Source organism: Eleginops maclovinus, chromosome 3 (assembly GCF_036324505.1).
Source record: "Eleginops maclovinus isolate JMC-PN-2008 ecotype Puerto Natales chromosome 3, JC_Emac_rtc_rv5, whole genome shotgun sequence".
Lineage (NCBI taxonomy): Eukaryota > Metazoa > Chordata > Actinopteri > Perciformes > Eleginopidae > Eleginops > Eleginops maclovinus.
Window position 1 is genome coordinate 23,934,761 of NC_086351.1, and position 72,089 is coordinate 24,006,849.

Consider the following 72,089-nt stretch of genomic DNA (forward strand, 5'->3'; position numbering starts at 1 on the left):
AATATTATCATTGCCTGCTTGGGTGTAGCACACCAAGCCGTAAACACGACACCAACTTTTCATTTATATAATTTTTTTTACAGAGTAACAGTCTGAAGCAGCAGAAGCTCTTACTGACTGAGCCACTGCTGGACAAATCAGAGCTCTGTCACTAAAAAACTGCTGAAAAAATTAAATTCACAAACAGTGTTTATATTTATATTTAGGGCTTATTTATTTTCATATTAATAAACTAATTGTCTTTTTTTTGACACAGCAAATGCTGCTCATATTCAGTTTTTAGGGAATGTGTCAAAAAAGAAACGTAACATTTTTTACTGCAGATATCAACATTTGTTTTGATCCAACTAAAATGTGTTTTAGTCTAACAAATTAAATAGGCAAACATATTAATTCCTCATTTAATGACTGTCCAATTGTGTGTTAATATGCATTTCCTCTTGCAGGAGGAAAGACCAACAGTGACAGCGTTAATAATAAAGTTGTTGTGCGCAGTGATACCTTACAGACATAATATTTAATATAATCTGTAGGGAAATTTTAACATCCTGAAAAAACATCTTCAGAATTAAATATGAGCATCTCCAAAACATTGTTGTCTTGATATAATTGATATGAAAAGGATTATTACAAGGAATTCTTTATATCCCCGCACACCAGGCCTCTACTGCTAGTCCATGTCACATAGCCAGAACACTGCAACCGTCATAAATCACGTCCAGACAGGAGGGACCACACAACTGAAGAGGTGCTGAGAGCAGCTACCTGTGGAGAGAAAGTCACAGAGGAAGGATAAAGATTTTAGAAGGGTGTATGTTAGATTGTTGTTGCTTTTGGGGGGGGGGGGGGGTCTGTGTGCTTTGACCTCCTGCTCCGCTACATCTTTATTTCATGGCTGACAAAGTGAATGCCAACGCAGCGTAAGGAATTCTTACTCCATCTGATTTATGTTCCTCAGCTGCCGTCAGCAACCAGCTGGACCAAGAGAGACTGACAGAGACAGACAAACAGACAGACAGACAGACAGACAGACAGACAGACAGACAGACAGACAGACAGACAGACAGACAGACAGACAGACAGACAGACAGACAGACAGACAGACAGACAGACAGACAGACAGACAGACAGACAGACAGACAGACAGACAGACAGACAGACAGACAGACAGATTCAAGAAGGGGACGGATATATAAACCATACGAATTACATAATCACATATTAAGATCTTCTATTGATCTCACATATTTATTCTCCTGTATTTTGGGGAACATTTTTACAATATTACAGAAATAAAGAGGTAATTTCAGGAGAATCAAGCCATAATACTTCAAATAGAAAATCCACCTGCCCTATAACCTGCTCTGCATAATGTGACTGCTCTGCTGATGACAGCATCTCCTTCTGACTGTCTGACAGACACGCTGCATGAGGGAACCTTTTAGGTTTCAGAGATGGGAACCAAAAATAACAGAAAACGCTTCTTAATTTCCTAAATGGTTTTAACATAAATCCTAATTTAATCACTTCTGATAAAGTGCCGCTAACAGCAGCTTAGCTAAGCTTTTCAGTAAGAAGCCCTCTGAGCCGGGGTGGTTTGTGTATTAGGGTGATTTGGGCGACTCACTACCAACGGGAAAAGAGGGGATTTTTTTTCTAACACAGCATCAGTCGTAATCAGTGTTTCAGACGTCAGATCTGTCAAAAACGTCATTGTCCAATCAGACTAAAGTCGTGCTTCACATGGTCCCGCCCCTTTAGGGGCGATTTCAGTCAAGTTGAAAATCGCCCCAGGGGTCTCTCATAGACTCTCATGTAAAATGCATTTTTTTCAAATATCAGAGCTTTAAATGCAATCTCTATGGGTTCCGGGAGGGCTTGCCCTTACGCGGTTTCGTCATACGTAACTGAGAAAAAAAGCGGAACGCTTCTTCGATCTAGTCACTTACTACTCTCAAGATGGCTAGCGTTCAGTGCAATTCCATTGTGCCTTTAAAAGAAGTTCCTTTTAGTCGGCGTGCAAATCCAGATAAATTGGTATTAAAACAATCAGGACCTCCAAGAGCAAATGTAACCATTCAACAAGTTTCTACAAAGGGGGGGGGAAGACCTACACCTGAGGATTTTCTACAAATTGGTATGAGCAAAAAACCTGGCTAGCAGGCTGTGAAGTAGCCAACTTTTTCACCCTGAAGGTGGCACGGCAAACAGCAATGCTTGGACGTCGACTGGTGTAACAGATGCACCATCTATCTGAAAAAATACAAAAACATGAGCTGTCGAAGATCCACATGGATAGCTGTTTGAGATTTTCGTCTTTTGGGAGGGTGAACATTGCCACTCAACTGGATGAGTGATACAGGCTAGCTGTTTGTCGTCTCAATGATGAGGTGAGCAAGAACCCTCACATTCTCAACCGGCTTGTCCAGTGTGTGAAATTCTGCGGGGTGTTTAAGCTAGCTTTGCGAGGCAAAGATGAAACTGAGGGCTCCACCAACCCTGGCATTTTTCTCGGACTGGTCGACTTCGTGGCACAGTTAGATGAAGTTTTTGATGAGCATCTAAAACATGCTACGGTGTTGAGTCAATAAATACTTGACTTAATATGCTGCCCCTGTCTTTAAGTTGTTTCTGAACATATCTTTTGGCCTGTTTAGCTATTTTACATCATACATCATTGGATTCATGTAAATAATTAATAGAATAATAAATAGAATAATTTATTGTGGACCCACTCCACTTCTGCTTATAGAGGCTCCTGGATGCAACTTTCTTCCATAGCTTTCCACCTGTAACTTATGTAGCTAGAGGGGAAATATTTCTGTTGTGCCATCTAGTGGACACAAGAGGGATCTCTGTCTGAGTTAATCATCTAAAAACTAATTGATATGGTCTTGCTTAATGTACCTATTGAATGGGTCACCTTAATCCATCCATCCATCTTCTCTCGCTTTTCCGTCAGGGTCGCGGAGGTAACAGCTCCAGCAGAGAGCCCCAAACTTCTCTTTCCCTGGCCACATCAGCCAGCTCTGACTGGGGGATTCCAAGGCGCTCCCAATCCCTCCACCTGGTCCTAGGTCTACCCCTCGGTCTCTTCCCAGCTGGACGTGCCTGGAACACCTCCCTAGGGAGGCGCCCAGGTGGCATCCTCACTAGGTGCCCTAACCACCTCAACTGGCTCTTTTCAACGCGAAGGAGCAGCGGTTCTACTCTGAGTCCCTCCCGGATGACTGAACTTCTCACCTTATCCCTAAGGGAGATGCCAGCCACCCTGCGGAGAAATCCCATTTCGGCCGCTTGTATCCGCGATCTCGTTCTTTCGGTCATGACCCATCCTTCATGACCATAGGTGAGGGTAGGAACGAAGACCGCCCAGTAGACAGCAAGCTTTGCTCTCTCTTTTCGTCACAACGGTGCGGTAAAGCGACTGCAGTACTGCTCCCGCTGCTCCGATTCTCTGGCCCATCTCACGCTCCATTGTTCCCTCACTCGAGAACAACACCCGAGATACTTGAACTCCTTCACTTGGGGTAAGGCTTCATTCCCTACCTGGAGTGGACAGTCCATCGGTTTCCTGCTGAGAACCATGGCCTCAGATTTGGAGGTTCTGATCCTCATCCCAGCCACTTCACACTCGGCCGCAAACCGATCCAGTGAGTGCTGAAGGTCACAGACCGATGAAGCCATTAGGACCACATCATCTGCAAAAAGCAGTGGTGCAATCCTTAGCCCACCGAACTGCAGACCCCCTCCCCCACGACTACGCCTCGAAATCCTGTCCATGAATATCACAAACAGGATTGGTGACAAAGCGCAGCCCTGGCGGAGGCCAACCCTCACCGGAAATCGGTCCGACATACTACCGAGTACCCGGACACAGCTCTTGCTTTGGGAGTACAGAGATTGGATGGCCCTGAGTAGAGACCCCCTCACCCCATACTCCCGCAGCACCTCCCACAGTATCTCCCTGAGAACCCGGTCATACGCCTTCTCAAAATCCACAAAGCACATGTAGACCGGATGAGCGTATTCCCAGGCCCCCTCCAGGATCCTTACGAGAGTAAAAAGCCTGTCCGTCGTTCCACGACCAGGATGAAAACCGCATTGTTCCTCCTCAATCTGAGATTCGACAATCAGCCGGACCCTCCTTTCCAGCACCTTAATCATTATCAGAAAAAAATTGTTTAAGTAAGTATAAGTGTTTTTGTATGTGGCATGAGCCTTCAGACAGCCACCTCCTTTTTAGCCAATCAAATACTTGCATGCTAGGTTGTCTTTGGGACATAACTTCTGGCAGGACACATCAGGATTATTCTTTTTCATTTCAAGAGTGGTGCATTGATTGAGTACTTTAGTATGCTGACCCAGAAGTTAGCCTAGCAAGGGCTCCCTCACTGACACGCTTTTTAACCATGAGGATAACCCACACAACACTTTTATGATTGTTGCAGAGTAAATATTATCGCCAGAAGTAAGAAGCTAATGTTAGCTTATAAAGGAACTTTGTCACGGTTGCATGGTTGCGCATCACCACCGCTAAGCTAAAGGTGGCTAATGTTTGGAATGATGACGTTAAGTAGTCTCATAGTCACTTGTTAGCAACTGATCATGTTGATTTTATGACACATAGGGGCTTTGTAAACAAGTCTGATAACCCCACACCTTGTGTCATTTATCTGACCCAACACAAGTTCAAAAAATCTTGACTTGAAGACATGGGATCAGGAAGTGATCAAATGCTAACTAATTTCCAGGTTTCAGGGCTCATTTGTGCACCACTCTATATCAGACATGTTTAAAAACTATTTCCAAATTCATGCAGCAAAGGCTGATTTATATTCTGACTTTTAGTATTTGTCAAGTTCAAAAAACACTCCACATACTGATATGCTATTTGTTTCTGGTGAATACTCATCTTACAAACTTCCTATCCCCATAATGTAGGGCAGACTCTCTGTTATAAAGTTTAATCTCAAATTCCTTTCAGTCCCCGCAATGATGTCATTAGAATCCTTTTGTATTTGGAGCACATAATAACCCTAACCCATATACACAAATCAACAACTGTGATTCAGAGTTTCTAATCATCTCACTGTTTCCTTCTGCTGTGAAGTGGAAATCTAATCTTTGAAAAATGAATAAAAAGAGACACGAGGGAGAGGGGTTGGGCATGAAATGTGGGGTGGGGTCGAGCTTATTAAGAAAGTCATCTGAATGCAGGCCTCATTCCCCCCATTGATCTGAGTGTTGAGAATGAAACCCAAATGTTTGGCTTATTTTAGCCAATTAAGCCGTGAGAGAGCCGATTGTGGTGGGGCTATTGAGCGTCTCTTTGCTCAAAGTGCTTATTGTCGGGCTGCTTGCAGAAGGATCAATCGGAGGCTCTGTGATTGGATTATCCAGGTAATCAATGCTGCTGGCTAATATATTAACAAGGTAATTATAGCGCTGCGGCCCGCTGTGACAAATGCAACACGCCCTCATTTTTACATATTACAGGCTCGAGTGAGAATGATGAAAGATACCCCCCCCTCCTCCAAAGCCAGCACATAATTGTCTCCTTTCTGTGTAACAGACAAAACACACACTCTCACACACAGCGCTGTGCCCTGCTGCACCCGTGGAGAAGGTGTTAATCACATTACTAATGATAACACTTCACACTCCCGCCATAAAGTCGTGCAGCGGGGCCCAGACTCCTAAATCTCCTGCAGCTCACAGCAATTATTCCTACACACACACACACACACACCGAACACATACACACAGCCGAGCAGTTCTCCATTTAACATTAAATCCAGTTGTTCATTTTTCACTTCCATTCACATTGTCTTCATTTCCCTCAACAATACAAATCTCTTGGTTGATAAGGAATCTTAAAAAATCTTAATGTAAATACTGTATATATAAAGAGGGAGAGAGAAATCATTACAATCACCTTTTTAGAATATTAACAAAAAAATGAAATATATATTTTTAGTACATACAACCCAATTATTTATATGACTGCAAGTTATACCTGCAGCCATAATGACTGACAATTGATCAAAGAATCAAATCCATATGAGCAGATTTTATTGCATAATATCTGAGATATAAATACAATGGATATATGTTGTTTCTTAAAACAGTTCTGCATGAACAAACAACTTTATTTATTCCTTTTCCTTTCTACTCTTTTTGGATTTGTAGATTGGTATGTTGTTATTTCATGTCATTGAGGGTTCACTTTGTTTTGTATGCCTTGTAACCATTGAAATTCTTCAAATGCAAAAAAAGTATAGCTTTCATCTTCAGAGAACTCTGCAAACATTACATTCTTTAGGAAGAAATAAGGTTGAACACTTTTGAAAAATAAAAAGGTTGCATATTCACGAGTGGCATATGTAGCAGACATGGTTGTGTTTTTACAGTGAACAGGAATAGAGTAGAAGAAAAATGCAAGACAACATTTTACAGACTAATTGGATCAAACAAAGAGATAAAATCAAAAATAAGCTCAAACGACTTCATCTTCTCAATTATCCCTTCTGCCGGTGGAGCGGTGTGGGAGATCTTCAGGCTTTAGAGGTGCAAAGTATTCTCAAACACTGTCACGTTTAGAGCGCTGGCTGATGTTAGCTGTGCAAAGGCCCGGTGCTGCTTTGAAGAGCTGTGTCTTTGTCTCCTGGAGGGGGGGGCTTAGCTGAGCTGCTTGGTATTCCCCCCGAGGCTTTGTGCCTTTGGCCGCCATATGGGAGAGAGAAAACAGCCATATAAGTACTTAAGCAAAGTTTATATTTACCCAGGAATCTTCTCAGCTTTGCTTTACTTTAGTGGAAAAACAATAACCAGGCTGAATCCACGCTACCATTATAAGCACTTACGCAAAGTTCATATTAGCAATGGAGATTTCAACCTTGGCAGGAACGAAGCAGTAAATAATGCTTCTGCTGCGACACAAATCTTCTTCTTTCAACTGTGAGCGAGTGTTGAGTCTGGAGGAAGACGATGTGAGAAAAGCTCCATTACTGCTGTGCTTCATCCAGAGTGCTGTTTCTCTTTTTGGAACAAATACAATGTTAGTGTCCATGATACTTTATTGTCAAATAAAAACAACGTAGGTTATTTCAAACACTTTTCACGGACACACACTTACTTTATTATAGACTAAAAGTTTAGGAATACATTAAAGGCTTCCTTAAATAAAAGAGAAGCTGTTTTACACAAAGTCTGTGGTTGACATTGGTTATATACTTCTATTTTAGAGTGTCACTGTTCATATGAATTACAAACATACTGTATATTCATACTTCCACCTAACACATGCAGCAGTAAGCGTTTTATTTGAGTTCAAAATGAATATGGTTTTGTCCTTGTTACTGATTTTTTCAACATAAATCATTCCAAATAAAAACTTTAAGGTCATTGATTTTGGAAAGACATATTGCTGTACATTTATTTACTCATACACTGCCTTTGCATTGACTGTATAACTCAAAACATAACCATAATGTAATCTTTCACCTGTAGTTGCCAGATACATGTTAAATAAAAGTCGGACTAAAATGATAATGATTTAATTTAAGCCTTGAAGACAGATAAGGTTATATACTATAATTGTATTAAATTACAATTTTTTACAATTAAAAAAGTAGCATAATGGTATCCTGTATGATAAACTAATAGGTACTAAGGAAGTAAAAACATTCTGTTACCTTCTAAGGTTAGAAAAAATCATTTACATAGAGTTTTATCCAGTCCTCCAGGTGCTTCATATACAAGTCATCATTCACCCATTCACACACATTCAGATGTGCTCACACACCGTTGGCCATCAGGAGCATTGCGGGGTTAATTATCTTACCTTGCACAAGGATATATCACCATGTTGACTGCAGGAGTAGGGATCGAACCCGCAACCTTCTGATTGGAAAATGACCTCACCACAGCCACAGTCGCTTACTCACATATGGACTGTCTGGCTGCAGCATAATTATACATAACAAAATAAACACAAACCACTCTGGTAAAATAATGTAAGCTCACAACAAACAGCATACAAAAGAACAGACATAAGACAGCGTGATGACAGCTAACCACACCAGAGGGGCCCTGCATGAGGGAAACTGAAGCCTCTGCCTCCAGCTGCTGGTGTAGTGATACTGAAGCTTTGCCAGACAGCCATCCTCTGACTGTGCTGTGCCTCATCCTTTATGTATCAAAATACATTGCAGTAATCAACTGTATTTGATTTTGCTCTATTCATCTCACTAAACTGAATCAAGACATTTTTCCCACAAGATCTGAGGAAGAGGGAGTTGTTGGCTCTCTTATTGCCTGAGTTCTTCATGTATTTGTCTGTATTGCAACATAGCAGAACATATGAGAGCTGTTTACCAAATAACTCCCAGAAAAGCTGTCCATCTGGAAAAGTGAGCATCAGCCCAGTGCATGCTGGGAGATTAGACTGAGCCTGCTTTGCTAAATATTTACCGAGGAGGCTGTTGTCAACACGTCTCTGTTACTGTTAGTCTGGTGTGTGTGTGTGTGTGTGTGTGTGTGTGTGTGTGTGTGTGTGTGTGTGTGTGTGTGTGTGTGTGTGTGTGTGTGTGTGTGTGTGTGTGTGTGTGTGTGTGTGTGTTTGTGTGTGTGTGTTTCTGATTTCATATTGTTTGTCTTTCATCTTAAATCCCTTGTTGAGTTTATGCAAGACTCTTCAAATGACTTTATTCTGAAGCTATGAAGATAACACATGTTAGCAAAGTATTTTAAGGTGTGTGTGTGTGTGTGTGTGTTTGGGGGGGTGTAATTGATGACATATGATAAGCAATTTCTTGCCTTTAATACTTGACTTTGTTGTACTTGAAAGTGCAAATAATTTTGTGAGTAAACCTCATTTGTTTCAAAGAGTTTTCGAATAGATGACCAACATCTGAAAGTTATCATTGTTTCACATAAATTACACACAGAGGAGGGGGGTCTTCAAGTGCCTTGGTTAGTGGAGTGGCATGTTGGCACACAACAAAACAACATAAATCTAAATGTTTTATATAGGATTTTGTTAGGATTCTTTACATGACGGATACAAAACCAATTCTCACACCTGTTCTGCAAGAACTTGTGTTCAATGTTTTTTGGACATTTTTGATTTCCTGTACTTGGATCTGGTTTCAGCAGTACTTTAATTCTTTTAGCCGTCATTGTCCTGTATAAAAATCAGGTTTATTTTCTGGATGGAGCTCCCAGATTTAATTTCAATTTGAGCACTTTTATCAAACCTGACGATACAGCAGCTTACATCTCTTCCAAATTCTGGGTAACTTTTGGATGAATTGGACAAGTAAAGTCTTTTGTTTTCTTTATGTAGCTGAAGAAAGGGAGTCTGCTTGTCTACTGGTAGGAAGCTGGTATCCTTGGAACTGATTCTTGAAATAAGGGAAACAACAAGTTATTATTTTCTTTCTTTTTATTAAAATACTATTATAAAATGTATATATTTATAGACAAAGGTACGAGCTTACAAACTATGTAAGGGGACGTGCTTATTTACTTCATCAGTCGATTTTGACAATTCTGTCAGATACACCAAAAAGCATCCTATTTTAATTTAATAAATTCAACAACATTTAAAGTGCTTATGTATGTTAGAATCATGTTCATTCAATGTTAAGAATAACATATATTACATAAATATGTTTTTCTGATTTTACACCATTTGGAAAATCGGTTGTTTTGTTCATACACTTTTTATATTGAGTGTATTTATTCTGTTTTCTTCGGCATAAAAATTCAGTGCATGTAATTCATTGTGTGTTTCAATATACAAACAAAAATGGATTTAACAAAGACCTTTTTGAAAAAAAATGAATAGAAAATGAATAAAAACCTTCATCTGCCAGTGGAACCAAATACTTCTTAATATAGGAGCTGTTTTGCCCCTTTTCAAGAATCACTTGTGTTTAAATGCACTAAATTAGTGCATCTGTACTCTTAAAGAACATAGATACCTATATACAAACTATCTTGCTGTCTCTAGTTCATGTATTAAGGTGGTAGGAAATGCTCTCCGAACTTCAGATTAATGTTTGTGTTCCGAACCATCTGTCTGGCACCAGAGCATGGCAGAGAACAGACAGACGGGATGAGAGAAGAGGAGTACCCAAGAAAAAGACAAGAGACAGTGAGGGATGGGGATGGGGGTGTTGAGACGTTCACGGCCAGCTCACTCTCTATTCATGGATCTTAACCAGCCGTGAGATTGGCCTTGAATACCAAACACAGATACCTCCTCCTCCTCATGGGTCCTCCTCACTTCCACCAAACAGGTTTCCAAGGCAACACTACATGAGGTCAGAGGTCCAAGGGGTGTAGGTTGTGAGGGGGGGGGGGTTGTGTGTCTGAAAAGTGGGCCCATCTGGATGAGTGACACAACAAAATCCGATATCAGTCCTACACTACAAGTGGGGTGAGACGGAGCCAGAGAATGCTAAGCTGATTAGCAAAGCATGGCTTTGATATTGATGTGTGTAGTGGTGATGGTGGGGGCGGGGAGTAAAATCATCTGTCAACCCTCCTTGATATTGACATTTACAGCATTGAACATAATGGAAAAAGGGAAGACGATGGATCAGGGGGATGTTGGATGATGAAGATTAACTCTTCCTCTGAAAGATGACAGATGGTTCGTTTGGCATGTTGGCACGCTTCCACTGTTTTCAGACCAGCCTTCAATACTCACATCCAGGTCTTGATCAACTAGGCATAAACCAGGTTGGCTCCATTAGCACCAATTTTACACAGATATATTTGGGATTAAAATAGAAAATTCCATTCTTCTATTACTAATCTTCTCTTGATGCGTGATCACATCTTGTTATTTGGTATTGTAGCTCTCACAATGAGGAGGGATATATGAAGTGGGAGGGTGGATGAAGAATATCTGTCAGATTCCAGAGCTTAAATAGCTTTTTTCATCCCTTAATTAGGAAATATATTAGGTAAATAGTTGTAATGTTTTGTGTACACACTTTTATTTTGGGATGATAGTCTGACCCCATCCAGCATATTCACTTCCATAAGGACCGGCTGCTCTCATTTGCCTGGCTCTGAAGTGCTTAAGGCACGTCATCCAATTTGGTGACCTCTGAGGCCATGTTTGTGTTGTGATTATGAGACTTGGTGGAGGAAACCTCACACAGCACAGATACATTCTGTCGGCAGCCAATGTCCATCCAACCATCAGCAATTTATCAGTTGTCTAAAAAAAATATATATTTTAACTGTTTTTTTTTTAGTATGAAAGAGGACAGTGTTGAGTGATGTAATTAACAACTTAATTTAAGTATGTGGTTAATTCCATTAACCGATCAGGAATTGGTTCATGGAATTATATTGGTCTTTTGGGAGGACAACGACAAACAAAGCCTTTTGACATTTGTACTTATTGTATACCACCAAGGGCCACAGTAATAGTTGGGTTTACCATGTGTGTTTGATTCTAAAACCAAAGACAGCTGTTCACATCCACAAAGGACAATGTTTATTTCTTAAACTGGGAACAGTATCTTTCCCTTACTGTAAATTAGTGGTTAAAGTTGGCTGAACAAAACCTGCCACATTTAGGCGGTGATCAGAAAACATTTATCTCAGTTCATTTTGGAACACTTACGTATATTGGTTATACACTGACAAATTCGTTATAGAAAAACCCAAAACAAAAAAACTTAATGAGCAGTAAATGAAAAAACTTCAGGTCCAGACCAGAGAATGTGTTTGATCACACTTGTTGACTGCACAGCATTTCACTGTTGCAAAAATGTAGAAGAATGTAGAACACCTACATTTTTCTACATTTTTTTAATGTGACTTTCTAGTGTTGGCTAAGCTCACTCGGAATATCAGCTGAGGTGTTGCAAAGGGAAACCAAAGAAAGAAGGCACAAAATAAAAAACAGACAAAGTTAAATTGAAGTGATGATTTCCCTAGAGTAGATTTGAAATCACTTAAAAGTACTTTTATTCTCCTCAATTGTTTATGTATTGATATTTTTTGAGGATCTTTGTTAAACATTCTCAAAAATGTTTGTTGGCATTGACCTATAGCATGGTTCGCTGTGATGTTCGTGCCAAACCACCCACTACTACTTATCCCTGAGAAACCAGATGTGTACATTAAATGTGTAGGGGTGGACTTTTGGGCTGAATGATCCACTGCACATACACACGTTTATGTACTGTATTTATGTGCAGTGTATGTGTGTTGAAAAAGTGTATGGTAAAAACACCACTATGCTCGGGCGATCTGTCGAATCAAGTTCATCAAGAGTCTTCTACGGAATAGGAACTAAAAAACTAAAGATTATTGGCATCATGGACATAAGGTGAGATGAAACCCAACCACATCTCTATAGGTTGTGGATAAGGGAGGAAGTGAAAGGCAAGCAGATGTGAACATATAGCATGGTGGTGTTTTCCAGTGAAATAAGTTCTAATCACGCTGTAAAACACAGCCAGAGGCAGCAGAGAACAATGCAGGACCTGCGAACACAGACTGTGTGACTTAAACACTATCAGCTGTGCTCACACTGTCAGCTCATTCAACCACTGTTTACACCCCTAATATGGCCCCTCTCTGTCTTTATGTCATTATCAGTCTCTCTTTACCCCCCCTTTATCTCACTCTGAGATAGTGAAGTGTGGGAGAGTACATATTTACCTAAAGAGAGGTGAGACATTTCACCGCCACTTGTTGGTAAACATGGGCCTAGCTTCAGTAACTGCCAAATATAATTTATTACCCATAAAACATGTGGTATAAGGCATCTCTAACAGAAAAATAAAGAAGTTTGCAACATCTGGAGAAATAGTTAATCAGTATTTCCAAAAGGAAATTCCTCTCGTTGCAGTTACAAGTAAACTAAGGTTTCTATTTTCAGTAACATGTTTTTGACCTTTAAATGTCTTCAAATCATTATAATGGCATTGTTAAGTGGTCATTAATGACATTAAATATTAAAATTGATGTTATTGATTATCGTATTGCTTTCTTCAAGACAGAAATAATCTGCTTCACTGCGTTCCAGCAGCCGGAACTGAGGCAACAGCAACATAACAGCAGCACTGATTGGGGTTTTCTGTAACTGTCCAAGTCTGTCCACATTTTCTTTTCCATTAAGCAGTCTTTAAATACTGCCAGCGCCCGTACCATCTTTCTGTTAGGGTTTACTTCCTGTCTGTCTTCTTCTGCTGTTCCTGTTAGTGTTTACTTCCTGCCTGTCTTCTTCCTGTGTTCCCGTTACTGTTTACTTCCTGTCTGTCTCAGATCTAACTCTCTGTCTTTTAACCTCTTCCCGTTCTTTTGTTCTCTTTTTCTTTTCTTTTCTAAGGGACAGTTTAGCCATCATGAAGTTCCGTGCTCTCCACAAAAATAAAAATTAATAGTCAAAAAAATATTCCAGTTTTCTGATGGATGAAAACTAAGGTCTGTTGTCCACAGCTGACCTGAAATCGACAGGACTTCTTTCTGTGGATTGATATTACTGCACAAAGTCCCTTGATCCTCTGTACAAACATTCATGTGATGCTTTGCTGCAGAGTGTAAGCGAGTACTAACAACTGTAGCGGCCAAAATCATAGAAAAGTGAAAGAAAATGTACTTAAAAGTCACTGAGGCACTGACACTGAGGCACCAGATAGCAAGTCCAAGCAAGAGTAGATTTGTTCCGATTATTTCTACGTACCAATATCCACCAAACAAAAGTCAAATTAACAGGTTTCTTATTCCTTTCCTGAAGCCCATTCCTATGGCGTTACTTGTTCAATCCTGCTTGAATCACCTTGGTAAATAAAACCTTGTCGTAAAAGCAGACATTGTTTTTTGAAAAAAAATGTTTGTGGATGTTTGGGATTGCCCATCTGTAAAGACAGAATATAGGATTTCTGCATCGGAAGCTACCTCGGAGCATGACAAACAAGTGGACAGACTAAGCAAATCCCCACCACAACATCAGCGGTAAATGATCATTTTCTGTTTTACTTTTCTATGATTTTGATAATTACAGTATGATATAGTGTACATATGCAAAAGATAACAGGTTGTGTATATCAGCATCTGATAAAGGGAAACAAGTACATTTCTGGGATAACTATAAAGAAAAAGAATCCTCATGGGAAAAAATCTGTAAAACTTTGGCTGTAGAGATGTTTGATGTGTAGGCAAAAGTAGACTTTCACCTGCCCAACGGTGATTATTCTTTGACCTGACCTCCCAGGGCTTGTGTGATATCATTAGCATCCAGTGAGCAGTAATTAATAAACCCTGTTCTTCTTTATTAGGACTGTCAGCGACATTGCACGGAGCAATTAGTACGAGCATGCTACTTCCATTAATTACCACAAGTGCAGAACATTTAAGAAGCTATCAAAGGTCAGACTCATTATGGATGACAGTATTTAGTGTCAGCTCCATTGTCTACTGCTTATTGCTCAAGATGAATTTTCTGACTGATAACTGATATTAAAGTATTGTTATAGAGACAAGGGCAACACATGGCCGTGCAGAAAGTAAGGTTCTTAATTTTGTAAAGTACAGATATATTTTAGTATATTTTTTCCAACAGGATTTGGACGTGTCAAGTTCTGATGATAAGACTGGCTGGGGCACCTGCACCATATGCCGGCGACTCGGGTTCGATTCCCGACTCGTAGTCCTTTCCGGATCCCACCCCGACTCTCTCTCCCACCTTCCTGTCACTCTCCACTGTCCTATCCGATTAAAGGCAAAAAGCCCCTAAAAAATAAAATAAAAAAGGATAAGATGGAACTTTGTTTATCCCTGTGGGGAAATTCAGGAATGATACTTGTTCTACCTCAGTTCCATAGATGTAGACAGGCATATTTGTTTCCCCCTTCTTTTTCTAAAATCAACCAAACATAACATACAACAAACATAAAGCTACAAACGGGAATACATGATCAATCATAACTTATATGATTTAAGCAACTTTTGATGTGTAAGTAGAGTTCACAACAGATGGTGACGATAAACAGGAAGATGGACACACCAATAATGTTTAGTCATATTATCCCATATTATCCTTTCACACATAATGTCAGGTTCTCACATACGCTCAGTGTGATGTCTTTAAAGTTACATGGTAGCTATGCGTGTGTAAAAGGTGCTTGGGATTCCTAAAATGTATTCAGACTGGTGGTGAACTTGCACTCACAGGTATTTATTCCATTTAGACAACTATTTTTTCATAGCAATGGACACTAAACGTTGACTTCTACTTGCAAAGAGGTTATTCACTGTTTGACTTTAGAGCGGTACTTTTACAACTACTTTCACTTATAGCCTGTGTCACTTAATTATCTTGAGCTAATGTGCGATTGTGTGTGTTATCAGTGTGTGTTAGTAAGTAAGGAATCATCTATTTTGCAATTAGGTATGATTGTGATCAACAGTGAAATGTTTTTTTTTTACTGTTTGATCACATGACAGCATCAGTTTTACATATTTATTAGTAAGAGATTATTTTTGTGCAAGGGAATATTGCTGCTACTGTATGTTTTGTGTGACGGACTCAGATTTGTCTTCAGCAAAGCAATCTGTTTCATATATATCAACATAAGATGATAAAAAATCATATCAAACAATAGCTGCTGAATGAGACATGTCCAGAGGTCATCACCTGTAAAAGTTGAATGTTGCAGAGAGCTGCATCTGATCCCTGCTGAGAGGGTGTGAGTGTGTGACCCTGCACCAGCATGCCACCCACCAGTATCCTCTTCATTTTAGAAAACCATTGCTGTCAAAAATGACATATAAACCAGGTTAAAAAAAGAGTGTTTAGCAAAACTCAGAGCTAGCATCTTAACATATAGCGTGAATATCTATTTATCAATACCTAACTAGCAGCCTTGTCTGCCAATAGTCAATTACGGGAGAAGACCCAGTTTATGATTAAAGTAACACAAACATGTTGTACTTGAAGTATGTAGGGGGTCATGGGGCCCTAGTTAAATGTAAAGTAGGGGTTCAAGTTTAGTGACAATCAAGTTGAGATTTGTGTGCATATTTTCCACAATTATACCCTAAAAAATACTAGGTTATTGTATCTACCCAAATGGCTGAAGAAAATAATAATGGTGTGTATGAAGACCATGGATTTTACTCTTTAATTTTATTATAGTATTGGATAATGTAAGACAACATTGACTTGTATATAGTCATCCAACAAATAATATGTTATCTATAAAGGCTATTGTTAATTGTTATTTCCTAAACATACCATACGGATGCATGGAGTTTTTAGAGGTGGTATACAAATAACGTTAAATACTTTAATGTTCAGGCTCTGTTGGGAGTGGAAGAGCTGAGGAGTATCATATTCCCCTTTGAATATTTGGGATATTTTCACAGTGTCAGCCTGCACTACTCTCCTCACCCATACTCTTTGCTGTGACAGGCAGCTGAGCAGCAGCTCTAATGGGCTCTCAGTTGGTTTTGTCCTGCTGAGATTTTCTCTACAGGGTTGCTCATATAGCCCTCACACTGACAGGGATATTCCTGCAGCCCCATCACCTCCAAGCCGACCCACCATGATAAATAGAAGATTGCCACGGCATTTTGGCTTGTATGCACAAGTTTCAGGAGAAACAAGCATACACATTCTTAACCTTTAGGTGAAATTTTGCAAAGTTGGAGATACAAAACATTCCATGTCTTTTATAAACATATATTTAAACTGCTTCAATGACTGAAATTATATATTTTACAGATACACAAATAAATAAAGAACCTCCCAGTTGAAAAGCATTGAAGGGGCCCTGCAAAACATTTTATTGAGAAAATTCCATTCTATAAAACTTTCAGTAGGTGATGATGAAATTTCACAGTGAATGGAAAAGAAAAGTTCTCTGAGTGATTTATTGGTATAGCTGACCTGCTATGGACATGGATCTGTTAGAAACAGCAAATCAAGTTGAGCAGAATCACTTCAAACATTTGGGGTAGAATAGATCGGTCCAATGATAAGTGAGGCCCTGAGCTAGGGTCAGAGGTCAAGGGTCAGCAGTATGGCTAGAACCGAGCTGGGAAACTGTGCCTGTTCAGAGATCTCTCCTTTACGTGGCCGCTTTAGTAAACACAGCACTATACAAATAAAAGTTATACATGTGATATCACTAAAGCGGTGTCAAAAAGGAGCTACGGTTCAATTTATTGGGTTAAATGGAGCAGTCTATAATTTAGTACTGTAAGGTATGTGCTAGGTAAATAGCTAACAGCTAACAGTAAGGGTATATCAGCAGTGTGCAAACACTAAATGGTTCAAATGAATGCACTGCATGAATAGCCACAAAATTCAACATAGCAGTGTACTAAGGGAAGTTGAGACAAGCATGTAACGTGAAAGGCGTCACTTGTAGTGATGCACCCTGAGAGATATCAATCAACTATACATGCATATATTTTGTTACAGGATTTATATATATAATACAAACCGGTTATATCAGGGTTGTCAAAACTATGGCCCGGGGGCCAAATGCGGCCCATTGTCCATTTTGAATCGGCCCTCAGCTAATTTAAAAAGTATGATGGAATATGGCCCACACATGAAACTTATGATTTCTTTATATTGTGCTTATTAAATACATATGTAAACATATATTACACAGTAGTATTCATGAGTAATAAGCCAGCTTTACAAATAAACTTAGTCAATTAAATTTGAAAACGTTTTTCTAACAAATCTTGGTTGATAAAAAAAGCCCAATAACTTATTTGTAAAACACATGTGAAATGTACACTTCATATTTCCCCTTATTATAAGCAATCTGAGGCTTGTATTTTGAGGAATGAGCTGCCAACACTTGTAGCAAAATAAATTAAACCCTATGTAAATCTTTGATTTCTGATACCTGCATTTGATTGATTTTGATAACTTATCAATTAACTTACGAGCAATATACCTCACCTCCACCTCTATGTTTGTCTGTATGTGGCCCTCGGTGGAAAAGTCTGGGTTATATGCTAGCAATGCAGCACCAACCACAAAGAGATAAAGTTAGGAACTAGCTGGTAAATGTAATTCTAGCAAGCTAGCGAAAAGAGAAGACTAACAAAGAGCAAAAAGGAGAGTAAACTTTGGACTTATATTTATTAGATGGACACAAAATTAACTCCTCATATATGCAAACTTGTGTTATGCTGTGCGTGTGTGACAGTATAACAGTTATTTTTGATTTGATGATGCTCTGTTTCTGCTGGGTGTGTGAACAGATGGCTAGCACGTTAGCCTTATTAGCTTTATAAACACATAATGTCAGGCGTTGCATTTTCAGTTTGTTTCACTGCGGCCAAGTGGACAAAATATATATAGGAATTTAGTTTTTCAAATATAAGGCTAAAGGTCAAGAATATTTATATATGTAAGTAAAGCCCACTCACATTAAATGTTAGGGGGTTAAAATTTGGATTGATCAGGACAATTTAAGAGGATGTTCTAATACTTTTATATTTTCTTGATGATAACATTAGTAAAAAAAAATGTAAAGTTGCCTTTTAGTGATTTTAACGCATATCTAAGGTAGTAGGTTATCAATTTGAAATGAGAAATGAAAGTAAACACTTTTGAACACTAACCATAACAACCGATGTGTTCTGGCAATACATCATTGTCAGTTTTGGAGTGACAATGGCAAGAGTGCAGCATGTTGAATAAAGTGATTGCCCAAGCCATTTGTTGATCCACCCGCCTCAGCCTCGTGCGTTGCCATGGAAACTCTGTGTACTGGTATCACAAGCTAACTAGTCAACTGACCCAATGAAGGAAAACAGTCCAATGCACCACACATACAGCCATATGGCACTGTGTGTGCCACTGTCAACAACAACAGCAAACAGTCCACTGGGTTTGAATGGTTATGAGACGATACTGGCAATAAGACTGGAACATGTAGAGGAGGAAACAGATGGACATTAAGGTCTAATGGATTGCTTTAGTGCAAGTGTTTTTCATGTTGCCTGTCACAGCTACAATGTGGCATCCTGGCTAGGATAAAGAGAGTCCAGCAGGAAGTCAGAAGAAACAATTGATCATCAGGATTCAAAACATATGTTGAACACGAGAAACACTCTCCATGTGTAAACCTGCATCCAAAAATCAAACTGGCTGTACGATTTTAGCATTTGCGTCAACTTTCTGTTGAAATAAATGTTCTGAGCCTCCATTAGCTTACCTTTTCACATAGAGAGAGCATGGATGATGTTTTTTAGTATAGCTGACCCGGATGTCAACATTGCATGGGCTCCCATGAAAAAAAGCAATGGGATTTTTCCTCTGTATTTCAAAATGTTGCAGAAAATAATCTCTGTGTCAAACAAATGTTTATAATACTCAAGCATATTTTTCAGCTGAATAATCTCCACATATTGACACCACTTTTATAATGATTGAAGTGTAAATGCAATTGCTAAACGTTAAAAGCTAATATAGGCTATAAACAAAATAAATCACAGTCGCATGGCTACGCATCACCACCGCTAACATAAAGTTGGACTTGTGTTTGGGGTGATGCAGTATAAGTGATGCAGTTTCATTTTTGTATAACTCGTACAAACTTTGGACATTCACCAGTGGTGTATTAACTGATCATTTTATGTTGTAGACAATGGAACCGGAAGTGATAAAATGCTAACTCATTTCCGAGTGTAATGACTCGAATTAATAAAATTATTTTTTAGATGACGCCATCAATTATACTCATACGGCAAATGGTTATTCTTTAATGGATTATAAAACTACAATAATGACAAATGTATTCTTCTTTGGAACATGTCACCAACATTCTATATGTACCAAAACCATATTTCTAGAAGTTTTCCGAAAGACAAAACAAACTAAATAACTGCAGGTGTATTAGGAACATTTTATGATTTAAGATTATTCTGCATGTAACATTTGCAATAGTATTTGGTAATTGGCTGATTCTGTAAGACCTAGGGTAATATAGCAGAAACTGCACTTTGTCTACACGGATATTGAGAATAAATTGAGAAATTGTTTAGTGTTTATCTGCTACAAAGTGTAAAGAAATGAAATGGCTTTCAACACTGTTGCAGGACCACACTTTAGACATCATAGAGACGACGGGTACTGTACATACATTCTCTTAAGGGAGACATAATTCTAAATAATATATTCTTGTGTAGATCACACACTTACATTAACACTCATTCCTCAGATTTTCACTCTGCTGGGACTTGTAATCCCTACTTGTTCCAGAGAGACCCCCCAGCCCCATCGTTCTTGTGGCCCGAAAGTGCAGGCTGCTGGTCCTTGGAAAGTGGTGTGATAGGGCCCCCGAGCGGCCTCGCATCGTGGCGCGTGACTCATCAGACCAAATAAGGTAATGACCTGGCAAATGGTTTTGAAATAACAATTATCCGCCTCTGTGCTGGATTTACACAAAGACAGGAAGAGATGGCTGGGGATAGAAAAAAGATGGAGAAAGAAAAGTAACATTTAGCACTGTATTAGAACCAACAAACATCACATCACTGGCAGAGCATTTCATTTCAATGTGTAAAATAGATTTTAAAATATAGCCCTCTGTGTGTGCAATGTCTAACAGTAACAGGTAATATCTTAGAGTAGGCTCATCTGTGCTGTTGTTGTCTTGCTATGGAGAACAAAACACCTCTAGGTAACTAGGAAGTTGTTGACCTGTGCTGCCATCTGCAGGAAGAAAATGTTGCAGTGCATGCTGAGGTTCCATCTGAACATCACTGATCCTTGAGGTCAGCAGTTGTTTAGAAATTAATTAAAACATTTGAAAAATAAAGAATGAAGGGAAAGGTTAGGCGCTCCCAAAGGAGTCATTTTCAACAAATCACATACTACACAATAATGCACGATACATTTCTTAAAATAACTTTTTTGCCAGAATGTAACAAAAATATATAAATAAAGAATAGACTACCTAAGAGTGAATTTTAAATAAAACTAACAAACAAACAAACAAACACACAAACAAACAATATATTTTAGTAAGTTTCAGAGAAAGAGGCAACGATGATTCAGTTCCTGCTAAACTGATGAAAATGGTCCTCTAAAAGCATATTCAATACTCAACAATAATATTGATATTTCTTGTTTTAATCCTTGCATTAACATAGTTGTATAAACTTGGATTGAAGTTCATCATAATAACAAACCTTGAGGGAATCTTGTGTTTAAATTGTTTGACTGTTTGCAATGTTTATAGGAATGACTAGGCTTACTGGGAAACCTAATGAAACAGAGCCTTCAACATCATTAATATTCCCACTTGTGCTTTTTCTTCAAGGAAAAGTCCAAACATATCCCAAAAAGGGTTTATTTTACAGTTATCACCTTTACACAACTGCTGTCTTTACTAGGTTCACATGGACGTTTATTTTGAAGTTCTTGTCCTTGAATCCTCTTATCAGATTAGGCTTTTGAAAAGCCCTGAGGTGCACTGCCTTAAACTGTAGCCACATAGCCTACGGCTATATTCAACATCAACGCTGTGAGATGTTTTCATAATGCTAGGAGAAAACCAGAGCGATTCAGATGAGGATTCTGATGATGATGATGATGATGTTGATGAAGATGAAGAAAGTGAGAAAGGATCAAGGAAAGGACCGAATGCTTCATCTTTCATCACTTTACTCAATAGTTTAATTTCAGGTGGGTTACTGGCAATTTTTTTTAGGTTTCAAGGTTTCAAGGTTTTATTTGTCATATGCACAGCAGATACAGCGTATATGTTGGCAATGAAAATCTTATGTCGCGTGCTCCTCCAACAACTCAACATGCATGGTGCAAAAGATAAATAAAGTAGTGCAAAAAGAGAGAAGAATATTTACAATATTAACAATAAAGATTTGAGGATGTGAAATATATACATATGTGGAATACATTGAAAGTATTTAAATACTTTACACTGTTGAATGAGGAGGTATGTACAGATGCATATATTATGTATAGCAGATGTATATGGCAGATATGTACAATATATAGATATGTGTACTATAAACAGATATGTATGGCAGATGTGTATAATATATATATATGTATGTGTGTACTATAAACAGATGTGAGTAGACATTCACACAGCTCAGGAGTTCAGTAGTCTTATAGCCTGTGGTATAAAACTGTCTCTGAGTCTGGTGGTCTTGGTCCGGATGCTGCGGTACCGTCTGCCAGACGGCAGCAGACAGAACAGATTGTTGCTGGGGTGATGGGGGTCCTTTAATATCCTACCGGCCTTCTTCCTACACCGCTGGGTGTAGAGGTCCTCCATGGATGGCAGCTCCGTCCTGGTGATGTGCTGAGCAGTTTTCACCACCCTCTGTAGAGTCTTACGGTTGAGGGCGGTGCAACTGCCATACCAGGCGGTGATGCAGCCAGTCAGGATACTCTCGATGGTGCACCTGTAGAAGTTGCCGAGTATCCTGGAGTCCATGTTGAACTTCCGCAGCCTGCGGAGGAAGAAGAGCCGCTGTCGAGCCGTCTTGGATATGACCCTGGTGTGATGTGTCCATGTCAGGTCCTCACTGATGTTTACCCCGAGGAACCTGAAGCTGCTGACTCTCTCCACAGGAGTCCCGTCGATGGTGATGGGTGTGTGTGCCTCTCTCTGCCTCTTCCTGTAGTCCACAATCAGCTCCTTTGTTTTGCTGACGTTGAGATGGAGGTTGTTGTCCTGGCACCAAGATGTCAGGGCTCTGACCTCCTCTCTGTACGCCGTCTCGTCGCCGTCTGTGATCAGGCCGATGACGGTCGTGTCGTCAGCAAACTTGATGATGGTGTTGGAGCTGTGTGTGGCCACGCAGTCGTGCGTGAACAGGGAGTAGAGGAGAGGGCTGAGCACACAACCCTGAGGGGCTCCGGTGTTGAGGGTCAAGGTGGAGGATGTGATGTTCCCCATCCGCACTGCCTGGGATCTGCCCGTCAGGAAGCTCATGATCCAGTCACAGAGGGCGCTGTTGAGCCCAAGGTCCCTGAGCTTAATGATGAGCTTGGAGGGCACAATGGTGTTGAATGCTGAACTGTAGTCAATGAACAGCATTCTCACATAAGTGTTCCTCTGGTCCAGGTGGGAGAGGGCAGTGTGGAGGGTGAGGGAGATGGCATCATCCGTGGACCTGTTTGCTCTGTAGGCAAACTGCAGGGGGTCCAGTGAGTCAGGGAGGGAGGAGGTGATAAAAGTTTTGACTAACCGCTCAAAGCACTTCATGATGATGGAGGTGAGTGCAACTGGGCGGTAGTCATTGAGGCAGATGGGTTTTGTCTTTTTGGGGACAGGGACAATGATGGACTCTTTAAAACATGTGGGGACTACAGACTGGAGCAGTGACCTATTGAAAATGTCTGTGAACACACTGTGAACACACTCATTATTCAAACTGACTAAACTAATTTAGTTTAGTCAGTTTGAATAATGAGTCATTCACTGTTAATTATGCCCTAATTTAAGTAGGATATTAGTGAGCAAGCATGCACAATATACTGGTGCCTAAAAACTGGCACACCTGCTGTTAATCCAGCCATTAATGTGATTACACCTGTGCTGCTTTGGTATGTCAGATTATCTGCGTGACATCAATGCTAAAGTAATTCAAATTACCGTATAGTTGGGTATGGATGTCTTTGTAAATGGTTACTTTATCTGTATGTGTTTAATACGAATAGTAGTATTAGATGGATGAGAGAATACAACAGGAAAACGGATTTCAGGCGCATCTTGATGACGCCATTTGTTGACGTCGTCGTCAGGTTGTGCGACATTTTCTTGTAGTTTACATGGTGGCGGAACCAAGAAAACAGAAGTTAGCTAGCTTTTGGTCATCCATTTTCCAGCAACATCTTATTGTGGCTTGTTTAATTATTTTTATAAACACGACTAATGTTAAATTTAATTTAAATGTAATGCGAGAATGTATGCTTTGCTGTCATTAGTTCCTAAAGGTAGTAACCATAAATGTATCATTAGCCTAGCTTAGCCTTTAGCTAAGCAGCATTGCTCAACACAGTTTCAACAGAGATGTGTCAGAAACAGGAAGGAACTTGTACAAATAATACCTTTAAGCCGGTGTAACTACGTTACAAAACGCTCGTCAATGTGCTGAATAAGCTCCCATTAAATAGGTTTTCTTCCAAACTGGGGCTGCCTCCGAAGCGGTTACAACATGTTGAACATCCCGACCCAGGCGTTCCCTGCGCCGGGTTCCCAGCAGCGGGTCGCTCCGTCCGGCCAGTCCGGCAGGAACAAGGTGAGTAACTGACCACAACAGAGAAGGGCTTCTCTCTATAGACAATGTACAACACTTCCCCTAAACCTTACAATGTAATGTTGTTAGAGAGACATAAGTACATAATAATAGTTCAATTAATGTCTAATTAAACCCTTACATTGTTTCTGTGTCGTGTGGTTTAAAGTCATTTGAGAGTATTTGTGTTTAGTTGTATATTGTTTAAAATGGCTGTAATAGCAGTATGGGTGTAAAAAACATTGTATTGTGGGTGTAATTACTGAGTAATATGGCTGTAAAACGGGTGCCAATGACCCAATGCCCCTCCAGTAGATCTGCTCTGGCGCCGACTCTGGTAAAAACAGTGTACTATATTGGTATAGTAAGGGTCTAATTTGGGTGTAATAGTAGTGTAACAAGGGTCTATTGACCTGTAATATGGCTGTAAAAATTGTGAAATATGGGTTTAAAAATAGTGAAATATGGGTGTTAGGTATAAAAACAGCAATCAATTGATCATCTATCATGTGCCAATGTGTAAATAACAGCATTATCTCTTGGTATGTTCTTTGTTTTGTGTGGCCACACAGACTCAAAATAACATTGCTGTTGCCTTCACACATGTCCAGAAGAGAATACATATCCAGGTGATCCTCTGTGACATGACTCTGCTCTTACCCTGTTAGGTGGCCTTGAAGCCTGGCCACAGTCTCATGGACTGGATCCGGTTTTCTAAGAGTGGAAAGGATCTGACCGGGCTCAGGGGGCGCCTGATTGAAGTTACCAAGGAAGAGCTGCAGAAACACAACACCAGAGACGACTGCTGGACCTGCATACGAGGTGAGCTGACATGGTAGCCTGACAGAGTATGGTTCATACTTAATAGATGAATAAAGGAAACAGCCTGGTAGCTGTAGTATTTAACAGGTTACGTTACATTTCAGCTGAGGCCCTTATCGAGAGCGACATACAACATGTTTGTTGGTTATGATCATAGTTCAAACCCCATGTCTTTTAAACTTCACGCCTCTAATTTGTAAGACAGACATTCTGTGCAAACTAACTGTAAATGGAGGTGAGTTACCATAAGCACACTAAGAAGAGAACATCACTGTTTCTTAAGTTTTCAGCCCTGAGTCGACCAACATGACCACACACACATTTCATTTTAATATATTTTGCGTTGTAATGTGTTTTTCACATTCTTGGGAATTCTTTTTGTTCAGTAAAAAACAAAACAATGCAAACTATATCTAATTAAAAAGATGATAGCATTGGAAATGTGTTGTCCAAGGAGAACAAGTGTGTCATGCTTAAATGGAAGATTGGATTTGTCATTGCCTCAGAACCTTTTTTTTTTATGCAAAGACACATTTTTAAGGCTGCTATTTCTGTTTTTAAAACGTTCAGTTTGTCCTCGCTGCATAGTCTTTAATATGTCTTTGCTGAAATCTTAAATGTGGTGTTGATCGGTTGGGCTGTGGTAATTAGGTAATGAGTCCGGTAAATACCAGCTAAAAGAAAACTATATATATACATTAAGCTACTTTCTCTCTGTATGTTTTCAGGTATGGTTTACAATGTGACACCCTACATGGACTACCACCCTGGTGGAGAAGAGGAGCTGATGAAGGCGGCTGGGATGGATGGCACCGACCTGTTTGACCAGGTATGTAAGGGTATCGAGAAAGAACATTTTCATCTTACTTTATAAACTTAAAACTCAATGTAAAGGTTGAGTCCTCCATTTCTAGATCTAAAAGTAAAATTACGTCCAAGTAAATATTTTTTAAGGAGACTTTTAACTATTTTGTATGTTTATAAATATTGTGTAAGTTAGTACAGGTGTGTTTATATCCTTTCACAGTGATAGTTCTGGATTTAAAATAAATAAATTCAGTTTATGTATGCTATTAACAACTTGTAAACTGGTATTTGCAATCTTTAATGTAGTTTCGGTTTTGATACTACATTTTACATATATAATACATTTTAGAGTCGAGCTGGGACAGAATTTGACTTTGAGAAAATATATTATTCTTATCTGAAAAAGACTGGCTTGACTCTAAAAAGAGTCATTGCTATTCCAATCAATATAACGTGTTTGAAAAAGCTCAGCAGGAGCTTGAGAGGAATGGAACATATTTTGTTTTGTGTGCATTTTCCTTGCTGACAGCTTTAATGTGGTTATGGGTCACTTTATGTGTTTTCATGTGATGTTCTGGTGTGTTTGTGCATAGGTCCATCGCTGGGTAAACTATGAGTCCATGTTAAAAGAGTGCCTGGTTGGCAGGATGGCCACTATTACTATTAAAGGTACACACACACACACACACACTACACACATATCTCTGCATCAGTGTGCTCACATGTCGTCTGTTGTTAATATGCAGCCTTACCTCAGTGATAACCAGATGTCACACACACAGTACAGAGCACGAAGGTCTGTCCCTGAGTTCAGTGTCACATTCCCACTAATATATTCACTGTAGGTTATAATTCGTTAGTCAAGTGTTTCTGAATCCCAGCATTGATGGTTTAATTAGGCTCCCCCAGCCAGTCCTCAGAGAAGGAGTCATCTATGAAGGGCTGTACACACACCGACTCTCAGCAGGAGAGGGATGGCTGCTAGGAGTGTAACATGACTGTTAATCTTTATCAACAATGATATTTTTTTCATACTTATTTCCTAGGTGATGACCATTTTGAAAAAATATATGTCCTTTATTTAACCAGATAAACTCATTTAGATTTAAATCTCTTTTCCAAGAGAGACTTGGCCAAGAAAAGCAGCAAGAACAGTGTTACAACAAACAATACAAGCAGAAGAATACAACACAAAACACAAAAAATGGTAAAAACCACTCAGTATAGAAATAAAAGCGACTGTTTAGAAAAATGCTTTAAATAGCTGTTCATTTTAAATTATGATGTGAATCCCTTTTATCTTATAATATGTTATGATGGTCTCAACCTTAACTTTTGCTGTAACAATGTAAATGTCCCCTCTGTGGGACGAATAAAGGAATTCTTATTAAGCCTCATCCTATAAGCAGGACATAATGTGTGTGATGTCATCCTGCAGATGTTTGATAAATACAGGCCCTGATGCTGCTTTGTAAATCTTGTTAATAAGAATGTGACTGACTATGGTTTTTCTTCACAGCTCCCATGCCTCCTCCAGCAGTGACAGGCCTTGCCCCCCCTCAGATGGTGGCTCCTCCCCCAGACAAAGACTCTCGGCCTCGGTATGAAAGAACATAGTACATATAAAAACCAATATAATGCACATATGTCGAAGTTCAAAACATTTAAACATGCTCATTGACATGTTATCTTCTGCTGTGTGAAGGTACGACTGGTTCCAGACTGATGTGACGGTTCATCTGGTGATTTACGCTAAAAGGAAGGTAAGCTTTCATCGAGCATACGCACATCTCTGAGGCATTTCTGTATATTAGAATACCCTAAATATTAGAATATCCTAAATATTAGAATACAATATAACTACCTCAACTAAAAAACAGACACATAATAACACACCATAGTAGGCTTTCTAAATACTGATGATGAGCGATAATTTATATTGTACGGAGCGGTAGTAGAGGTGAAACACTGCCTCCTATTTACCTGGATCAGGACGCGTAGACCTATACATATTGTAACTTTAAATTTAAATCTTTGAGACTATAACTTGTATAACTAGCTTGTTGCTATTTGAATACATATTTGATGTATGAAATAATCATTTGAGCATAACATAGAGTTGCTTTTCAAAAACAGTTTGAAGGATGCATTTATATAAACATTTGAATGATGAGATTACTAACTGGCCCAAGAGGGACCTGTATCAATGGTTGACCTAACTCTGCATACTGTTTGTCTGTCAGATCCCCAGCTCAGGCTGTACCATTGTTGACCTCAAGGGGGGTGTTCTGCGACTGGAGGTTCTGCTTGGGAAAATGTCCTACATGATACATCTAAGTGAGTAGAGATAAGACTTTCTACCTCTGTTTGTGCCAGGATTACCTTCTGTATATAGGCTTGGCATCCAATTAAATTGAATTAATAGGATACAGTTCAATTCTAAGGCAATGTGCAGGGAGCAGATCAAACACAGTATATCTATAGAATAAAAATCAGTAAATACAGATGGAAAATAACATTGCATAACTCCAGATAAAGATCATTATGTGTCTGCTCTCAACCAGTGCCCTCCCTCAGGATCATTTGATACCAGCAGCCCTAGCTCCACATCTAAAATGTGCTGCAATGGTTATTGGTCTTTACATCTTCACAACAGGTTTTTTATAATCATAATATTTTATTTTTAATTGTAACAAAAAAAGGTACCATGGTAACCACAAACATGATGTGATACAGCGGAATAGAGGCTGGTGTGTGTGTGATGCTGTTTTAGCAGCTTCACTGAGATATGATATTAGAGGATATTGATTAGTCTTTTAACATAATCCTCATTATCATTAAATAAATATATATTTTAGTTATCTTGGTGTGATCCTTTAGGGGGATCCGTACCCCAAAAAATCATTTTATTGAGTCCATAAAATACAATTTATATGCCAGGATATTGCTGCAGCTCCACAATATTATATTCAAAATGGTATTTTAACACATGTTGATTTTTATAAAATGTTTAAGTAAAAAACGACTGGGGTAATCTTACTGGAGAATGGCTGCAACGTAATCTAAATCTGCTCCGTGTCATTTTAATGCTTTTACAGGTCTGGCTGATGAAGTTGAAGGAACCATTGATGGTGAGAAACCGTCTTGATTCAATAAAAAAACTAGATACAGATAGTATTGGCAGAATCTGTTATATTGTAATATTCTTATCCTGAAACTGTCCTTTCTTCAACAGTCAACACTGCCTTCTCAGTGGGAAAAATCCAGCTCAGCATACGCAAACAGGCCAAAGGAAAATGGACAAGTCTCGGTAAACCGCTGGAATCTCATAACACATTTCTACGCAAAAAAGACAGAGGTGAGTTCCAGGATCAGATAAATCATTCCATTGGGATTCTTTAGCTCTTTTCCACTTATTTCTAGCAAATCATTTAAATTTTACACATGTTTTCACATGATTTGTGTCACAGCACTTAGTCAGTTAAAAGTGAAACTACATTAATAGTGAATACAGGCACATTGTGATGTTTGCATCATTACTAAAAGTACAAGATTTTGTGTGCTTGTCTCAAACGGAGCTGCTTCTTTCCCACTTGTTTAAATTGTTCACCAGATAAGATTGGACATTTGCTTAGAATAATAAGTTTACCAAATGAATAATGAGTCTACATCAATGATCTTTTCACAGCTCTACACTATCGGGACTGTGTGTTGGTGTCGAAGACGGAGGTGAACCATAACACCCATGTGTTCAGACTGCAACTTCCCCATGGGACTGTCATGCATGTGCCTGTGGGAAAACATGTCTACCTCAAAGCTCTTATCAAAGGTGAGGACTGCACTGCACTATACACAGCACTGTGCTCCTCTAAGCTGAAGCAAAAGCTCTTCTTAAAACATTATTATACGCTTAAAAGTAGGAAACCATGGTCACTAATACCTTCAGTGACCCTCCAAGTTGTCAAGTGCGGTATACTGGGTCAGAAAATGCTAATTGTTATGCTATCTAATGTTTAATTCTGTTGAACTTGAAATGGAGGCCAGATGTCAGTGTTAGGATTAATAACATTTTTGAACGTTTGATTCCAACTTTAATGTTAAAGTCCCCTACTTTGGAAAATGATGACACATATTGATGAAATGATATGGAAATGTGGGATTTTGATTTTATTTCATAGATGTAGAAATATGTTATAAGAAGATATGTTTGGACCTTTACTTTTTAAAGGTCTGAATCTGAACCCTACAGTGAATATTTAACTCAAATCAAAGGATTATTAATCAGAATCAGGTTTATTGTTAACATAAACCAAGAATTTGTCCTGGTGTTTTTGGTGCATACATAAACATACATAAAAATGACACAAGGATTGAAACACAGATAAGAAACTATTTTAAGCGATGTATAATAACATTAAAATTATAGCAACATTTACATCGGAAATGGTTGAGCTATAGGTGTCCGTGGAAATAAAATAGGAATAAAATATCTGGAGTTACAATGTGCAGTACCGACAGTATTATGATGAACAAGATATTGTCTACATCGTGAGTCTATGATGTGTCTGAGGATCAGGGTCAGTGGGGGTCCCGGGCCTTGTTGATGAGGCCGGTCGTGGAATGTAAATGTACTCAGTGGATCACTTTATTATTGTTGTGATTCATTTTCGAATGAAAAGAAGAATACATCGATCGCTCCCTCCTTCATAACAGTGTATTTCAAACCTTTAAATGGTTAAATATATATAAAAAGTGTAAGTGACATCTTTAAAATCATAGACAGTGAGAACTGTAGGCAGTATTACTCTTCATCATTACAGACACCTCTTTTTCCTGAGGCTCCCTCAACGCATCATTAATACAGAGTAGGACTCAAGCTGCTGTGAGGCGGACATGGATAATATATTTGATATGATTATAAGAATTATTTTGAATTGTCATTATGTTGATATCCAGACACAGAAGTGGTGAGGCCATACACTCCAGTAGATCAGAGCCTGGCAGCAGCTTCCCACAACTCCTCGCAGGACTCCGACCTCTACATCATGATCAAAGTGTATCCTGACGGAGTGTTCACCCCACATCTCAGCAGCCTGCACATCAGTGAGTAACAACCAGCGTGTGTGTCATGTAGGGAAAGGGAGAAGGAAGAGATATGTGTAGAGAGACTGAGGGTCAGATGTTTGTAAAGTACAGCGCTGGTTAGGGTGTAGCACAGGAGCTAGAGCTGGTTTTACTAATCAGAAGATTGGTGGATTGTTCCCTTGTAAGAGGTCTGCATGTCATCTGGCATGATACTGAACCCCAAAGTGCTTCCAAAGGCACAACCATTACAACATCACAAGGTTTGAACCAGTGCACAGTATGCTGTCGCTCATGCTTACTTGGTGAGATGCTAGCAAGATTTGGGTTGTTTAGAATTTATCCCGAGGAGAAACAAGTTGTCACACACATGCACAGACCCATATAAAATAACGTTATTATTATTATGCTAATTACTCATTAACAAGATGAATGCAGCAGTGTATGAAACAATGCAGTTGCTCGCCTGCTGTAAACATTGTTTTTGATTTTATGTTGAAATTATCCCAACATTAAAACTCCCTAGCTATTTTATGTTGGTTGTTTTTTTTGTTATTAAGAACCTTCTTTAAATCTCTTTTGAATTCATATATCATACTAATTCAGTGCCAGCTCTCAGATTTCAGGTGGATATGATTTGAAAGCCTTTTAAAACCAATGAATAGGCCCAATCTGAACAGCTGTTATTCTTCTGTTGTAACCACAGTGATGTTGCACACAAAGCTCTGCCAAAGCGTGGATGAACCCACACAGCAGTGCTGTACCTGAACACATCCTGTCAGTACTGCACTGAAGGTACTGCTAATGTGTGCTACCTTCAATATGCAGCCTGGGTAGACCTGGTAGTGTTCTTATCGCTCTTACTCTTTGCTTTCTCATCGTGAGCACCTGAATGCAGCTTGAGCTCAGGGCAGCTTTCACAGAAACTTAATTAAATCACTTCTCATTTGCACTGCACAGTCCCTCTCCTGCAGTGACTGATGTTAACTCTGTTCTCTTGTCTGTTGTTGCTCTCTAGGTGACTGTGTGTCCGTCAGTGGTCCAGAGGGGACCTTCAGTGTCCGCCCCCTTCGTGATGTCACACACCTCTACCTATTAGCAGCAGGCACAGGGTTCACACCAATGGCTCGCCTCATCCAGCATGCCCTACAGGACATGGACCTCATGAGGTGGGAACTCCCTGCACATTTTCACACTTGCACCTGCTGTCTTTTATTTAGTTCCCAAATTAATATTTTTTTGATGGTTTTTATTATTTATTAGGCTTTGTGTATTGTTGGTGATGTTTTTTTAAGTTGTGCTGTCTTTGCAAAAAGATAATTATCTTTTCTATTATTAAAGTTATTTTAGTGACATGGGTTTTAATGTTTTAAATTGAAATGTAGGAAGAGGTGAAATATTTCTGTTGTTAATTAATTACATTTAACCCAAGTGAAGTGCGACACAAAATGTTTGCTTATTTTTTGTTTGGAAAAGAAGACTCTTTGTCCCTATCATTAGCCTTTCTCATCCGTAAAACATTATGGAGAACAGGCACAGTGTTCCATGTTGCTGTTTGTTTCCCAGATTATCCCTCCATGGCCCGACAGTCCACCACATTTTTGTTTGTGTGTCCTCAGAAAAACCAAGCTGCTCTTTTTTAACCGGCGTGAGGAGGACATCCTGTGGCGCTGTGAGCTGGATGAACTGGCTGCTAACAGTGACAGGTACTGACTGTTTGTCCCAATGTTTTATATGTGAAAACATAACCAGAAAGATTCCTCTTAGAAGGAAGATGAAGAGACGATTCACAGGAGGGTTGGGAGGGAGCTGGAAGGGTAAATCTTTATACAAAATGTTTGTCCTATTATAAAAATCAATGGTAATAGAAGACATTGTGAGATGGGGCAGTTTATCTGAGGGACACGTTGAGTTGCCCCGTGCTGCAGACTCAATCATTTCCATTGTGTTTTGGATGCATCCCTTTGCATACAGGCAGGCGTGCATGGGGCTGCTTTTTTGTTTTCATTTTAATTTTCCCTTTTCTTTCTTTATCACATGTTATTGTGCTGTGTTAGTTTTGTTTTTGGTTTGGGTGGGTTGGGTGGGGGGGTCATTATTTTTCTTTGGGTCATGAAGTTGTGGTATTTTATTGAAATTTGGTTGCATATTTTTGTGACAAATGGCCGACCTTACACTTTTCATGCCCACTCAATATTGTATTGTATTTTTGTATTTTGATGTGCAATTGCAAAATGTGGTCAAAAAAAAAAGAATGCGTGTTTGTCTTTCAGGTTTCAGGTGGAGTACGTGCTCTCTGCCCCCTATGACGGCTGGAGTGGCAGGATGGGTCGGGTGGAGGAGTCCATGCTGGAGGATTTCCTCACCAGGCCAGAGGGCTCCAAATGCTACGTGTGTGTGTGTGGCCCCACTGCTTTCACAGAGATATCAATAGGGTGTGTATCATTAAGTTCAGTTTACCTAACTGGTAATTCTTAGACCTTAAAGGATACTTCTATGTTGCCGTCTTATTTCCAAAGCTTTCGCAGCAGTTTTTATAACTCCAATTGTTTTGGGAACAAGTTGATGTCACTTCAACAAAGTCAGGCGGACTTTAAACACAAGCAAAATTAATATAACTTGATCTGACAGGATGTCATTGTATTTGGACAGCTAGGCTGAGTATGGTGCATACTATAAGTGAAACCTGATACTGCTCCGAGTCCAAACAACAATCAATGCAATCTGATCAAAGTAGCTCACAGCTGTAAACCATAAGGGGGGTCGGCACCTTCGATCAGTCTCGCTGCCAGTTTGAGTACATGAATTAAAAGCCATCGTAGTACATTTTTATTTCATAAATCAGGTGTTCACCTACTGCATTTAAAAAACATGTAGAAAAATAAAAGTAGCCTAAAGGAAAAACCAAAGGAGAATTCAGGCAAATGTATTTATTTTTAAATGTAACAGTAATATTTTTTTGTAATTACATGTAATCAATTACTACTCAAGCCTGGTTGCAACTACAACACTTAGAGTATTATGGTAGTATTAAGACTTTTCTGAGAGCCAATTTCATGGAGGTTCCTTATGTAAACTCCCATGCAGTGGGCAGCTCAACATACAAGGTATATACATTGTTATCATTACTAACAGGAATGATGGCCAAAAACACATGTTGAGTATCTCTAAAGGGTGACTGTGGCTGCGAGGTAGTGCGGTCGTCTTCCAACCAGAAGGTTGTGGGTTTGATCCCAGCCCTAGCAGTCAACAAGTTGATGTATCAATACCTAACTCGATTTGCTCCCGATGGCATGGTGTATGAATGTGTGTGAAACCTAGAGCAAAAAGTGTACTGCTCTGCTCGGCTTTTAGGGGTCGAAAAGACTGGATGAAGTGCTATATAAGTACAAGTCCATTTACCATTAAAAAAAAACTAATGTTAAAACTTAGAAAAGTTGGGCTCTAAGAATACAGATATTTCATTAGGAAAATCCTTTGCTTCAAGCTTGCCGCCACTTTGTTGACCTTCTTTCACAAACACTGACTATAGTCACCATCAAAAAAACTCTCAAAAATGGCTAGTGAGGTATTTATTATTCAGATTATTCAAATGTGCCATTTGATTGTTAGATGAAAGTAAATCCAGCTTCAGAAGATCTAAATCACATCTATAATGTTTAGCGTTGCAGGGATACCCAGCTCTTGCCCCAAGTTCATCCCCTCTCCCCTCTCCCTCCTTTGTGTTGGTGTTTCAGCTTGTTGAAGCAGCAGGGCTTCAGTGAAGAGGAGCTGCATGCCTTCCAGGGCTGAAGAGCCTCCACACACCCCCACCCTGCAGAGACTGTATGTCTTTGAGTGAGAGAGCATCAAAGAGCTGATTTTAATTTATAAACTTGTAAAAACATTTCTATGCACCGAGGACCTGAGGACCTGAGGACCTGAGGATGCTGACAGCAGGAAATGCCTCCAGGCTCTGATGGGCGTCATGAATATCACAAACTCCAGTACAGTGACATTCTTCTGAGTGTGGACACTTAACTCAGTGTTCAGGAAAACTATGAGTTGAAACATTGAAAAGATGTGTAGAATAAAAATACAAATATGCTGAGGGAGAGGAAGGAATGAAAGAGATGTGTATATGCAATATGAACATGAGTGATGAAATGTATGGATTTTAATGTCTGTTACATGGATTCAGTTGCAGTGAAACCACTGCAGTGAAATAAAATGCATTAAGTTGTTTGAAGGTTAGTCTCCCTTCATTGAGACTGGGGCATTTCACAATATTACTTCTGATAGATATTTAATTTTGAGTCATCAAGTTCTTGATGAGTTGATTTTCCTTTAAGAGTAACTAAACAGGTTAAAACCGGCTGCCTTATATACATTACAACTTGTTACTTTGCACTCATGTTGTGTCACTAGTCATGTAAAGAATAAGATTGTTCATGTGACACGTGTAAATTAGCATAAAGCTAACTCTGGTACAGCTAAGTTGTGAGACTTTTACTTCAGCAAAACATATGATCTCTTCTCCAACCTTGGTAATCTCCAGATCCACCATATTTTACCTAAAAAAACATGAAAAAAGAAGACAGAAATTGGAGACAACAGAGTGTTCCACAGATGGAAGATCTGGTTTGCAATCTTTATGCATTCTCAGTGAAAGAAACAATTCTGTGTGTGTTCAAGTGTGTAAAGGCTGTTTAAAGTGAATAAAGGATCTTGGCCGTCATATAATTCAGTGGTTACAGCTGGCGGCCATATACTGGGGTTTGATCCGCGCGTCAACCCCTCTGTCTCCCCATTTCTGAACTGCACTATATTAAAGGCACTGGTTGCACAAAAGAATCTTTAAAAAAAAAGATGTTTAAATAAAGGATCTTAAGAATGGAATGCTGTTATGTCTCCACTGCATTTATAATATATACTATAAATTTATCTTATATATGTATACGTATGAAAATATATATATAGATATATATCCGTGGGAAAAAATTAAGAGATCACATTATTTATAGGTTTGTCTTTGAGTTATATGATTTCTTTTTCGTTTATTGTATTTATAAACTACTGACAACATTTCTCTGTGTTTGAATCTAACACACACTGGAACGGCTGCCATACATATAGACATAAAGATGTAAGAAACATTTGGAGTGGTCTCTTAATTTTTTCCGGAGCTGTATATATATACATATATACATTATTTAACCAGGTAGAAATCTCATTGAGATTCAAATGAATGACCTTGCTAAGAGAGGGCAGCATTAACAATGTTACAACAAATAAACACTAAATATACAGGCAGATGAATACAGCTGTCGTAAAACACAAATGAAATGGCACATTTTCCAGTCAATATGCAAATAAAAGAAACTGTTATAAAGCATAAAAACTGGCATAATTTGATGCAAGAGCATCACATCGACCAAGAGTGTTTTGTTTTCTGTCCTTCAAAATGGACTTGAACTCCCCCAAAGTGATCAAATCTGACAGTTTCAGCTCCTGCTGTTCATTATTCCAGGCCATATACAGACACTGGAATGGCTGCCATACATGTAGAGAAAAAGATTTAAGAAAAATTTGGAGCGGTCTCTTAATTTTTTCCGGAGCTGTAGATTTTGTTTCCTACACATATATGTGCACAGATCAGAGGGAACCAGCCCAGGGAAAGATTTAGCCAAGGCTGTACACACGTTATCAAATGTATAATAGAAATAATTGAGTCACTATTTAAAAATCAGGAGAAATTGTTGGTTCCATCAGTTTTGCGCATTTTGTTCTTTATTAGTGGAACCAAAATTGTGAGCAGAAAAAGAAAAATGAATATAAAAACAAAACATTTGAGGCCGGCACCACCAAGCTTCATGTCAGCTCAAGGCCCGGGTATAGAACACCCAGAGGCGGCCTGTGGTATCAAGGTTCGACTCCTGTCAAGTGAAGGGAGAATGACAGTGGAAGGGGAGACGCTATACCTGTAACTGCCCCCAGGGTGAGCTATACGGAGTTTCTTTTTAATTGTTCATTGTGTAAACGTCTGTTATTACTCACGTATTACATATTCATATCTGCTCGTTTACTTCAACCTTTTCTACTTTTTAAACCTGCATTTTAACACTGATCGTAATCTTTCGGCACCGTCGGAAGTCTGCTTAGTTGGCGCTGTGTATATTACAATTCAACGTGATTTATAGGCCTACTCTGCAATCTGTGACAGCCGACAGCGGACAAAACCAGGCTTGTGTTTAGCATCGGAGCTAGCGAGCTAGCTACCCAACCAAGACTAGAGACACCTTTACCCGTCACTTGTTGCTTTTGCCAATAGCACAACCAAACCTACTAGAGAACTACGACCATCCACACAGCTTCAAAAGCAACAGGCCGGCACCAGCATGCTGGAGCTCAGCTCAAGGCCCCGGTTAGCTCCACTCCGAGCCAGAAAGAGCCATGGACGGATGCCCGCCGGGGGAAACACCGTGGGAAGCTCAAATGCCGTCCCACTGCTCACCAGGCCCTCCGGCTGACCAACACGTACTCCAACATGGACTTAGACGACTTCCCTCCACTCGCTGGTCATCGCACCCGACTCACGTTGCCTAGGTCTTGTGGTCCCCTGGAGTCGGAGTCGGAACATCGTGCTGACCGTGGCTCTCAAATAGGGTGACCAGACGTTCTCTTTTGCCCGGACATGTCCTCTTTTTGAAACCTATAAATGTGTCCGGGCGGAATTTCAAAATCGTCCGGGATTTTGTTATTCTAGCCTCAAACGTGTTTACAGCGAATTTGCATTGCTCTCTCTTTCATTCACATACTAGTCACGCCCTCCCCCTACAGTTCGCTTTGCATTAGGTTGAAGTGCAGGGTGTAGAGCCAGACCTTAGCGCTACCGTCATTGGTCGATATTCTCGGCCTAAACATTTAATTGGTCACTCACCTCAATAGCGCAAACTTTCGTGTTTACCACTGGCAACGCGCATGGCTACCCGGCATCTTCAGCCATGCCGAAACGTAAGTGCAAGTTCACTGACGATTTAAAACATAAGTTTCCATGTTTTCGTCTTGGTCGAGATCAACACGAAGCTGAGTGCCTGACCTGCAAAGCAGGCACTTACGTGTCGGTCGCAAATAAAGGTGCCAACGACCTACAGGCACACATATGTTCAGCAAAGCATCGAACAGCAGCGAGGGGCGAGAGCTCATCAGCTAAAGTGACAGATGTTTTCGTAAGTAAAAACGAGATTGCAGCTGTCACTGCTGCTGAGGGTGCTTTTGCTTTCCACACGGTTAAGCACCACGAAAGCTACAGGTCAATGGACTGCACATCTGGCTTGTTAAAAAAGGTGTTCACAGATTCTCCAACTGCTCAAAAGTTCTCATGCGCTCGACAGAAGCAATTGTAAATGCCGTGATAGCCCCACATTCCGTTTAAGTTGCGCTAGAAGCACTTCAAGATATCCCCTACTGTGGCGTTTCTACTGATGGCAGCAATCATGGAGCAGTGAAAATATTCCCTCTGCTCATTCAATATTTTGATTGGAAAAACGGTGGTGTGCAAAGTAAGTTACTTGAAATTAAAAACACCCCAAATGAATCAGCTGAAACGATTTCACAGTACATAAAAGACACACTGGAAAAGAAAGGGATATTTTCGAAATGCATTGCATTCACTGGTGACAACTGCAACACACATTTTGGAGGAATCCGGCGTAATGAGGATGGGAAGAATGTTTTTGCAAATTTGAAAAAGTCCTTGCAGAACACAGCTCTTATTGGTGTAGGCTGCCCAGCACATATTCTGAACAATTGTGTTCACCACGGAGCAGACACACTGGATGTTGACATTGAGCACATCTTTTTCAAAATTTATCAGCACTTCCACATCTACACTGTGCGCACAGAGAGTCTGAAGGAGTACTGTGAGTTTGCTGATGTTGAATTTAGAGCTCTTCTCTCTCACAGCAAGACACGATGGCTGTCATTATTCCCAGGAATTGAGAGATTGCTACAGATGTATCCAGCTGTGAAATCATTGTTTTTGTCACAGCATGCTTCTTGAACGCAAGATGAACAACTTCATGCCTCTTAAAGTCAAGAGTATGCTGGCACAAAGTCAGAAGGATGGGCATGGTCAGAGGTGTGAGCATTTCTCTGCTCAAGTACAGGGCCTGTACAGTACATGCTTGGACTATCTAGAGACATGGATGGCACCCATGGAGGAGTTTTCCACTTTTATGTGGATGGATCTGAGTGAGATTCCTGACTGGAATGACGTAGAGGGCTGTATCAGGCACCTAGCTGGGAAAAGGGTGGACATTGATGATTCAAAGTGCTTTGATCAGGTCACCAATCTGAAGAATTTCATTGAGAGAAGTAACAGTGATGCAGACTTCTGTGGTCTACAAGCACACCAGAGGTGGACCAAATTCTTTGAAAGATCCAAAAGTGTTGATTTTCATTCAGAGCTGCTTAGGATGGCACAGGTTTTTTTTGCCATACCTGCACACAATGCAAATGTTGAGCGTATCTTTTCCCTGATGCAAGCCCAATGGACCAAGGAGAGGAATCGCTTGTCTGTTGATTCACTGAAGGGGATTCTGTGCACCCAGTACAATTACAAGAACATGACCTGCATAGACTTCCATTCTTACTTAATGAGTAATCGTAGACTGTTGGGAAAGATTCAGTCCTCTGAGAAATATGCCCCACGTGAGGAGGAGGACTGAAAAGTATCAGCCATTGTACAACTTTTCAACTTTAAAAATGTCTTATTTTGTGCAATAAGGTTTATTATTTTTATTATTTTTGTTTTACCATTGTTGTGACTATACTTTACATTGTAAACAAATGTATAATTTGTTTTTGCACATTTAAAACTTTCAAGTGTTCAAAATAGCCTTTTGAGGCAGTGTTTTTCTGTTAGCGTTGGGCCGGCCAAAGTCATTATCATACAAGTCACCATGTCTGTTGACACATTTATATGAATTCACATGTTCATAGGTGCATATGTGACCCAACCCCCACCCCCGATGAAGTGTCCTCTTTTTCACAAACTCAAATCTGGTCACCCTATCTCAAAGGCATAACCCCTTCTCAATAAGTTGACTTTGACTTGACTTTAGCCCTTTCTCATTTCTCTTTGGTCTTTTCCTCGATCCTCCAATAGCGAGCCGGCTCTCTGGAGGAGTTATAACCGAGGATACACCGATGTGTCCTCCTGGGGATTGTATTTCCGGCAATAGTGATGTTTAAAAGAGGCGTGATGCACGCTGGACTTATCTGAACCAATCACAGCTCTGCAATCGTTTCAGTTGTGATTACAAGTTATTTAAGAGGATCAAATGCGCATCAAACGATCTGCCCTTCACTGTTTGTTACTCACTAATGACATCCCCCCCTGGATATTAGGCTGCTTATGTTTTTAAGACAATTGCTTTAATCGTGACGCGATGTGTACAGTGAGAAAAGCAAACAGGGACGAGAGCTCATATATGACATTTCAAAGGTATTTTATTTTGAATGTGCACATCAGCATGTCCCCATATTCTCCGAGTGGCTATTTGGGGTGGCCTGCTACCACCCTGAAGTGAAATGTGTCTTTTATAATGGACAGTTTTTTGTTTTTTTTGCTATTCTTAGCTTTTGCTGGTGTTGCCACTTCAATATGGATCAACAAAAGTGTATGACAGGGGAGTCATTCTTCAGTGAGATTATTAAATGGTGAAATAGTGACACATGACTTAGGTAACCAGTGTCAGTGACAGACAGGGAAGTGAGGTTGGCCTTTTCAAGTATTATTGTGATGTCAGATCATGGCAGATTATGGGAAGTATAAAATATTTGAGACGTTCAGACAGGGATCAGAACGACATGATTTATCAGGGAGGGGATCGGGGAGGTCATAGAGTCCATCGGTTCCCAAAGAGATTTCATCATGGCGTCAAAGAGCCCCTCACTGCGTCGCGTAACATCTTTGTTCCACTCCTCCGCGTCACACTCTGGGCTTTGGGCTCTGTAAACACCAAGCAATAAGGTTTAGGCTGTTCATCTGTGCAAGCCAAAAAGTCAAAGCTGCGTCACTGCAAATGCTGAGTAATTATTGATGTCTTATCACCTGACAAGCTAACAATATAATAATAATAATAATAATAATAATAATATCTGAAAAATGTCAAGGATCTTTGATACTGCATACTTGTGACCACCAAGGAAAACACTTGAATCAACTGCTTAACCCCTTATAGTAATACTGTAACCTGCTGCAACACACACATGCAGATCAGAAATTAGATCACTCTCCTGCTCTAAATAGTTTCACTGACTGAGCAAAGACCCAGCTCTGCACAGTGTCAGTGAGTAAATAATATAGCCATCTGGTACAACATAGAAAAATGAGTGTACCGTAAGACCCTTTGGATATCAAAGAGCTTATAGTACCGCAAGTTATGAAGGGTAATCATTAAAATGTCTTTGTTAACAACAGGAAAACCATGTAAATGTTCAAAGGATATCTCAGTTTGTGATACAAGAAACTTTACCCCATTTCTCAAAATAATACAATCTTCCTAAACACTATGACATCTGGGCAAACAAGACCAGTATGATATTCCATACCATTATGTTTATCCCAAGTCGTCAACTGTATCTCACTTGACATGTTGATTTGAAAATGCTCTGACATGAAATCATAATTTTCAGCATCAGTCTTTTTGATTTGACCGGTCCAGACTCAATACCTTTTGCAGAAGGAGATTCCCAATGATGTACAACAGCATATTGGTGTTTTTTGGTGAGGGATTTTTTGTTATGTTGTTTAAATATTTAATGCTGAAAAATTCATGTTTAGCGCCATGAATTTTTAGCGTCATACCTCATAGTCCAAACATGAACTAAAGGTCCAATTTGGCGTATAGAGTCAGGATAATGAATCATGAAGTTATGTTCTAGGAGCAAATTCTTTTTGAGGATTCAAAAACTGTAAACAACCTGTGATGCTCCTCCATTAGATGTTTTTAAAAGCAGTCATTCCCTCTGTACAACATGGTGAAAAACTATCTGTTATATGCAACAAAAGTAACAACAACTGCCAATGTCTGTCCCTTCGAGGGTCAACATCACCAACGATTATTGGGAGATTCCTCCTAGGGCATAATGTTAGCATTTAGTCCAATATTATTGCCAGAGCTAATAATAATAATAATAATAATAATAATAATAAATTTTATTTTAGGCACCTTAAATGACACCAAAGTACACCGTACATTTTATTCAATACGCTACAGAGGCAACAGAACATGATAAAAGGTAGGTTTTTGAAGTTGATATGGGATTGAACAGGGAGCCAATGCAGTTGGTGATGATCCGGGCTGCAGAGTTCTGTATGATTTGAAGTTTATTGGTGAGTTTGTTGGGAATGCCTGAGAGGATGGCGTTACAGTAGTCGATGCGGGATGTGACGAATGCGTGGACCAGGACTTCAGTATTTGATTGAGACAGGGATGGGCGGAGGTTGGAGATGTTGCGTATGTGGATGAAAGCAGTCTGTTAGATGTTATTTATGTGAGGTGCAAATGAGAGGGAGCTGTCCATGACACCAAGGCTTTTAACTTGGCCAGAGAAGGGAATAGAACAACCATCAATGATGATGTTGGAGGCAGGGGAGGATGGAGTTTTGAAGAGCGTTGTTTTGGTGCCAATAAGCAGGGCTTCGGTTTTCCTGGCATTGAGTTTCAGAAAGTTTCTGCTAATCCAGCTCTGGATGTCTTTGAGGCAGTTGGTGAGAGTGGTTGGGGGGAGGGCAGTGTTGGGTTTGCTGGGAATGTAGACCTGTGTATCATCGGCGTAGCAGTGGAAATGGACATTATGATGACGGAGGATAGTGCCAAGGGGGAGTAGGTAAATGATGAACAAGAGTGGACCCAGTACTGACCCCTGAGGGACACCATGTGAGACAGTGGAGCAGCTTGACCGGTGGGTGCTGAGTCGGACATATTATTATTGCCAGAGCTAAACAGATTTATGTGTGATGGACGGTTCTTTTTATCCATAAAGCCATAGTTGAATCATTCACTTTGGAGTAGGTTTTCATTAGAGATGAAATTCTTATTCAAGTATTCAAACAACAACTTAGTTTCCTACTGTTCGACACCATCCAGTATATCATGCATGATGTCGCACACAATAGCTCCCTATAGAAGTGTTGCGGCCCATATAGGGACTCAGTTCCAAGACTCAGGTTCGAATTCGTCCCCCCCTTTCAACAAACACAAAAAAAACATTAATGCATACAAGAATAACTGCATAAAAAAAGAAATAAATGAATATATTTTTAATTCCTTAATATAACATGATATCATACATTACTTTAATACGTTTAACATCTTTGGTTCAGTCACCCGTTTGTATATTCGTTGGGGTTGCAATGATCCGTTTTTATTGAAAGTGTTTCAAACAGCACTCTCAAAGACTTTGGACTTTTAACCTCTATGAAAGAGGATTTCTTTGTGTAAAGGATATCACATGATAATATTGTAATCACTTTTCAGTCTTTACTAATCAGCTATTTCTAATAATCATTACAATTATTATGTGATTACTTTTATTTCTAGAATGTCTACTCTTTTTCAAAAATGGAAATGATGCCTGGTAATGGCATTTCAGAGAGAAATATACTTGTTAAGCCAGCACATATTAAATGAGTTTACATTTATTCCACATCACACAGCTTTAAACTTCAAATGTCAACACCTACACTAAAAAAACCTACTTTCTTCTCACTTAATAGTATATGGTCAGAAGTGTGTGTAAAACCTCCACACATTACGTGTCTATGTGATAACTGAACATGTGATTTGGTACAAATTCAAGTGCTCTGTATCTGCAGGTGTCATGCACAAGGACATAGTGGAACAGGGGCCTGCTGCTACTGTGGAAAATATCAGTTTTCTGAGACATTGTTTTCATGATGTTGCCACAAGTTCACAGACAGATGTTGGTTTCACATAGAGGGATAATGTACTTTGAATTGCCTTGTGTTGAAAGGTGCTATATAAATAAACTTAACTTTTTGCAACTAAATGGCAGTATTGTCTTTGTCTAGGTTTTAAGATATCCTAGAGAAAGATGTATTCTGCTTCTGCAACTTTTCCTTCCTTTGCTTGGCTATACACAGCTAACAATGCTAATCAGGGGACAGAATGTTAATGGAGCCGTGTTTCCTAAAGAAAACTGACATCGTTTTTGGAACTAAGCCTGGACTCCACTTGTTGCCTGTGAGTCTTGCTTTGTATTTTTTACTTTTGAAGAAACTTAGCCAGGTTGTTAACAGAGTTCTAGGAATAATCTTGACGAGACAAAGGTACAAGATATAAAGAGATATCTTTTTATTGAATGGGTGAAGAGACAAATACAGACCAAGGTTTTTGTGTTTCAAAAGTCGACCTTTAGGATTTTAAACACAGCTGTTTCAGTATGATATTTTTGGAGTAGACGATTATGATATCTCAGGTTGGCAGGGTCATTTTATTGTAGCTTTTCACGAACGATATAAAATATCACCAACCTAATAAATTAAGAATTGTTGACTGCCAGTTTGGAGATCAGTCAGTCTGTCGCCCACTCTCTTCTTATAAATGAAGTTGGTGTGTCGAGAAGTCCTGTGGCTTACAGAGCATCTTTATTGTGATTTCAATGTGTTTAACGGTGTCATCCCAACTGCCTTACTGCTCATGTTGTACGGTGGAACCAGCTGCACCATCTACAGTATGGTCTCTGTAGCTTGCTTTCTGGAAGAGGCTTTAAACCAAATGATAGAAAGGATAGATTTGTCTTTGTGTTTTGTTATCAAATGTTCAGAAAGCAGTGTCTGATTCAGAGAGTGCTGGCTCATTTTGCTGCAGAGAGGAGCTATGACAAGTCAGAGCAGAGGGGGACAGTAGTTAGTGATGCATAGTAATCAAGAAGTTTTAAGGGCCTGTTTGCGAAGTTACCCAGATGGCAGGTCCTCTGCAGGGTCACTCTCATCAGAGCCCCTTAATGTGCCAATGTCCTGCAAAGCAACCAGGGACATGTCCGGCTGAACGTCTTCCTCATCTGACTGCACCAGAGGCTTGTCGTTCCCCTCACTGGCAGCCTCTTCCTCTTCCTGCTCCCACTCTGCAGCCTGGTTCTTTGTGGGAGGAGCTTGTATCATTTGGCTTTTCATTTCAGATTCAGAAGAGAAGGACTCTAGATCTGGACCTGCGACAGAAGACGACTAAAGCTTAATATTCTTGTAAAAGAATCCTTTCAGTTCAAGCCTGTGGGGTACAATCACACATCAGTTGGATCAGCTTCAGGCCCTTTCTCCAGGGGAGGTTGGTATTATATTCTTTATTTTATGCTCTTTGATTTTTATACATGCGATAATGTAGAACCATTGACCTGCTGTTTTCACTGTACTCTTTCCTCCTCCAATCATTTTTCACCCTATCTTGAGAGAAGATGTATATGTAATATCTAAGATAGTGTCTGATGTGAACACACAACAACCAGTAGCTAAAGAGCTAATGGCCAAAAAATGCTACATAATTACACCTACATACACCAGGTGGCCGGTAACACAAAAATAAAAGCTGTTCTGTTGTTCGATGCTAGCTTCTTCAGCAAGATGTTTTTCTGCTCAAAAAGTAATAAAAAGGTAGCTTTAAAAGGTTTAACAATATAAGATACCATTATCTACAATATCTGCCTGCCTTGAGGCTTCAGAATCAGAGTTCTTTTCCTTATCCCGCAGCAGGGACATTCACTAAAGCCTTTGGAGGCCTGTAGAGAAAGTGTGTTGGGGTTACCTGAGGTCAGAGAGGATCCTGTGCTGATATCATCACCAGTGGAGTTAAGGAAGTCATCCAAAGCCTCCTGGTCTGATATGTTAGTGACTGTCATCTGATCCAGAACACGTACGTCTGTTCCTGCTGGCTCTGCTGGCTCTGAGCACACACACAGCCACACACATGGCATATAAGCTTTTATTTTTGAATTTGTTTTATGTCTTTTAAATATTTATGTTGCATTGCTGAGGAACCGGTGGCATAAGTATATGACATCAAACCTTTGAAACTTGAAATAAGTACACACAGCCTGGGCAGCCATGTCCAAAAAATAACTAACCCCTAACACCGGGGTCGTTTCCATTCACTGAATTTCAAGTTTTTTTCATCATTGCATGTCAACATGAGACACTTTATTCTTGCCTCTCTTTTATGTGTTTTTAAAACCTATTGTTAGAACAGTGCCACCCTCTGTGTGACAGGTGGGCAACCTGTGGAAAAGACACCATCAGGGACAGTGTTTTAACTGTTTATGTTTCGAAGTTATACAAGCCTACAAATAGAGAGAAAGAAAGTAAGGACCAACTAAATTGTTTATTATTCCATTGTAATTTTGCCTCTTTTGTTTAAATTTGCTTTGACTATTATAAAGGCCTGTTTTCTTCGTTATCTGTGTGAAAAAGTGTGTTATTTTTATCTGAGTAAACCCATGGCGCAATACCTTCACCATCAAAACAAGTCAACAACAATGTAAGTAAAACAAATATAAACAAGAGGAAACACATTAGAAATGTCTGTTTAAGGTGTTTAGTGGCTTGATGGAAAAATAAAGAAGGAACCCACGACAGTAACAGTCCTTAAACTTGAGTAAAGGTTCTGATCTGCCTAAGATTCTTAAAGGTCCCCTATTATGCAAAATGCACTTTTTGATGTCTTGTATACATAAATATGTGTCCCCGGTGGGTAAGGAGACTCAAAAAGTGTCCTCCTTACCCACATCACTAAAAACGGGGGGTACAAACGAGCTGATCCAGATTTACTTCGGTTATGACGTCATATTGGAAATGTGGGCTGGCTTTACATTGAACTCCTGGCAACGTCCCGTCCACGTGACACGTCCCAACCTATCGTCCCCCATATACAGTCGCTAGCTGAATCCCCTCCGCAGCATGTGTGTGTGTGTGTGTGTGTGTGTGTGTGTGTGTGTGTGTGTGTGTGTGTGTGTGTGTGTGTGTGTGTGTTCAGCAGGAGGGAGTTAAGGCCATATATGGTTCAACGTCGATGCAACGCAAGGTATTTTACGGACCCGTTGCGTCGTTGCGGGCCCTCCTTGCGTCGTTGCGTGCACCTCCCAAAAACTGTAACCTTGCGTTGAGGCGACGCAGCCGTAAGGGCTGTGATTGGTCCGCTAAAATGACAAACCTCATTTCCGTCATTTCACTTTTCCCCAGTTTTCAATTCCTACAATCCACAAAGAACGCCATTTAAAAAAAACCTAGAATGGACCAAGCAGAAGAACGTCTGGTAAACAAATACAATGAGCAACGATGATTGACGTCAAATGAATCTTAGTCAGTCTTTACAAAAAACATTGAGCCCCTACCGTAGTGGCGATGAACTATGCAGAACGCAGAACTATAAATGTTCACGGCTGCGCGTGGTCGTTGCGTTATGTCGACGTTGAACCATAAATAAGCCTTTAGAGTTGTTGTATCAAATACATATAATGTCTCCGTTCTAGTGGTAAACACTGAGAAGTGTTTCAGAAATAATGCTGGATGTGGTTTGGAACATAATATGGCGTTTAGTCATGGCAGCGTTTAGCTGAGTATCTCCGTTAGACACTTCTCTCTTCACAGAGAGCAGCATGACGCTCCAAAGGGGCGTGGCCAGCAGCAGCTAGTTCATTTAAAGCTACAGTCACAGAATCAGCACTTCAGGAACAGGGCTGAAATAGAGGGGGATGAGGCATGCTGCAATGGGTGATCTGTTTGGTATTTTGAGCAAAACACTTGCAAGTTTTGTATAGATATTGCCCTACAATATATTGTTAAAATATAGCATAATATGAGACCTTTAAAGCTCCATCCTACTGTGGATGAATACAACGCATATCCATGCATCTCTTAAATTGCCTTAAAATCTCCACTTCTCCACTGATCTGCTCTTTCTGCTTTGGGTCTGATCATTAAAAGAGGTACTCTGTGTGGCGTACCTCTGTGCTGCAGGTATCCGGTGGAGAGGTATTGCTGCACGTCTTGGTTAAAGGCTTCCTCGTACACTTTCTGTCGTTCTTTCAGTTTCTGCTTCATGGCCTGCTCCAGCTCTGCCACCTTCTGAGCATGCTCAGAGTTCAGTTCAACTGCAAACAGAAGACACGTTAGTCCTCTAATCTTTTACTTCATTACATTTTCTGATGCAGATGTTTTACTTTTTACTTCAATACATTTATTTTACATATTGAGTTACTTTGCAGATTCAAGGTTTTTTGGTTATTATTACAAAAATCTAAACGCATTAAATTATAAATTAAGCCACCGAGTAATAATAAAGTCATTTAAAGGTGCCATAGAAAGCATCTATCTGGTATTTTAAATTGTTCTCTGATGTCTACAAAGAAGGTATATAATTTTGGTTGATCCAAAAAATGTCCAGATGTGGTTTTACAGACCCATTTACAACCCTATGATTTGGTCCTAGAATGAAACAAGCTGAATGGCCTTATTTGGGGCTCATTTAAATAATTATGACGAGCTCTGCTCTGATTGGCTGGTTTACAAGGAGCAACCCATGGCTGCCTCAGAGCCCACAGAAATTGGATTGGAGAGCAACGTTATGGAGTGGTAAGTGTTAGCCTTAGTGTTTCCAGCAGCTGGTGTATGCAAATGTTGGGGCTGGACTACCGTGTGTTACGTCACACACAGGGATTGTTGTAATTCACCCGTTTTACCGCTGTGATATGCATATTAATGATTTGCACGTGAAGGAGGAAACAATGGTGCTTAAGGTTCACGGTATGTCAGTTCCATGTACCGAACTCTCCTTATTCAACTATGCCCAGGTAAATACAGTTTTCCATTCTATAGCACCTTAAAATAAACCCCACCTTAACCAAGTGCCACATTGAAGTAATGAACACATGAATGCAACAATACTTTTCTACAAATCATTTAAAACACATGGTGCTTTAACTGGCTATTTTGCATATCGAGTACTTTTACTTTTGGTACTTAAAGTATTTTTTAATGCTAATACTTTTACTTCAGTACACTCTTAAATGCAGAACTTTTACTTGTTATTGAGTATTTTCACACTGTAGTAGTGCTACTTTTACTTAAGTAAGTAAAGTAAAGAGTAATCCTTCCACCTCTGGTAATCCCTGATTAGACTACAGCAGCATCTCACCTTCCAGCGCCTCCACCTCCTTCCTGTTACAACACAAACAGCTTAGCATTATCTTACAGTATTTTCTGGCTAAAAAAAACACTTTATCCATCCAGGAAAACAACTAAATGTGTTTATTTCATTATGACCACAGCTTGTCACTTTGAGAAGTTATATGGAACACAAAAAAGGAAGTCTGACAAAGTTAGACAGCGTCTGACACTGGATGTAAAAACACTATTCAATGATACTCCGAAAGTGTTAAGTCAATAACTAGCGCACATTTATTAATTAGTAACCTCATAACACAGTGAATAATAAATCACCTGCAGGTCATACCTCTTCTTTTTCTTATATGCCTCTAGTTGGTTGATATGCTGCTGTTGCACAGTCTGCTGTTCAGACTGACAGCACAAAGTCTCCAGGTACACCAGCCTGCTCTCCATCTCCTCAAAGTCTCCCTCCAAATGAGCTACACACACCCCACACACACACATACACACACACACACACACACACACACACACACACGTTATTCAATAATTAAATGAAAAAAAATGATGAAATTACCTTTCATAATTATAACTAGAGTTTCAACAATTTCTTTAAAAAATGTGCAAATTGTTGGTTCATTTATATATATATATTTTTTGTATTCATTTAATATGTGGGGTTCCATATCTATCTTAGTGCAGGATGTCAATTCAGAATTCTTAAAGCTATACAGGTAGCACATTGTGGTGGAAAGTAACCAAGTACATTTACTCAAGTATTGAACATTTGTATTTGTTTTTTACTAATGTATTACTATTTTATGGTACTATATAAATCTACTGCACTACATTTTGAAGGGAAACATTGTACACACTTCATTACATTTATTTAACTGCTATAGTTTTTAACACAGAAAACAGTGATCAAATTATCAAATATAATGCATCGTTATGTATTAAAAAGGGGATTTCAGTTTTACTTCTGATGGTTTGTGTAAGGATATAACATACTTGTGAAATGATTAAGTTGTTAATTTCAACAGAGGATCTGAAGGCCTGAAATATATAATTACTTCTGTCTTGCTGCACATGATGATAACTTCAATGATTATCTAGTGTGCGCAAGATAAAAACAATTAAAAAGCACTGAATGAAGCACACAATACTAATTAACTTTTCCTCCAGTAAAATTTGGATTGCAGGACTTGAACTTGTATCAGAGTATTTTTAAACTGTGGAGTCGTTACTTTAACTTAAGTGAAGGATCTGAGTGCTTCTTCTACCACTGCTGAAGTCCACTGTCCGACATTATCTGCAGGCATCGGTGACAGCCTTTATTATACAGGAAGGAAACACACCGATGTTAGCAGTGATGGCGTCCAGATCGCTGATGAAGGCCGGCACAATCTGCAGCTGCTCCTGCAGCTGAGTCAGAGCCGCTCTCTTTCTCTCCCAGTGTGCAGACAGCATCACTATGTCTCCATCTACTGCCTAACACACACACACACACACACACACACACACACACACACACACACACACACACACACACACACACACACACACACACACACACACACACACACACACACACACACACACACACACACACACACACACACACACACACACACACACACACACACACACACACACACACACACACACACACACACACACACTTTGTTTTTTACATCTGTGACTTTCAGTATTGCAATACATGGTACAAGTGTTTGTCTACGACTTTAAAATCCATGCTGCTCCACCAGTTGAAAATCGTCTCTAAGATTGTAGGTCAACCCTGTGGGAGACTATGAATCATCTGACCATAACACCATAGTCAGATTGTCTCCAACCAGGTTCTGAACAATTAATAGAATTGTAACCATTGAATCAGAGATACAGGGTCCAACAATTTATTAAATATAAAATGAATGCACTCCTTTGTGCACAAGTCAATCTTCAAACTAAATACACCGTTAAATCCCCGGTCAAATGTATGTTAGAGGGTCTTGAACAAGATGTCTTTTCAGTGATTGTAATGTTATGTTAAATGTCTGTTTTTTTGTATCGTGTCTCAATATTTTTCCTGGTTTGATAGATTTGATCTGACAATAAAGCATTATCGTATTGTTCAACTCCAATAACAATAAATTCCCTTCTGCATCATGTTTTTTTTTTACCAGCTACTTTGTTAAGCAGCTACCAATTTCTGTACTCACAGCTTCAGTTACTGACATTGGCAGCTCCTGTGAGTGAAAGTCTGCTGTTTTTAATCAGGCTGGAGTATCAGCTGATGTCCAGTTGTGCCTAGCTATAACTCGTTTCAACAGCATGGAACTCTGCGGGACACCTTTTCTGAAATCCTGTTGTTTTATGGCTGTGATGATTATTCATCACTATTATTTGATCAGCGATTCACTTTCTCATGCGATAGATCTATCATGATATATAAAATGTAGGTAAAAAGTCTCTAGGTCCACATGGGTGACTTCACATGTCTTGTTCTGTCTGAGCAAAGCAGCACATCCTTTCCAGAGCTAGAAGACTTAGCAATTAGCAAACTGTAATTTAAATTGTATGTTGATTCTCTAAAGTTACATATATTTTTTCATCACAATTCAGGAGTCAATTCAACTCTAGCTTATTTTGTCACACCAAGTAGAAGCAGCATTGTGTTTTAATGCTCAACATATGTGGAATAAACTCCAAGAAAACTGCATGTCCGCTGCAACTCTCACTGCTTTTGAATCAAGGCTGAAGGCTTCTCCATGTACAGTGAAGGAAATAAGTATTTGATCCCCTGCCGATTTTGAAAATTAAAAGTCTATACTTTCATGGTAGGTTTATTTTAACAGAGAGACAGAATACCAAAAACAAATCCAGAAATGTACATTAAGAAAAATATATAAATTGATTTGCGTTTAATCTTCGGAAATAAGTATTTGATCCCCTTGCAACCAACAAGAATTCTGGCTCCCACGGACCGGTTAAGTAAGTCCTCTCGCTTTAAGAAATTACTCCTGATGTCAACTCTTTACCTGGGTAAAAGACACCTGTCCACAGTCAATGAATCAGATTACAACATCTCCACCGAGGGCAAGACCAGAGACAGGTCTGGTGATCATGGTGGAACTAATGTCTATGGACATCAGGGACAAGAATGTAGATGTGTACATTTCTGGATTTTCTTTTTGATATTCTGTCTGTCACTGTTAGAATAAATCTACCATTAAAATTAAAGACTGTTCAGTTCTTTGTAAGAGGGCCAACTAACAAAATCGGCAGGGGATCAAATACTTATTTCCTTCACTGTACTTGTCTCATTTGATTTAAGCTTTTTTATTTTTTATTATACTAACTCTTAAATCGTCATTTTTTATTTTACTTAGTTATTTTATAATGTGTTTCTTTTGAAGGCTGCCTTAAGCTTTTGATTTTTTTTGTAAAGCTCTTTGAATTGCGTTGATGTTGAAGTGTGCTGTATAAATAAACCTGACTTGTCTAAAATCCTGTGTGAAGTCTGTTTCTGTACAGAGTCAATCATTTATGGTGTCTGAAGAAGTGAGTGAGAGTGTGTGATCAGTGTGTGTGATCCTACCTCTGCAGCCTGAGCACAGTCCTTAGTTCTTCTGTGGAGCAGAAACCAGCTCTCCTCATACCTGCAGGAACACAGAATACAGAAACACCTCAGGTGAGTGAGTGTGTGTGAGTGTGTGTGTGTGTGTGTGTGTGTGTGTGTGTGTGTGTGTGTGTGTGTGTGTGTGTGTGTGTGTGTGTGTGTGTGTGTGTGTGTGTGTGTGTGGTCATATAGTGTAAGGTGTGTTTGTACAGTTGTGTCTGTGCTGTGATGCCTGTAGGTGTGCAAGGGCCTGTGCGTGTGTGCATGTGTGTGTGTGTGTGTGTACCTGCTGAGGATGTCCAGTCCAGCACTGAAATGAGGAAGGCTTTCTTCAAACCTGAACAACAAGCAGGAGGAATAAGTGAGTGATGGAAAGAATCACACGTAGATTATGGATGATTTCGTATTTCATAGCTGTGACCTAAGCTAAGCTAACTGACATCACTGTTTTAAACAACTAAACAAACAGTTCAGGCTCTTCAAAACCTATTTTATTTATTTATAGTAAAGTAGAGTCCTGTTGTCTTCCTCTGAAAAACATCCACCAGCAACAACATGATTGGCTCTTTGGTCGGCGGGTAGTGTTCTGTTTCTCTGAAGGTATCGGTGGATTGGAAAGCAACGTTAAGGTGAATACCACCACATACTGTTTCACAGTGTGGATGCTGCACATGAAGGCAATCTGGTCTTGTATTATTGAATACTAATTGATTGACTGTTGACATACTAATATAATATACATTTTTAAATGTTTGGTTGTTGCATCCCTAACTGTATTACTACTACTCCATGTTTTGTAAGAAATTATACAGATTGTGACTGCAAGATGGACTTTCGGCTTTGTTTTGACACAAACACACACACACACACACACACACACACACACACACACACACACACACACACACACACACACACACACACACACACACACACACACACACACACACACACACACACACACACACACACACACACACACACACACACACACACACACACACACCTGGGTCTTCTCCTGACTTTGGGGTCTCTTGATTTGTCTCCAAGGGTCTTGAAACTGGAGGAAAGGAAAGAGGAGAGAAGTGAATACAATAAAGCAGGGATGTACACATGTCTTTGAACACAAGAACACTAGTTTTTCATGGAATTGAAAATGCACTCTTAATATAGTGCTTTTTAAGAAATGGTCTACAGTATGTTTCTCATTAAACAAGGCCAACGCATGGCAGTGAGCTTTTATCCGGGTGTGGCACTTGATACACAGACAGAAAGAGCCTCTGAGCTAAAGCTGCCCATGTTGTTTACTACAATGTGCATGTGACCCAGGTATGAATGAAGTTAGTCCACTCACCCCAAAAGACCTACATACAGTATATTCAGTTTAGTAGCACATTTATTCAAGTACTGTACTTAAGTACATGTTTTACATACTTGTACTTTATCAAGTATTTCAATTTTTGCTGCTTTGTACTTTTACTCCACTACATGTACCTAATCCCTTTAGTTTCTTTACAGATTTGGATTAATGATGTGAAATATAATCAACTCTTAAATCAGACTTTAGTTCCACCTGGAGTAAATTCCGCAGCTACCCTGCAGTATACAAGGTCATTAAAATGTTTGTATTATTTCTTTAACCTGTGTGAATCTGTACTCTCCTGTTTTTCACTCTGTGTTCCTGTTTTAACTCCTGAATTTCCCCACAGGGACAAATAAATCCATCTTATTTTATCTTATCTTAAAACTAGCTGCACCTTTACCAGCTGTGATAAACACTGTAATGCATCAATAATCATTATCAAAACATAAACAACATACACCATTATGCATAATGAGTCATTTAACATTCAGTACTTGAAGTTTATTTTGATGAGAATACTTTTCTACTTTTACTGGAGGAACATTTTGAATGCAGGACTTTTACTGTGACAGAGTATTCCTACACTCTGGTACTTCTACTTTTACTCAAGTCCATTATGTTCTTCTCCCACCTCTGGGTAGCACATATAGCACAATGTCAGAAGGTCTATCCCTACACTCAAGTTTTTGTATGAAAGTATCTGTTTGAGTTTTACATTATGATTAACAATAGGGACTTTGACAGTCAGACGGTAAGCGAAATACAATTTCCGGTTTTCTTTGCGTGTTTTTAATAAACAGCTACATTTGTTTTTCATCTTTATTAATCCTTGTTTGCAGACTGGATGTGGACTAACACTGGGTTTGTGTTCAACGTTAAAGAGGAAAAAACTCATCACATGACTGTCAGCTGAGCTGTCAGCAGCAGCTACACTAGCACCGAGCTAGATAGCATGAAACACTGCGACATGTAATGTAGTACAGTTAAACTGACGTGAAAAATAAATGTCACAAACTACTTGTTTAAATCAGGGAAATACGTGCTATATGTCAAGTGCTAGCACATATGGTAAAGCTAACCATATAACGCTATCTGAGGCAGGAGGTTATCTCAGCTAGCTAAGCAGAGAGGAACGGCATGTGAGAACAAACGACCAACCCCGTAGTGAAATCTTGCTGGACCATGTGGAGTCTTTCTCTGAAGTTTTCAAACATGATTCCTCCCAGATAATTTCAAGTTTCTCATGAAAGAGCTTTAAGTTGCTGTCACACTGCTACTGCTGCTGCACAGGGAGCTGTTCTTCTTCTGTGGGTTTAATGGCTGATCGCAACCAACTTTAAGGTGTATACCGCCACCTACCGTACAAGAGTGTGTAACATCATGTCTTTTACCCTTTCTTAAATTCTACTCACCAGCCTTGTGTCATTTAAAAAAGTAAAGAGAGCCTTCCTGGTGACTCTTACCCCTCTCCATCTGTTCCCAGTATCCCCATTAAATCCCACTCCCTCCCCGCCTCTTGGACTTTATCATGTAACCTTTCTCTTTCTACTGCATACATGGCACAGTGAAATATGATATGTTCAACTTTTTCTTTCACTCCACAGTTCCCACACTTGTCACTATTCCTTTTCCCAAGTACGAACATGGTGCCATTTAAACCTGTGTGATACAATCTGAGTCTTGTTATGATGATTTCCTCCTTTCTGTTCCTTTCTTTGTAGTTCTTTGTTATCACTGACTTTTGTATTTTATGTTAACCCTTTCTTTTATGGTCTTCCTCCCACCTTTTCTGCCATATCTCCATTCCTTTCTTCTTAATCACTGCTTTTCCTTCTCTTTTTCCGAGTGGAACTGGTACTGCTATTTCACTTTGTAGTGCCCCTTTTGCTAGTTTATCAGCACACTCATTCTCTTTCCGCCCCTCGTGCGCTGGTACCCAACGGAACTGTACATCCATGCCACCTCTGTGAAGTCTTAGCAAACTATGGTACAGTTCAATGATTAAATCTTCTCTGACAGATGTTACTGACTGTATGCTTTCCAACACGGCCATTGAATCTGTGCATACCACCACCCTATCTGGTCTGACCTCTTCGACCTACTGTAACCAATAATGACTGCCACTATTTCTGCTGTATACACTGATAACTGATCAGATAGTGTTTTGGAAATAGATATTTGGAACTGAGGGACATACACACCAATTCCCACACACTCCTGTTTGTTCTTAGAATCATCTGTATATATTTTGAGATAACTGTAGTAGTTACAGGCAGTTGTTAGCTGGAGACTGTTTACCTCTGTGTGTGGTGATTTGTCCTGAGCTAAGTCTCTATTGTTATTCACAAAGTCGACAGTCATACACAGCAGGGTCTGAGAGAAGGAGTTTTCTGCAGGCGTATGGATATACAGCCCAATAATGTCTGTCTGGACCTCCCCTATACCACACTCTGACATCTTTACCATCACCTAAATGTAGGTACTGTGTGGCTGCAGAAGGACGTACTTGTATGCCTGTAAGTCTTAGCTCAGGAAGATAATAACAGCAGAGAACTTTTAATATTGACGAGAACGTTCACTCTCAAAACCGTTCCGGTATGGTACTGCACCTGGGGGGCGCTGGTGGGCCAGTGCAGAATGAATGTGGTCCTATGGAGCCCCACCCATAGATTCCTACATTTCTTTGGATATAATTTTTTTTAAAATCACTGCTATAGTTTTTTAAACATGGAATGGATAATCCTCACAAACGACACATAGCTAGTATTTTATATTCGCTTGATTTTGACTAAAATTAGGTTTTTGTAAATCGGATGACGTCATGCGTGATAAATTGCTTTACGGCACCTTGTGTCTCTCCAAAGCCCGTCTACGGAAAGCCCCTTCACTCTCTATTCACCCCCATTGTACCGAATTTGGCTGCAGTTCACCTAGGGGGCGATCGCGGGCGAGTGCAGAATACATGGACCCCTATGGAGCTAGGCGGCTAGCTACATCATTCTCCTAGCATATCGTCTACAAAATCCAAAATGCTACTGTGGTTTCCGAGAGGTCGACAGGGATTTTTCGTCAAAAGTGGAATAATCTGGGGGTCATAGCCTTTTGTTTTCTTACAGGTTGGGCAGTTGCGACCCAGGTTCTGCTAGCATCTGGCTAATGAAAGCCGATTGGTCAATGAAGAACTCACGACTGGTTACGACCGAAGAATACGCTTTGTGGTACCTGTCCACAGAACATCAACAACGCCAGAGAACTTTTAATATTGACGTATATTCCGTAGACGGGCTTTGGTCCCACGGAGCCAAATCAGCTGCGATCGTATGCAGCTGTTGCTGCGAGGGAAAGGAAAGGGAAGGAGAGACACAAGGTGCCGTAAAGCAATTTATCACGCATGACGTCATCCGATTTACAAAAACCTAATTTTAGTCAAAATCAAGCGAATATAAAATACTAGCTATGTGTCGTTTGTGAGGATTATCCATTCCATGTTTAAAAAACTATAGCAGTGATTTAAAAAAAAATTATATCCAAAGAAATGTAGGAATCTATGGGTGGGGCTCCATAGGACCACATTCATTCTGCACTGGCCCACCAGCGCCCCCCAGGTGCAGTACCATACCGGAACGGTTTTGAGAGTGAACGTTCTTGTCAATATTAAAAGTTCTCTGGTCTCTCCTTTCCCTCGCAGCAACAGCTGCATACGATCGCAGCTGATTTGGCTCCGTGGGACCAAAGCCCGTCTACGGAATATACGTCAATATTAAAAGTTCTCTGGCGTTGTTGATGTTCTGTGGACAGGTACCACAAAGCGTATTCTTCGGTCGTAACCAGTCGTGAGTTCTTCATTGACCAATCGGCTTTCATTAGCCAGATGCTAGCAGAACCTGGGTCGCAACTGCCCAACCTGTAAGAAAACAAAAGGCTATGACCCCCAGATTATTCCACTTTTGACGAAAAATCCCTGTCGACCTCTCGGAAACCACAGTAGTATTTTGGATTTTGTAGACGATATGCTAGGAGAATGATGTAGCTAGCCGCCTAGCTCCATAGGGGTCCATGTATTCTGCACTCGCCCGCGATCGCCCCCTAGGTGAACTGCAGCCAAATTCGGTACAATGGGGGTGAATAGAGAGTGAAGGGGCTTTCCGTAGACGGGCTTTGATAACAGGTACCTATCTTCTACTGTAGGTTGTGTGAGTGGAATAGTGCACTGCCCCCTAGTGGGTCAATTATACTCCGAGTTATTTCAAATTAAGCGATTAACAAACATTTATTTTCATAACAATCCAACTATCCTTACACCCACAGCAGCCAAACTGTATCCTTTCGTTGCCGCGTATTATATTATTTTTGCTTCGCCATGTAATTACAAACCAAATGAATCCCAAAAATATATTTCCAGCATGTGATAGAGTTTATATAAGCATGCATTGAATAGTGAATGACAGACATTCCACATTATAAACTTCTTTAAAAAAATCTCACAGGGTATGTGTCAGAGTTGTGGACTCGAGTCACATGACTTGGACTCAGACTCGAGTCATGAATTTGATGACTTGACAAAATCTAAAAGGAGTTGCACTTTGACTTTAACATCAGTGACTCGCATTTGGACTTGGACCCCTTTTGACTCGAAAAAGACTTGCTACTTTCCCCAAAGCCAAAGATTAAAAAGTATGTTGACATGCGGCCCTGTCTTGATTCGCACACTTCTGCCCTTCGGACACTGACGGCAGAGTTCAGCGCACTAAAAGTACCCGGATGGTGCCCCTCAGATGGAAAAAAATTGAGTGTGAAACGATAGACACTTCGCGCACCTCACGGGCGCCATCTTGGCTACGTAGCGGAAGAGGAGGAGCGCTGGGCTGCTTTCATGCGTGTATGCTAAATGTTTACGCACATTCCCCCTCCCTCCCCTCAAAATGTCAAATTTGCATACCAGCTCGCGTTCAGCAAGTAAACGCAGTATCCTCCCACGATTGCGGAGACGGTGAAGTTTCCACATGGGGTGGAGAAAGGGGTAGACCAAGGAGAGAAAAATCACCAAAACCACACTCATTTTAATTTTTGCTCATGTAGGTTTGTTTACAAATGTAGTTTATTTTTGCTAATGTTTCGCGGGTTTAGAGTCGCAAGCAGATTTGCGTTCGTCACTTCCGCCAGGTGCTTAACGTTAAGTGCTGTCCCGAATCGAACACTTATCAGCGAAGGTGCGCACCACAGATGTCAGTGCTCTGCAATGCAGGACCCTGAACCTCAGTGCACTGTCTGAAGTGTCCAGTTCGAGACATAGCCTGCGCTATCTCTCTTTGCACCTGTGTGCATCTGTGTGCATAACGTGTGTGGCACGACATCCAATCAAATTAGATCCATTTTGTTTTGATCAGACAGCATCCAACCAATCAAAGTACTGGACAACCAATGAGGCGGAACAAACTATAAGGCGCCAAGTAGTTGACAATGATACCACGGGTAGTTTCGTTTGGATTTAAAAACGTTGAGGTGGTCAACAAAAAAAGAACTGCAGTCTGTAAAACATGCGGGACGAAGATAACAGACGGAGACACGACAACTTCCAACTTCGTTCGACATTTGAAGTTGCACAAAGAACGGCAAGTTTTGAACAGGGGCGGCTGGCCCATAGGGGGCGATAGTGCACCGCCCTCCTTAAGCCAAACGAAAAAAAAAAAAAAAAAAAAAAAAGAGAGAAAAGAGTTTATTTTGCCGGTCTAAGTCTTAATAGTATAGTCCAAACAGCAGCCTGAATATCGCTGCGACAATCAGCAGCCTGGATGTCACTGTCCAACCAGTAGCCCCGCCCCCTTGGGGCGATATCAGTCAGATTGAAAATCGCCCCAGGCGCTCTCATAGACTTACATGTTGAGACTCGTTTTTTCAAAAATCGAACGATACAATGCATTTCTATGGGCTCCGGGGGGGCTTGCCCTAACGTGATTTCGTCATACGCAGTTACGCACTGATGCGTGCTCGGACGTACAGCGCGCGCGTCTGGCGGAGACCTGTAAACCTGTAAACTGTATAGTGGTAAATGGAATATGTTCTGGAAAATTTTGATTAATTACAGTTTTGATTATAGTATAATTTGATTTGATTATTGCTATGGCATCCATGATGGCTATAAATTGTAGACTGTGCTAAAAGTGATTTCAAGGGCAAACTATTAGATGACAAACTATCTGTTAATGTGTGTTTTATTGTGGAACCAAATGTATTGTATATTTTATGTCTGGGGTTGCATCTAGTGGTTGAAAACCAAATTAAACAATGAGATGTGACACTGTAAAGCTGGCTATCTGACTTTTATTTATTATTATTTTACCCATTGAATGGGTCATCTTAGCCATCATCACAACTTTTGCCCCCCCTGAGAAATTTGTCAGGAGCCGCCACTGGTTTTGAATGAAAGCCAATACTAGCTTATTGGCTAATTGCTAGCTAGCTACATATCAATGAGACTGTAAACGTCACCTTGGTTTACAAACACTCTAAACCAGAGGTCTTCAACAGGGGGGTCGCGACCCCCAGGGGGTCCGCGGAGGTACTGCAGGGGGGTCGCGAAATCTTTGGTTGATTAGACAATTTTTTATATATATATTTTTTTTTTACAAACCGTTTTTTCCCACAAATTGCAATGTCTTTAAATGCACAACACAAATCCAAAATATTATAGCGAACGGAAAAATGGAGGCAGATGTGCCAATCACGAGGCCGTGTGACACACGCTGGCTCATAGACATAATATTATGTCTATGCGCTGGCTCTGTCAGGTTCCCCGTGATTGGACGAGAGCCTATTCAGGCCCCAGTTTACTGAAGACCCAGACACAGGGATGCACGCAGCGACATTATTGAGAAGACCATACATATAAAATGGATCGTTTTGTAACTCGAGCGAAAAAATCAACAAGCACAAGCGAGATACCATCCACCAGTGAACATGCAAGTGACGAGGCAGAACCTGCTGCGCCTGCAGATGTTGCAGCTAATAAGGGTAAGCGCAAAAGGGAGAAGACACGAAAATATTCAGATCATTATCTGAAGTTCGGGTTTACCTTTAAGGAGACAGATGGCATTGAGTTTCCAATGTGTGTCATTTGCTCTACTGTTCTTTCAAATGAATCTATGAAGCCATCAAAGCTGCAGCGTCACTTGGAGACAACACACAGCCACTTAAAAGACAAACCTGTTGAATACTTCCAAGCTAGCCTCAAATCCCTCCAAGGTCAACAGACATTGATCAGAAAATCAGCCAAAGTTGGGGAGCTAGCTTTGAAATGCTCTTATCAAATTGCTCTTCGGATTGCCCAGAAGAAACAGCCATACACACTTGCAGAGGATTTAATATTGCCTTCAGCAACCGATATGTGTAAAACCATGTATGGAAATGATATTGACATTAATAAACTGAAAACCATTCCAGTGTCGGACACAACCATAGCTCGCCGTATAGACGAGATGGCATCTGATGTGAGGATGCAACTGATAGAGAAGCTGAGGTTGGCAGATGCATTTGCGTTACAATTAGACGAGTCAACAGATGTGTCGAAGGACGCCCAGCTTCTGGCGTTTGTGCGCTTTGTCGATGATAAGGAAATGCAGGAGGAATTTTTGTTTTGTAAGTGCCTCCCTCAACGCACAACTAGTTCTGAAATCTTCAAAGTGATCGATGTTTTTTTCAGAGAGAATGACATTCCGTGGACAAAATGTATTGCGCTGTGCACTGACGGTGCAAGAGCCATGGCTGGTTTAAAAAGTGGACTAATCGCGCTTGTAAGGGATGTGTCTCCGCAAGTGATTTGGACGCACTGCATGCTACACAGGGAGTCACTTGTTGCCAAAGATATGAGCGCTGAATTTGCAGATGTCATGGACTCGGTAGTGAAAGTAGTCAACCTAGTCAAGAAGAGCGCATTGCAAACACGTCTCTTCTCGAATCTCTGTGCTGCTGAGGGAGAAGAACACACTGCGCTACTCTACCATTCCGAGGTTCGGTGGCTTTCACGTGGAACAGTGTTGTCACGTGTGCTGGAATTGCGCAAGTCTATTCGGGAGTTTTTACTTCTCCAAAAGCGCACAGAGCTGGCTGCACTTTTCAGTGACAATGTTTGGGTCACCAAACTTGCCTATCTTGCTGATGTTTTCGCTGAGCTGAACAAACTGAATAGTTCAATGCAAGGCCGCAATACCCATGCCATTCAACTGTATGACAAAATGGAAGGCTTTCTAAAAAAAATCAAAAGGTGGAGGGAGCGCATCGGGGAGGAAATATTTTCCATGTTTCCATCAGTGGATGAGCTGGGAGATTCTGCTGTGCTCTCGCCCCCCATTACACGGGCAATTCTTGCGCATTTGGAGGCGCTCGAGGGACAATTTGGGCACTACTTTTCTGAGGCTGTCTCCTGGCGCAGGGACAAGACATGGATACTGTTTCCATTCACAGACAACGCAGCAGACGGCACACACCTGACAGTGACGGAGGAGGATCAGCTAATCGAACTATCCACTGACAGTACGTTCAGACACATATATGACACAAAACCACTCACCCAGTTCTGGATCTCTTGCCAGAAAGACTTCCCGCAATTGGCAGGAAAAGCCATGATGAGCCTTTTGCCCTTTGCCACAACCTATCTTTGCGAAAGTGGATTTTCCTCACTGACTTACTTGAAAAACAAATACAGGTCAAGGCTGCAGCCTGAGGCTGATATGATCCTCTGCCTGACAACCTCCATCCGTCCAAGGCTGGATCAGCTGTGTGCTGCTCATCAGGGTCAGACATCTCACTGATGTGAGAGTACGTGTGCCATCCACAGATGGTTTGAGGATTCATTGTCCCATCTACATGCATGTTTAGTGTTAAAATCTCATAGCTCAGTGTTTGTTTATAAATGACAGTGGCACAGCCACTCTGCACCTTGCACTTGTTTAAAGTTCAAACTTTTATTGTGATTTATTTTAATAGCCCTGTGTTGTGTGCAAGATATATGTTCATAAATGGCAGTGGTACGGCCACACTGTACCTTGCACTTGTTTAAAATAAAAACATGAATATATTAACCTGTGTATTATTTGAATAGCTTAGTATTGAATGTACAATAACAGTATCTATGTTTACACACTGCACTAGGCCCCGTTTAATATAAAACACAATTGTATGCCATATTAATAGTAGGGGGTCCCTGCTCCAACTCTCCATCAGTTTGGGGGTCCCTGGCCTGAAAAACGTTGAAGACCCCTGCTCTAAACAGTATCTCCTGTGGGTTCATTAATGGATAAGTTCACTATTCTGCACTTTGAGCCCCTTTCTGGGTCGTCTTGGATGAAATAGAAATGTTGACGATTGGTCCAGTCTCCAGCTTTTGGCTAATTTGGAATCACCCCCTGCTTCAGAATGGTTGGCTACAGGCATTCATAACATTGTCCCTAAAACAACCCTAAACATTCGCTTTCAAAGATGAGCAACTCACCGAGTGGTAAGTGGTGTTCGTAGTTGTGTAAAAAAATATATCGGCGAAATATTTGGTTTCATCCGTGTTATTTGCTATTGTGGAACTAGCTATGTTTTCACATACCTCACTGAGTATAGGCTATTAACTTCCGCTTGATATTTGGAATACAAAATGGCAAATTAAACACGACAGAAACTGTATTTCGCTAAGACACTCGTTTTGGAGCATCACCACTAACCAGTGAGCACTCGGTGAGTTGCACATCTTTGAAAACGAGCGTTTAAGGTTGATTTAAGGACCGCTTTATGAATGCCCATACATGAAGCATGGGGGACCAATCGTTAAAATGTCGGTGTCAAACACACTATTACATCCTAGACAAACCAGAAATGGGGCTCAAAGTGCAAAATAGTGAACTTATCCATACTCATATTGTAAAAGGATAGTTTAGGATTTTTTGAAGCGAGATTGTATGTACTTAGCAGCTAGTCAGTGGATATACACAGTAGACTGCTGCCAGCAGCAAAACTAAAGCAAGCCTAATCAAATCAAGGTCAGTTTAATGTACTTTATATTATAAATATGTGTACCATTTGAGCTTGCTGCCAGACGATTTTTTCCGATAGGAAAATTAAGTATATCTCACTCTCTCCAGCACACCAGATTCCATTGACAAAAATGGCTATTTTGCTTTGCAGCACAAAGGAGTTGCTAGTCTACTGCTGCCTCATTGAGGTCGTTTATGTAATTTAGGTAAATCACAACAAAGCTGATCTATCACGAAGACATAGAATAGCACAATTAAACTTAATCAATGAGCCAGCAGTAGACCAGCAATTTCTGTGTGATGCAGGTAAAATAGCTGTTTTTGCCAATGGAATCAGGTGTGGTGGAGAGAGTGAATTTACAAGCATACTTCAGTTTCCTGTCGGAAAGGGCTGCTTGATGGCAAGGTAAAGCAGGAAAAATATAAATTAATATAGTAAGTGTGCACTGAAAATGGAAATGTATTTTATCAATGTAATGTTAAAACAAACACAATCTTACAGTATACAAAACAATTCATAATAATACAGAAATAAATATTAACACAGTGTTAGCATTGATACATGAGGAGATAGTTTCAAATGCAATTCATGTGTGGCTATAAGGGACTTTCTGACATCTGTTTTATATGCTTACCTGTTACAGATTTGAAGAATACCAGATGAGTAGAAGCATCATAGATGAACCACAACAGCCTTCAATCTCACAATTCTTGGACAGTCGTACAGCATGAGTCATCCACAGCAGAAGGCTGTCAGTAACGCAATACTGTCCGACTTGATTATTGATTGTGACCTTCCCCTGTCTATTGTGGAACACAAGAGTTTTCTGCACTTTCTGATGGTAATTGACAGTAAGTACAGCCCAGTGTGTCGCAGAACGTTGACATCATAAACAGAGCCTCGCTGGGGAGAGACGTTCAAGATTAAAAACTTGATTGAGCAACACTGAGAATGTTCCAGTCACTGTGGACATTTGACCGAAAGATGAGGGGATTCCTTGGTGTCACTGTCCACTGGATAGAGAAAGAGACAGCTAAAGAGAGGATACAGCTAAATACAAATCTCTTGGCCTGCAATCGCTTCAAAGGCTCACACAGCTGAACGGATCTGTGACCAATTTGAGTCAATATGCGATGAATACAACATCAAAGATACATTGGACTACATTATTAGTGACAATACTGCTAACATGCGAAAGGCATTCACTGTGTGCTTCCTCAGTGAACAAGAGGATGATGATGGTGATCATCTTGAATACCCTGATCTCTGGTGTGACTTAACCCTGGAAGAACAGCAAACGGTAGATGCTGCTATGGCAAAGAAACAGCGCCTGCAGTGTTTTGCGCATACTCTTCAGCTGGTGGTGGGAGACTGTTTGAAAGAAACAAAAGTGGCATGTCCTTCTCTTTCCAAGTTATCAAAACTTAACTCATTGCTGCACACAAGCACAACATTCAAAGATGTGTTTGATAGTGAATTTGGGGAACAGAAAGGCATCCCTGCTGCAGTCAACACAAGATGGAACTCAACACTGAGGCAAGTAAAGGCAGTTCTCCAGTGTGATCATCTAAAGCTCTGTGCCATTCTAGAAAAGGCTGGGCATAAGGAGTTGTCATTCACACCACGAGAGTGGAATCTGTTGAAAGAGTTGGTGGACATCTTGAAGCCGTTTGGAGAAGCAACTGATTTGACACAGGGAGAGAAGGTCGTCACAATCAGTGCAGTTGTTCCATCCGTCTTGTCCCTCAATCATCACCTTGAAAGCTGAAGCCTCAAGTTTGTTTCCTGAGCGGCCTGGTCAGAAGTCTCCAGGCATCCCTGAACAAAAGACTTCTTGGGATCTTCATTAACGTGAAAATGGCCGGGACTCAAGATGAGATCACTGCCCCCTTTTCAGACCCAGTCTACCTCAAAGCAGCGCCTTTGATCCAGCCTTTTCTCTGCTGTGGGTTGAGCACCATGTACTGGTCAATCGTGACATCAAGGCAGAGGTGGCACAACAAGATAAAGGTAAATATTATTGACTTCAATGCAACTTTTTTTCTCGTAGTCTGATCTTATTGACAGCATCAATAATTGCATTGTTCAGTCTAACACTGTATCACCAACACCAATGGTAATAAGGGCTCTTTTGTTTCTGCTGTTTTTCCAGAATTGATCCTGCAAGATGCTGCAGAGACTGAGCAACCTGTGCCTCTGGTTGATGAAGAAGAGCAAGAGGACCTTGGACAAGGAGAAAGGCTGTTTGCTGCATACCATAAGAGGCAGAAGAAGGATGTTGGGACCACTCCAGCACTACAGCTAAGTCACTACCTAGACACAGCCGAAGGACAGAACGCCCTTTTGATCTGGGCACTGAACATGAAGTCTCTTCCTTCACTCTTCCGAGTGGCCACCAGAGTCTTGGCAGTGCCTGCCTCTAGTGCTCCAGTGGAGCGAGTTTTCAGCCATGGTGGCATCATACTGCTTCCCCATCGTGCACAAATGACTGACAGACTTTTGGCCAATTTGATCTTTTGCAAATGCAATGCAGCATAGGGCCCTGACATAGAAAAGCACAACTCTGTTCACACTTCACATCTAGTCCCCTTCCAGACACACACACACACACACACACACACACACACTTTTTTGGGAGTGAGGATATCTTGTATAAAGTGGTGACATGTTTGGAAAGGTTAAGGTTACACTTGGGTTTTGAAATGAGTTAAAAAGACTGAAAATGTTTTTTATAAAGTGGTAACACATTTGGAAACGTTACATTCAACTGTTTTTGTGATCCTCCAAATACCTGTTTGAAGGTGGAGACATGTTTTTTAGTTCAAGGCTAGATTTAAGTTTTAAGGTGAAGAGTGTTTTGCAAAAATGAGGATCCTTTGAGACAGTTATAGTGCAGTAAGCAATGGAAATACAATGTCAGCACTTTCTGTGGAAATTACATTTGCCTTTGTTTATTTCAAATGTGTGTGAACAATGTTCTTGGTTTGATAAATATATACAGATCTTAAAAGCATACATGATTTGTGTAAATATTATTTCTCCGTTGTTAAAAGGACTCGAAAGGACTTGAAACTCAAACGGTAAGACTTGGGACTTGACTTGAGACTTGTCGGTCTTGACTTGGGACTTGAAAGCAAAGACTTGAGACTAACTTGTGACTTGCAAAACAATGACTTGGTCCCACCTCTGGTATGTGTTATGCACATGAGTGTCAAAAAGTGTGAGTAAAGACACGTTTAAAGGAACAAACCTGTTCAACATTTTGACAACGAGTAATACAGTCCTTCTGTTCTTTGTAATAGATTTAATGTTTTTTTCTAAAAGGAAATAACATAAAATCAAAGTCTTACTATCCAGTTGTGGAAAATGGGGTGTTTCACTTTGACAAAAAATGTATGAGATCACATGTGCTTTTATCAGCCTAACCCATTATCTGAATTACAAATTAGAACACTTGAAATTGTAGGTTTTGCAGAAGGAATTATGATATCCTGAGAAGATCCACTGGAAGGTAAATCAATCCTTCAGATAAATATGCAAAAAGAATTTATTGCAAATTCCATTTAAATGATTCACATTTACAGTGTTTGTACAGTTAGTGTTATGTGGCTGCACACATTTTAGTTGTTCACGTCTTAATCCCTTGGGGTTGAAAGAGTTTGCTCTCCTTACTTAAACTTCATGAATACACAATAAACAACTGACAACTTCAAAAATATATTGCATTAACTATAATGAGATCAACAAAATCCATGTTCAGGAACAAAGACATGACTCCATTTGTTTGTCAGTGTGAGAACTCTCCCACTGGTCAAAGGAGCAAGCTCCAAAGCTGTAGAGAAAAAGCATGATATATAAACATTGGTAGAATGCGTTAGTGAGAATACTCCAGTCATACAGGATCAACCTGCTAGAAGATTGTCTGTAATGAAGTTGTGTTTCTACAAACGCCTAGAATGGAGAGAAGGGATACTCTTAAAATACCAACCAGGACAAAATTCCTGACACTAAAAGCTGTTAATAGCAAACAGTCTGGAATAAGGCATTTCCATCATTAAGTTATTAATAATTAGTAACTTCAACAAACATGGTATGTTTTGGTGTACAAAAAAAATGTAGTATAGAATTAGTTTAATGCTTTATGGCCTAGTGTTTGACAACCTTGGAGCAATGTTTCACATTGACATAAAGAGCTTTCACTTCATTGAAAAATCAATGTCCTTTGAAGTCATGATGAATGCAGTTTTCTGCACGTCTTTAACATAATGTCTGTTTGTGTTTTCTTCCACAGCTGAGAGGGGTTATAACATGAAACTGACTATGCCTTTAAGCAAACTCAGTTTACTATGTGCTGAAGATAAATTAACAAACTTTTACTTTAAAGATTTTAAATCATAAACATATCATATGGACAAAGTATTATGAACCCCCTACGAACACTTATACAGGTACTTTCCCTGTTATTGTCCAACTTAGCAATTATTTAGATGGCCAGTATATGTTGTAAAAACAGAAACAGATAGGCATCTCCTGTTTCTTTTATCATTTTTATTTTGGAGTCACTTAAACAGGTGTAATATGTTGATCCTACACACACACAGGGGCTTTACTGTGAGGTCAAGTGAAACATTAGTTAATAAAGCCATAACATTTGAGCTCTATTTGATTTAACCTCCCAAAATCAGCTTATGGGAAGCTAATAGCACCTAAAGCACCTGATGTCATCCTGAAACCTGCTGACATTTCAGTATCAATACCCATGATGTCTGTGGGCCAGTCATTTATCCTACAGGGTGAATGCCATTTGGGGGGGACATGTCCCCAGCGTAAAGGACACCTCAGAATCCAAACAGTCCTGAACAGATTATTCCTGCTGAATGAAATGGCAGACAAACTGCACAGCCCACTCCTGTTTAACTATGTGCTTTTCCATGTAATGTATACAAAAATATCAAGCTATCATTTCAGGTTCAGCAGGGCAGTATCTGTACAATCCCTTACACAACTTGTCTGCCATTAGACTGTGAAAATTGTTGGACACACTGTCTTTTAAATTGTTATTTACTTCATTAAGAAATAAGTTTGTTATAAGATCTTTCTCAGGTAAAACCTCACCTTAAAGCGTTTCCTCATGAAGATCTAAGGTTGGAAACATTGTTTTGTTACATAAAGTTGAATGCAAGTAAAGGACGGTGTACGGGAAGTCTGTCTTTACTCCCTTATAGACATCTCCTCTTACTGACCAGTCTGCGCCAAACGGAAGGTGTTCATGAGCCTCACAGTCCGAACTTTTAAAGAATTAAAATGATCCCAAAGTTATTGACATGTGTAGTGAACAGTACATTTTCACTACCCAACCACCCCAAAACCATGACCATGCAGTGTTGATAGAACCAGTACATTACAGTATCCAATGTTTTTTAGATCATAATCTAATCATCAATTTCTGAATATAGTTAATCAGATGTTTGTTAGTGCTTCTGGAGGATTCTAGGGCTGCTTCTAGTCTTAATGGCTGAGGTAGTAGACTTGGTGTGGGTGGGCCCCTTTGCAGAGCTCCTGGAAGTGTTGGAATAGCTACTGACAGCTGAACAGTCCTTGGACGAGTCCTCTGTGGTACCCTTGGAAGAGTCTTTTACAGCACCTTTGGAATTCAGGATTGTGGCGCATCTGCTGGCTGGTGAAGTACACTTGGTTGTGCCCTTGCTAGTACATGTATTAGGGCCCTTAGCAGTGTGCTTGGCAGAAACACTGGCTGGTGGGTTACTGTGTGTGTGTGTAGAAGTCAATGAGTTCATAGCAGCTTTAGTTACATTAGTCCTCGTCCTGGAATCAGCAGTCTTGGTCATTGGCCTGGGGACTGTCTGATTTCTCTGGAGCCTTCTGTCTCTCACGTGTCTGCTGATGACCTCACTGACGGGGCCCAGCTCAGAGTTTGCGATCATGTTGGAAAGGTTATCTTCTTGAGAACAGACGGCGGACAGACTTTCAACATGATTGTCTTCACTAACACCACAACCCCTCTCTACTGTCATCTCTCCAACATGGCCACATGTGTCCTGTGGAAGGTCTTCAGTGATTTCACTAATGTGACATACAGACTCCTCTCTCACATCTGCATCACAGCTGGCCTCCCTCTGAGGGATCTCCTCAACATGGCAGTCCCTCTCCTCTGGGACATCAGCATGGCTGCACTGCACTGTCCTGCCCTTCTTTGAGTTCTTGTTGTTTGGAGGGGTCGGGCTGGTGTCGGGGGGTAGGCCTCTCCTTCTCCTGGACGACCTCAGAACCGCAGGGTTCTCACTGAGCGCTCTGTTCACTGAGCCATTAGTCACCGGGTTATGAGTCCTGCTGGGATGTCTTCCTGAGTTCTGCACACTGCTGAAGGGCTTTGGGTGGCTGGATTGGTCTGAGGCGGTGCGGGGGGGTGGAGGAAGGCGCTGGTTGCGAAGCAGCTGGTGTTTGCTGCGCCGGGTGAGGTGTTTGTTGTTGGCTTCCTGGAGTCTGGGTTTGCAGGTATTGCTAGGCCTTGTGGAGGGCCTGGGGGAGCGTCTGCTGGCCCCCCCTATGCTTGGCTTCAAGATGGGAACCGACCTGACACAGGAAGCTCTTTGTTCAGAGAGTCCGGTCACCACGGAAACCTGCAATAGAAAGAAAGCATTTCATTTAGCTGACACTTGTATCCAAAAAGAGGCAGAGGCAGGTCACACCGTTGGCCCAAGACACATACGACATGTAAGCTGCCATTTTCAAATGACATTTAAAAGATCAAGATAAAAGGGCGCATGATGGCGATGTTAAGGTTTGGGAATAATGATATCAGCTGTGAGCCCAGAGACACAGCAGCACACACAGCCTGCGTACCGGGATTCAGTAAAAGGCAGACATTAATGAAGATATGATCAGAAGTGGCCACGACATGAGCTGCTGGTATTCTTCTTCAGATCAGATCTTGAAATAGCTTCAGAACCCCCCCATACTCCTTTGTCATGTCTTATTTGGGGGGCTCTGTCAGATCATTTCTGAAGCTTTATGAAACAGAACATCCAATAATCCCCCCAAACCCACGCTGGGATTGGCCAGCTCTCCTGATGGAAGAAAATAACTTTTCTCTAGCTCTCTTTATCTCCGATTATATAAACTTCTTCTCCATCTACAGTGAACTTTAGACTCCACATGGTACCACTTCTAGTATTTGAAGCAGACTACTATATACACATAGGGTGACCAGGTGTCCCTTTGTGGAGAGCACAGCATTTTTATCATTTTTACCGTGTCCCACAATTTGAGACATTGTTTTGCATTTGATTGATAGTCGCTCAGAAAGTAAAAACTTGGCTTTTATCCAATGGTGGTCTAGAAAGCAAAAGACAGCTAACACCATTAGCTGTGTCAGATGTCAATCAATCATCAAAACATGTATTTAGTTGTGGGTGTGGCCGGGGGAGTGTGGTTCCCACAGATTTGTGTGTGATGTTTTTTGCCATTTTCCACACTCGGTGATCACAAAGAAATATTATGTGGACGATTGTTGGGAAAACAATTAAAGCTAAATATTTTTAAGCTTTTTACTCGCATGGTTTGTGGAAACAAATCAAACTATAGTAAATAATATTAATAGGGCGGCTATAGTTTCAATAGAAATGTTTATTTTTTAGGGTTTGATGGACATTATATTGAAATCTAAACTACTTAGCATCACAGTAACATTTCCCGCATTGTCCCACACAAAAACACTCTTTGTCCCACATGTGGCTTGTTGGCACTTGGTCACCCTATATAGACAGCGCTGGGGTCAGCTTGGACAGCTTTAGACAGAGCAGCATGTAGAAAGATGTTCAGACCTGGTCCGTCCTCCTGACCTGCAGGGGGAGCTGCCGGGGTCTCAGCAGGTGTCTCTCAGATCCCCCCTCTCTACTCCTCCTCTC

General features: G+C 40.3%; 3 protein-coding genes across 4 annotated transcripts in view; 1 reads left to right on the forward strand and 2 right to left on the reverse strand.

Moving 5' to 3' along the window:
• The first annotated feature begins 21,472 nt into the window (after nt 1–21,472).
• Nucleotides 21,473–35,871, forward strand: LOC134862091 (cytochrome b5 reductase 4). Of its 2 annotated transcripts, none has more exons than XM_063879792.1 (16): nt 21,473–21,697; nt 24,161–24,285; nt 24,951–25,104; nt 25,833–25,933; nt 26,505–26,580; nt 27,431–27,512; nt 27,617–27,674; nt 28,155–28,248; nt 29,010–29,042; nt 29,147–29,269; nt 29,600–29,740; nt 30,868–31,014; nt 32,012–32,162; nt 32,613–32,699; nt 33,267–33,428; nt 34,731–35,871. In XM_063879792.1, the coding sequence occupies exons 1-16, from the start codon at nt 21,553–21,555 to the stop codon at nt 34,783–34,785; spliced, it is 1,734 nt and encodes a 577-aa protein (XP_063735862.1). In that variant the 5' UTR covers nt 21,473–21,552; the 3' UTR covers nt 34,786–35,871. The 2 variants fall into 2 exon arrangements, with proteins under 2 accessions (XP_063735862.1, XP_063735863.1); XM_063879793.1 differs by lacking the exon at nt 21,473–21,697 and adding an exon at nt 23,607–23,625.
• Nucleotides 35,872–44,335: 8,464 nt separating this feature from the next.
• Nucleotides 44,336–55,483, reverse strand: LOC134861960 (dysbindin-A-like). Its single transcript, XM_063879587.1, has 10 exons — nt 55,303–55,483; nt 53,788–53,841; nt 53,068–53,118; nt 52,761–52,821; nt 50,518–50,650; nt 49,506–49,638; nt 49,188–49,210; nt 47,998–48,144; nt 45,804–45,941; nt 44,336–45,213 (listed from the first exon to the last, which is right to left on the reverse strand). The coding sequence occupies exons 1-10, from the start codon at nt 55,356–55,358 to the stop codon at nt 44,960–44,962; spliced, it is 1,050 nt and encodes a 349-aa protein (XP_063735657.1). The 5' UTR covers nt 55,359–55,483; the 3' UTR covers nt 44,336–44,959.
• Nucleotides 55,484–66,987: 11,504 nt separating this feature from the next.
• The window catches only part of LOC134861361 (protein Jumonji-like), a 15,596-nt gene continuing 10,494 nt past the window's right edge, over nt 66,988–72,089 (reverse strand). Inside the window, exons 7-8 of the mRNA XM_063878537.1 lie at nt 72,006–72,089; nt 66,988–70,802 (exon numbers count right to left, since the gene is read on the reverse strand). The exon at nt 72,006–72,089 is cut by the window's right edge and continues 101 nt beyond it. Coding sequence (XP_063734607.1) covers nt 69,633–70,802; nt 72,006–72,089 — 1,254 coding nt within the window. The 3' untranslated portion in view covers nt 66,988–69,632. The remainder of the gene's footprint in view (nt 70,803–72,005) is intronic.

Coding starts and splice junctions, on each gene's coding strand:
- LOC134862091 (XM_063879792.1), top strand. CDS start 21,553: ATGCTAGGAGAAAACCAGAGCGATTCAGATGAGGATTCTGATGATGAT. Junction 25,105..25,832: donor CTGCTGGACCTGCATACGAG/GTGAGCTGACAT, acceptor GTATGTTTTCAG/GTATGGTTTACAATGTGACA. Junction 32,163..32,612: donor CAGGACATGGACCTCATGAG/GTGGGAACTCCC, acceptor GTGTGTCCTCAG/AAAAACCAAGCTGCTCTTTT.
- LOC134861960 (XM_063879587.1), bottom strand. CDS start 55,358: ATGTTTGAAAACTTCAGAGAAAGACTCCACATGGTCCAGCAAGATTTC. Junction 49,211..49,505: donor GCATATAAGAAAAAGAAGAG/GTATGACCTGCA, acceptor GTGTTGTAACAG/GAAGGAGGTGGAGGCGCTGG. Junction 45,942..47,997: donor CGGATACCTGCAGCACAGAG/GTACGCCACACA, acceptor GTGTGTGCTCAG/AGCCAGCAGAGCCAGCAGGA.